This window comes from Mercenaria mercenaria, chromosome 19 (genome assembly GCF_021730395.1).
Source record: "Mercenaria mercenaria strain notata chromosome 19, MADL_Memer_1, whole genome shotgun sequence".
In the NCBI taxonomy this organism is placed as follows: Eukaryota; Metazoa; Mollusca; class Bivalvia; order Venerida; family Veneridae; genus Mercenaria; species Mercenaria mercenaria.
Window position 1 is genome coordinate 5,792,694 of NC_069379.1, and position 72,089 is coordinate 5,864,782.

At 34.8% G+C, this 72,089-nt stretch overlaps 2 protein-coding genes across 2 annotated transcripts; one reads left to right on the forward strand and one right to left on the reverse strand.

Annotated features, from left to right (window-relative positions):
* Positions 1-17,537: 17,537 nt before the first annotated feature.
* On the forward strand, positions 17,538-33,671 carry LOC123542181 (ras-related protein Rab-22A-like). Its single transcript, XM_053531365.1, has 7 exons — positions 17,538-17,732; positions 18,237-18,333; positions 19,497-19,566; positions 20,712-20,805; positions 24,297-24,326; positions 24,852-24,977; positions 26,293-33,671. The coding sequence occupies exons 1-7, from the start codon at positions 17,690-17,692 to the stop codon at positions 26,484-26,486; spliced, it is 654 nt and encodes a 217-aa protein (XP_053387340.1). The 5' UTR covers positions 17,538-17,689; the 3' UTR covers positions 26,487-33,671.
* Positions 33,672-38,117: 4,446 nt separating this feature from the next.
* LOC123542300 (40S ribosomal protein S27) lies at positions 38,118-48,944 on the reverse strand. The gene is made up of 4 exons (XM_045328087.2): positions 48,825-48,944; positions 42,166-42,274; positions 40,827-40,937; positions 38,118-38,372 (listed from the first exon to the last, which is right to left on the reverse strand). Exons 1-4 carry the CDS (start codon positions 48,828-48,830, stop codon positions 38,344-38,346), a joined length of 255 nt encoding a protein of 84 aa, XP_045184022.1. The 5' UTR covers positions 48,831-48,944; the 3' UTR covers positions 38,118-38,343.
* Between the last annotated feature and the right edge of the window lie 23,145 nt (positions 48,945-72,089).

A 72,089-nucleotide genomic window follows, 5' to 3' on the forward strand; every position in this document is an offset into this window, starting at 1 on the left:
TAAGATGCAGAGAAAAAAGTTACAGAAATATTAAACAAGAGGGCCATGAAGGCCCTGTATCGACCTAGGAACTAGCTTTTTCTTTGATTTGACCTGGTGACCTAGTTTTTGACCCTACATGACCCAGATTCAAACTGGACCTTGAGATCATCAAGATTAAAATTCTGACCAAGTTTCATGAAGATACAATCATAAATGTGGCCTTTACAGTGTTAACAAGCTTTTCCTTTGATTTGACCTGGTGACCTCGTTTTTGATCCCAGATGACCCAACATCGAACTCGTCCAAGATTTTATTGAGGAGTTTCATTAAGATTGGGCCAAAATTGTGACCTCGAGTGTTAACTAGCTTTTCCTTTGATTTGACCTGGTGACCTAGTTTTTGACCCCATAAGACCCAGATTCGAACTTGACCTAAAGATCATCAAGATTAACATTCTGACTAAGTTTCATGAAGATACAGTCATAAATTTGGCCTCTAGAGAGTTAACAAGCTTTTCCTTTGATTTGACCTAGTGACCTGGTTTCTGACCTCATCTGACCCAGATTTGAACTTGACCTATATATCATCAAGATTAACATTCTGACCAAGTTTCATTAAGATATGGTCATAAATGTGGCCTCTAGGGTTATAACTAGCTTTTCCTTTGATTTGACCTGGTGACCTAGTTTTTGACCCTACATGACCCAGATTCAAACTGGATCTTGAGATCATCAAGATTAACACTCTAACCAAATTTCATGAAGATACAGTCAAAAATGTGGCCTCTACAGTGTTAACAAGCTTTTCCTTTGATTCGACCTTGAGACCTAGTTTTTGACCCTAGATGACCCAATATCGAACTCCTCCAAGATGTTATTAAGGGTAACATTCTGACCAAGTTTCATGAAGATTGGGCCAAAATTGTGACCTCTAGAGTGTTAACAAGCTTTTCCTTTGATAGACCTGGTGACCTAGTTTTTTACACCGGATGACCCAATATCGAATTCGTCCAAGATTTTATTGAGGGTAACATTCTGACCAAGTTTCATTAAGATTGGGCCAAAATTGTGACCTCTAGTGTGTTAACAGTCAAATTTATGACGACGACGGACAACGGACACAGGGCGATCACAAAAGCTCACCTTGAGCACAAAGTGCTCAGGTGAGCTAAAAAGTAAAATACGCATTCTTTGAGGAATATGCTGAATTTTGTATTAAACAAAATGTCGAAACGGAATCCAATAACTTAAATTTAGGCGCATTCCACCTTAACATGGTTTATGAAAGATATTCAAGCCCGGCTGTACATTTTCCAGGTTCACCCTGGAAATGATGCTGGAAATACCTGGTATTACATGGTAATCCATGGAAATCCCTGGTAAATGATGACTTTTCCATATTCTGTTACATGAAATGTGGTATTATTTCCATGTAATGTGGAATTTTATTTCCAGCCTTTTCCAGCATAGGCTGGACTATGATGGAAAGAGGCTGGACAACAGAGGTAAAAGGCTGGAAACCTCTGGAAATGATTCCATGGCAACATGGAAAGTGGAACTTAGTAATTTTTAAGGCTGGAAAAATATGGAAAAAACTTTGAAATTTTACAGACCACCATGGAAAGAACTTAGTTATTTTTTAATCAAAATAACTGAGGAATAAATTTAAAATGTTTCTTTTTCAGTGCAGGTTGGTAAAGGCTGATCATGACTATTGCAAGCTTGCAGAAACCTTACGCAAGCTTGCGTGTATTAACATACAGAATTCTGCAAGCTTGTGATAGCTTTGCAAGCTTGCGCAAGCTTTTTTAGTTGCAAGTTTGCGCAAGCTTTTTCTGTTAAAGCTGGACTTAGAAAATTTCATGCCAGTTGTAAGGTGGGAAGCAGTAAAAAATTCTAAGTTGAGAAACATGAAAAAAAAATCTATAAAAATCATTATTTGATGATGATTTATTTTTATTTTAACATATTGGTATTCAAATTAAATGACATGAAACAAAGAATCTAAATATCAGGTAAACATTTATTTTTTCTATATATGTCTATATAAAGGCATGTCACACTAAATACCAAAACTATTAATTTGTCTGTAGCATGCACAATATAAATAAGACAAAAAATATCTTTAACACTTTTTTATACATTTTATGTTGAGAATGTCTGAACTGATCATACAGAGAAAACTGTACAAGTGTACATGTAAGTATATAAATCATATGGAATAATATATGATATACAGGTGATATTCTCTTCACTTTTACTCAGTAGCAAAGTTGCCATTTTTAGAGGATGGGGTTAGTTATATATAATCTGACAATTTATTTTTTCAAATTTTTCTGTCCAGAAAGAGGAAATCAGCTGAAAAAGGAAAAATCACATCCTTGAAATTTTAAACTTATATTAAAATTTACTGAAATATTATGCTTTTTTTCTCCTAGAAAACATTTACAGCAGCAACAGTAATTGCATGAAATAGTACAATTCTTTTCTCCAATTCATTAAAAGTTACCTGGCAAAGGGATTCCTAGATAAGTGATAAATCATTTAGGTCTATTAATCTACTACAGTGTATGTATATTGCTTGTCTCACTACAGGAGATTATCTCATGCAGACTGATAAGATCCGGCACATGCTTTATATTTAGAAACTCATAACAAGAGATCAGCCAATGAAAATAAAGTCAAGGAACTACTTCTGGGGGCTGTACATGTACCACAAAAAGTAATCCATAGTTTTTTTTCTGTTTTATATCAGAGTAATCTTCAAAATTTATGAGTATGTGATTGAATGGAATAAAATCTTCCTATAGTACAAAAATATTTTAAAATCATAAAGGTATCATTACCTTCATTAGCTGACTGTAAATGGCACAATTCCCAAGAATATCAAAATTTCAAATCTACACAGGAAGTTCTTTGACAGAGAGCAGAATAGAGTAAATATTTGGGAGAGTGTTTCCCTAAATATTTTACTATGTGCAGCTTATTTCACCTTGGAAGTTAACAGTAATTAACAGAATGCACCAGGTAAGTTCATAAAATTTATTTATTTTCAAACACTACAACAGTAATCTAGATTACCTTTAACAATGTCAAAACTAGAACAATGGATTCTAACAGGAAGCAGGTGGTTTAGTTTTCACTGAGTAATGCAACAAATGATTTTTACTTCATGTCATTTTGTTCCACTGCAACTATTATGCAGCTGCAATTTCTAATTTATCATGCTTTTAATTTATAAGAAGAAAAACTGGATATTCTTTTAAATGAAAATATCAAATGGAGCAAAAAAAATAAGGCCAGTAGAGTTATCTCCACAGGTGGCACTAGTCGTAAACAATGCATGCTACCAGTCTGCTGACTACAATATTACACAGTATATTCAGGGAAAATTTTATTTAAATCAATGTTTTTAACCTGTTATTTTATAAAAATTATTTTTTAACAGGAAGAAATGTTTATGGATAATTTAGTTATTATTATAGATCAATACCCTTTACTGAAACAGCAGAACATTATATCGAAAATTTAGCAAAAATACTCATATTAAGCAGCTTTTTGTTATTTATAGGTACTTTTATTGTAACTTCTTCTTTTGTTAATCCTGATATCTTTAACTACATTTATCATTTAGTCTAATTCTTTTCAATATTAATATGATTTTCAAATTTTCAACAAAAAAAGTAGCATCTTTAATAATGGGAATTGCATGTCTAGTCCAAGACTATTATAACTTTTTAGAATTTTTATTTTTAGAATTGTGATTAGAGCCAGTCTATAATTATCTAAGGTCCAATATCATATGATAATATTAAAATCTGTAAATTAGACTGGCATTTGTCACAATAACATAAATTTTTAAAAATCACATTTTTTTCAATTTTGTGACAAGTTCTTTATTATCAGTCTTGCGGCTAGTCTAGTCTAGTCCACCTACTTATGATAGTCTTTGTCTAATATTTACCCATTTCAACAAAATAAACTGGAATGTACAAGTAAATAAAATTTCTATGTTCAAGGTTAAATGTAAAGATTTAGGTTTTCCTTTTAGGAGTCTTACTGAATATTGACATATATTATATTTGCAATGTTCAGGGAGAATATTTGAGCCTATCATACTTTTAACTTATGGAAAATATATCAAACTTTCCATGACATTGAATAAAAGGCTAATACATAATTATACACATCATTTTTATTACAAAATTTGCAAAGGCATATTTTATTTACTTTCAAGTAACCTTTTTTTTTTATTACAAGGTGCAGTGAATAATGCATATATTATTCATAATTTGTAATTTTAAATGTGTGGCAAAATTTAAAAATTGTTTTACATAATCTTATGCAAAATTTGTTAATGAGCAGTTATTTATACTTGTATAACAGCTTTTACATATTGTTACATGCTAAATTACATAATATATAAATAACTTCTCCAACTACTATGAAGCAAAAAAAAGTATATTAAACAGTACTGTAAACTAATGAATGCATCAGAGACATTTTTTGGCCTCATTATTCATCACAATGTACAGTTTCAATTTTAGATCATTATACCCAATAATAAACTATGAAAAAATTATGGACATCTAAGTGTTAAATTAAATCTATTTTTCAGGTATAGCATCATATGTGTATATAAAGTATCAGCACACATGAATGAATGGAGACATGTTTAGTGACCCAATGTATTGTGTTCAAAGGCTCCATCCAACAGTTCAAAGACATGTAAGTATACTGACATTATATATTACTATAGTAATATACCAGTACACACACTACCATAGTTCTAGGTCAATTGAAAATTTTCACCAAACATGACTGAATGTATCAACCGATTTCCAACAGTACCCATTGCAGGTTTTATAATTATTCCCCTTGTATCAAGTCCAGACCAATATTATTATATATAATGATTAAAAAGTACCAAATTAAGTAATCACTTGGCAGTCAACACAACTTGGGATGTCAGTGCAGGTAACTGGTAGAAATCAAACTTGTTACTATTTATACAATAAGAGCAATGCGTAAGTCCAACCTATTAATCACTAACCCAAAACACTGAAAATATCTGTCTGCCTTCATTGGAACCTTATTCTACCAACATTTGAAATCAAATTGAGAAATAACGCTTCGTGAAAATGCAACAAGTAATGTTATTACTTGCTTAAATTTGCAGTGTTGCCTGTATCATAAAGATGCACTAACTTTGAATACCATGTAAGATATTAATTTTATTTTGAAACTATGAACTATGGACAATACTAATGAAGAAACTGCTTTAATGGTTTAATATCTAGTGATTCATTATTTCAACAGGTCATAGCAGTGAAGCAAATGATGGCTTTGTGGTGGTTAGTGAAAAACTGTGGCAATCTACATTGGTGGTGGCAAACACTGACAGAAAAGTTTTGGACCAGCAGTGACATTAAGTTGAAAATAATGACATATTTTACACTGTACTGAAGATGTAATTGCGAAAATTATTTAAGAAATAATATATCTCATTCAGTGATTTGTCGCTGAATAAATCATTGTTTGGAGTTCAGATGCGAAGGAATTATATCACGAAGATGCAACATTACTGAAAGGATCTTCTTCAAACTTTCACAAGTGAACATTATCTTGACGGGTAGATACAACTACAATTACATTGCATCCAAAATCAGTGGCACAGAAACCGGTAGGGGACTATGTATTGCCTGCAATACTTCAGCACCTTGTTGTTTTATATGTGTAACCTGTAAATGATTATTGGTGTGTTTTATAAAGTTAAGAAGTCCTAGATGAAATTTTTAGTTTTTAATTTTAGCCTCACCTATGGACATGCACATCTTAGGGAAGCTCATTTGTGATCATCCTTTGTCCAAGACCGTGATTCAAACCTACAACCTACTGCACACAGCATTTTCATTTAGGATATACCGGTAATCATATGGGGTATAACTTCTTGCTATTTCAGGGCCCTTAGAACAAGGCTGGAATATTTTCCAGGTTATACCAGGTGCATTTTCCAGCTTTCCCTGGAAAATTTACCATAGTAAAACCTGGAACATTTTCCAGCCTAATCCAGGCTATGCTGGAAAATGTTCCAGGCTTTTCCAGACTTTGGTTAAAAAATGGTCCGAATACTCCATGGAAAAATAGGAATTTTATTCCTGGCAGCCTGGAAGATGTTCCAGATTTTACCATGGTATATTTTCCAGGGATGCTGGTATATCGTGGTACATATTCCAGCCTTGGCTTTTTCAAATTTTCCGCATTGATAATTTGGTTAGGCTGGAAAAGGCTGGAAACTTAGTCCGAATACTCCAGGCTTTTTTTTCCCATGGAATTCCATGGTAAACCCTGGAACTATTTCACCCGGGAGTTATCGGAGTAATTTCCAGATTTTCTATTAGCGCGGGACACCGTCTTGTGCAGCTACAAAATGTAAAATTTCGTTCATGTTTTGATGAAAATTACTCGATATTCTATCTACCTCACTATAAACATTTAAAAGATAATATCAATAAGATCTCTAAGTATCGTCTTTTAAGTCTGTCTCTTTTTTTTATTTCATTTTTAATTTTAGCCATGTCAAGAGATATGCTCACGTTGGTAAAAAGAATTGCGCTTTTTTAATATGATAAAAGCGATATGGTGAAATGTGCTAAGTGTGTGACAAGTCAATCTTTTATTTACGTCTCCTTCATGTACAGTATCCGGTATAAAATGACTGTGTTAGGTCGAGTGAAGTAACAAGAGGACCATGATGGTCCTGAATCGCACACCTCTTCCCACATGACCCAGTTTTGAGTATGACGTCGTTTTTTCTATTATTTGACATAGTGACCTAGTTTTTGAGCTCATGTGACCCAGTTTTGAACTTGACCTAGATATTATCAAGATAAAAATTCTGACCAATTTTCATGAAGATTCATTGAAAAATATGGTCTCTAGAGAGGTTGTAAGGTTTTTCTATTATTTGACCTATTGACCTAGTTTTCGAAGGTACGTGACCCTGTTTTGAATTTTACCTAGATATCATCAAGGTGAACATTCTCACTGATTTTCATGAAGATCTCATGAAAAATATGGCCTCTAGAGAGGTCACAAGGTTTTTCTATTTTTATACCTACTGGCCTAGTTTTTGACCGCACGTGACCCAGTTTCAAACTTGACCTAGATATCATCAAGGTGAACATTCAGATCAATTTTCATGAAGATCCATTGAAAAATATGGCCTCTAGAGAGGTCAAAAGATTTTAATAATTTTAGACCTACTGACCTAGTTTTGGAACGCAGTTGACCCAGTTTCAAACTTGACCTAGATATCATCAAGATGAACATTCAGACCAACTTTCATATAGATCCCATGAAAAGTATGGCCTCTAGAGAGGTCACAAAGTTTTTTTATTATTTGACCTACTGACCTAGTTTTTGAAGGCACGTGACCCAGTTTCAAATTTGGCCTAGATATCATCAAGATGAACATTCTGACCAATTTTTATGGAGATCCATTCACAAGTATGGCCTCTAGAGAGGTCACAAGGTTTTTCTATTTTTAGACCTACTGACCTAGTTTTTGACCGCACATGACCCTGTTTCGAACTTGACCTAGATATCATCAAGATAAAAATTCATACCAATTTTCATGAAGATCCCATGAAAAATATGGCCTTTAGAGAGGTCACAAGGTTTTTCTATTATTTGACCTACTGACCTAGTTTTTGATGGCACGTGACCCACTTTCAAATTTGACCTAGATATCATCAAGATGAACATTCAGACCAACTTTCATACAGATCCCATAAAAAATATGGCCTCTAGAGAGGTCACAAGGTTTTTCTATTATTTGACCTACTGACCTAGTTTTTGAAGGCACGTGACCCACTTTCGAACTTGACCTAGATATTATCAAGGTGAACATTCTGACCAATTTTCATGAAGATCTCATGAAATATATGGCCTCTAGAGAGGTCACAAGGTTTTTCTATTTTTAGACCTACTGACCTAGTTTTTGACCGCACGTGACCCAGTTTCGAATATGATCTAGATATCATCAAGATGAACATTCAGACCAACTTTCATACAGATCCCATAAAAAATATGGCCTTTAGAGAGGTCACAAGGTTTTTCTATTATTTGACCTACTGACCTAGTTTTAAAAGGCACATGACCCAGTTTCGAACTTGAGCTAGATATCATCAAGGTGAACGTTCTGACCAATTTTCATGAAGATCTTATGAAATATATGGCCTCTAGAGAGGTCACAACGTTTTTCTATTTTTAGACCTACTGACCTAGTTTTTGAGGGCACGTGACCCAGTTTCGAACTTGACCTAGATATCATCAAGATGAACATTCTGACCACCTTTCATAAAGATCCCATGAAAAATGTGACCTCTAGAGTGGTCACAAGCAAAAGTTTACGGACGCAAGCACGGACGCACTGACGCACGACGGACACCATGCGATCACAAAAGCTCACCTTGTCACTTTGTGACAGGTGAGCTAAAAATACTATAGTTATAAAAATAGAGAGGACGACGTGTGCTTGCCGAGGGAAATCACACCTTCACGCATGTTCGAGTTTTATTGCATGTTGTATCAGATTGGAGATATTGAAACCTGGTGACCGACTGCTATGAACTTACCTGATGTTTAAACGATTTTTTTATGACACATAATTTTAAAACCAAGATATTTAGCAAGATATTTACAATTTTAGTCTTCTGTAAACGTAAAACAATGTTAAACTTAACATGGTTTATGGAAAATATTCAAGTTATCAGAGTAATTTCCAGATTTTCTATTAGCGCAGGACACACATCTTGCGCAGCAACAAAATGTCGTTCACGTTCTGGCGAAAATTACTCTAAATCTATTTTGTACTATAAAACATTAAAAAAATATCAATACGATTTGTAAGAAATATATTTGAAATATCGGTGTCATTTCAGGATTTGCTATTAGCACTTGACTGACATCCCATGCAGGCTACCATGTTAAAAAGTAAAAAAAAACAACATTCCCTATAAAATATACTTTGAATATTTGATGTCATTTTAAAACATTCTAACACCTGTCGAGGGTTCAACGCAATAAGGGCGTATCTACATATAATAATCATATGTAGATACGCCCTTATTGCGTTGAACCCTCGCTGTGTCAAATGACTCTAATACCGACTTCAACAGAAATTTATAGTCCGTAAATTACCAGGGACATGAACATCTCTTAACCGCATAAATATACTGATCTACTTTAAAAAAAAGTATATTTCTTGTTCTTTACAAATCAAGCACAACGACCAAGTCAATTCACACCTTCATGCATGCCTGATCTCCGTCAGTTTTATTATTAAACAATTTTATGTAGGCCTAAAAGTCTAGCCCTCTTACTAGATTCAATTTTATCGGGAGATATCATCCGTATGTTATAAGCGTAGACTCATTTACCAAACGCGCAAGACAGTTACCCTCGCATATAACAAATGTCAATAAGGTTGCCCGATTTACAAATCGTTGCACTAATAACAAATTGGTTATTTGCTAGATGCGCGATTTACCAAACGCACAGATTGGCTATATGCGCGTAACATTACCGCGAGAATAGTGATGTCCCAAAACGTCCTATTATTTGGACTATGGTTCCATGGTCTTTGTTGCATTTGGCCGAATTTTAGAAACGGGCAGGGACGTAGCTGGTCCAAAACCCAGAGAAACTGTGACCATGTTTGTCGTACAAGAGCTTTCTATTCTTCTTCTTCCGGTATCGATGCAGGGCCAAGAAATGACATTGTCGCATCGTGGGATCTATTGATCATATGCGTCGTTAAATAAAGCTTACCTCATTGTACGAAATGATTGGGTGCGAATCCTGAATATTTGTACATTTCAACAGAGTTCATGATCACTGGATGGTATGTCATGTCCTGAAAATAAATTAAAAAGACAAATTACCTGTTCGTCTTCATGGATAAATTTCGTTGGTATCTCGCCTCTGGCTATTTTTCCAAATATCGTATCGCCACCCGGCTGCGCTTTTTGTGCTTTCGCTATTTCGTCAGCGTTAGTCGGTACAATGCGTTTTATTTTGTATTGAGTTATTTTGTTAATTTTATTAATCGAGTTTTTAAAAGTAGCCTCTCACACCGTTTCTCAAACTGACAAATAACAGGATTCATTTTTGTCTGTAAAGTAGTAAAGACAATACAGAAGTGCAATGTTCTCCGTGTGACAAGATCTACAACCCCCATGACCTTCACATACCATCTGAAGGGTATTCAACTATGTGTAGACAGCAGTACAAAGTATCTTGGTGTGGATATACAGTCTACTCTAGTCTGGAACCAACACATCAACTGCGTAACCAAGAAGGCCAATAACATGCTCGGCTTTCTCAGAAGAAACCTATCAACGGCTACAGAAGAAATCAAACCTATTACACCTTGGTGCGTTCTAACTTGGAGTACTGCTGTACAGTACGGAGTCCCCACAAAAAAGGCCAAATAGACCAGGTCGAAATGGTCCAGAGAAGAGCAGCGCGCTTTGTTACAAACCGCTACAGAAACACCAGTAGTGTTACAGACATGTTACAATATCTAAAGTGGGACTCACTGGAAAACAGAAGAAAGAATGCACAACTCATTATGCTGTACAAGATAGTTAATGACCTTGTTGACATACCATCGTCACAGTATCTGAAACCTGCAGATTCACGGACAAGAGCATCACACAAACATAAGTTCGAGCATAACTCACCCTCTAACGACTACTTCAAGTACAGCTTTTTCCCCAGAACCATTCATGTGTGGAACAGACTCCCAGCCAGCGTCGCTGAGGCTCCTTCATGGCCAACATTCCAATACATTGCCAGTAGTTTCGGCAAAAGTAGTCTCCCTTGAATATACACGGATCGCGGACCCGATAACGTTTATCGATAAACAGTTTTACTATAGGTTTGTATAGGAAAATATATTTCAAACATTAAAAACGTATTTTTATCGTTATTTAACAAAATTTTATAACCTCGTGAAGTAATCTTCATTTGTTGCCCTTTATTTCAATATATTTTTTATCGATGTGATACAAAAACTTATTGCTTCCATTTTTGTTTGAAGTTGATGACTATGGTTTCTATGTATTTGTATATAAAATTTTTGAAAAGATCGGTTATGTCGGGTTTTAAAAGGCTATAAAAACATTTTCTATCAAAATGACATTATTTTATAACCTCGTGAAGTATTCTCCATTGTCTGAACATTGTCTGGGTATTTTTTATTTTAAAATTGAGTAATGACAAATTGCTTCCATTTTAATTTGAAAATGAAGTAATCGCAATCTTGAGCACGCTTTTCACAAATATTTACTTGACGGTACGACGACACAAGGCAATGCTTATCAATGTGTTGCATATCTGTTTGAGCGATTTATTTATTTATTCATTTATTTATTATAACATATATAAATAACATGTACTTTATTTGGCATAAAATGACATTATAAAATGACATTAATTGGTATATTATGATTAAAGGTAAACATTTTTGAATTGGCAAACTTTAAGTCATATCTTTAATTGGAATTTTTTTCTTAAAAAGTCCGCATTAAATTAATTTAAAAAGGCAATTAGAATTAATTCTATGTAACTGCTTTACAAACTGTGTGCCGGTATATTACTATAAACTGTTCTATAATTGAAACATTTCGCGAAAATTTTTATATATATGTGCCTAAAATATTACATACAACCATGGCTTCTTTACATTCACTGATCACTGCGTGAACGTAAAAGTATAAATTACAAATTAAAGAATGATGGTCATGTTAACTGTGGTGATAAGTTGAATTATTTACCCGTGCATGCATTTCAGCAGAAGATGAAAAAAAGGTGCACTTTACGAAACTTATTATTCAAGTTGAAAAGAAAAACAAGTATATATTTATCAAATACAATAATCACTTTCACCGGTATATGACCTGTTTCATTATCATGATATTGGCAGATATTTTATATGAAAACAAAGACATTTTTATAACTATATTATTTTTCTACATTCCATAAAGGAAAATTAATTCCTACTCCACAAATCTTCATGGTCCGATGGGGACCCCTGTTGTGCAAAATTGCCCATCAATTAGCTGCTATTACATAATCGCTGATAAGCAGCAGATAAGACGGGGGGTTTAGATTAGATTATCGTGGCGGACACCTCTTCGCAATTGTTTTATGGTCTTAGTGCGAATATTGTGAAACAGTGAAGTTTTATTGTAATACAATAATTTTTAATAGCAAATAGTTATTTTAGGTTAATTATAAAATGTAAGATAGTATATGTTTTAGACAATTATAAAATGTGTTTTTAACAAATGTATATATAATATAAATGTGCACAAAGATGACTGAAATGAAATGTTGAACTTATATAGTAGTGGATCTAGGCATTTAAAAACACACATAACACTAGAAATTGCCAAAATTTATATATGCGTTTAATTCAGTTTAGGTTGTGTTGTCCAGCTGTTCGAAACTATTCTGAAACAAACTGTTTAACTGTCACCTAAATTTCTTTTATAATTTTCTACATCCATCTAAAATTGTATGCAAAAAAAGTATAATAAGTAAAAAAAAGTACATCTGTGATCAATTTGCCGTTAGATAATTTAATAAATAAATATCTTGTTTTATCGTTTAAGCTATAAGAAGATATATATGACAGAACATCTCTACTTTATGTCTCAGTTGATGGTTTTTGGGGGTAATTAACGTAGCCTGGGGTGTTTAGCTTGTCTCCATCCGGTGTATTCGCAAAGGTCCATAAAACATCACGCGTAAAACATTTACAGTCAATATGCAGTAATTGTCAAAATCGAAATTTTCAGGGCGATAAATTTGAAAAAAAAAATATAAAAAAAAATAAAATAAAATAACACGAGAACATAATTTTACAACACTACGCTTGACAGCAAAAAGGGGAAAGCTTTCAAAAGGGAATTGAAAGAAAAGGAATTGGTTTGTGTGATGCTTTATCCTTTACCACTAAAAAGTGGCATTTTTTATTTTTATATTTTCGGCCCATGCATTCAACGAAACTTAAAACTTCACCCAGCATATACATGGCAGAAAATACACATTACGTACGCATGATGAACAAGTATTTTTACCGTAAAATCATACATTTTACTTATTGTTTGATATATAATTATTTATAACTCATGGAACAATGTCGGTATCTAGCAAAGTCCATGAAATACAATTAATTACAGTAGCTTAAAGATGTGTTATATTCTGCTTTAATTTTCATACTTCAATACTTATCATATCTAACCAAGACGCGTTGCTCAGAGCCGAGTTTACCTATATATGTATCGATAATTTGGTGTAAAGGGAAACAACTACAACGGCGCACAAGGCAAAAAATCAATACCGACAGGAGTTGCGGTTCTCGTATATTTCACGCTCAAAGTTGGGGATGCTTTGGCATCATTCAAGAGGGAGCTATCTGCCCAGCCCTTCTAAGGGGATCTACATGCCTGTCTGTTGCATCTCAGATGACGGGGGAGCACTGCCGGCGGGACCTTGTGTCCTGGTAGCGCCACGCAAGCCGGACTGGTCACTCTGATGGGTTGTAGTAGACGGCATACTCACACTTTGTATCATACTTTTATCTTTTATGCACCCATTCTTGACCGTACTATTTTCTGTCTTTACTGTTTTTATCGTGACTTTGTTTCTTGTCCGATTCTTTGCGCACCGTTAAATCATGGTCAACGATGACAGTTTAACGTATCATATAGATGTAGATGTAGACAAACATTCTGGAGGTAATACAGGCTCCCGCGCCTATGTTTATTCTGTCATATGCTATTGCCTCTGCTTATCTTATGGGCTGCTACAGTGCTTAGTATACTGTATGTGCTATATCTAGCTTGCGAGTATGCTTTTGTTTTTTTGTTTTTTATTTTACACTGTCTGTATATGTGACATGCTTTCTTTTATGTTGTTTTGTCATTTTGCTACTGTGAGGAAGTTGCTGTACTAGCCAGTAGTTCTTTCCTAATCTAATTTGGAGGGATACAGTTTTTTTACCACCATTTCTTAAGCATACACTTTTGTTTTGCTTTCTGGAATTGCGGATTTTGAATATATACCAATGACGCAGTAATTTACTTCGAATAAGTATCGAAGCATGCCTTTACTTCAAATCTTTTTACTTTACATGCGTTTGAATGCATAACTGTATATATCACCAAAGCTCGATCACTTATCATATTGATGAATATGGAACTTAGCCGAATCAAATCCTATATATATTTGGTTTCTAACTTTCAAAGCTCTGTAAGCGTTTGTACCATTTTGGGATTTTTTGAAATGTATTCTTTTCATAAATGTACTAATGTAAATCACCTTCCATCAGTACTGTACGTGCTATCAGTACTTTGATTATTTTCTTGTCATAAAGACATCACTATAATACACTACAAAAATTCTTTTAAGATACGCGATAAAGACATTCCTAAAAGACGCGAATGCACCTTTCAAAAACAAACAAAACACGTTAAAAGATGTCTCGAAAAAGACGTCTTTATAAAGACGTAAACGTACCTTGAAAAACAATGAAAAACGAGTCATAAAGACCACGACAAATCTGCTCGGAGATTGATATGTAAGAAGAAGAAAATAAAAAGGTGGAACTCTACAGGTCGCTCAACACGACAAAAATGAAAATGCTGCAGGCTCGGTTTGATTGAGCCAGTTCAGTAGAAATGTATGTCACCGCCCAAGCCCTCTATCCTCGGGTGAAGAAGAACTAAACATTTTCACATGTTAAAAGTACAAAAATGCGATTTAGAGACACCCGCAGATGCGCTCATACTGCTGTGCACATGGAACCTTCATTGATAACTAGTGGGAAATTCAATGAAAAGCATGGTCGCCAGGAAAAAACGAGAAAACAATGGACAGAACTATACGATCTGGAATTTTGAAGGGGAATTACGGGGACTGTATATCACAGAAACTGCCAAAAGACAAAATTAAAAGGCAGGCACCCTATCCAAGGGGTGATTAAATAATTCCTAAAGCTATGAAAGCGGGAATATTGGAACCACCCAAGCCGAAATGTTTAAACTGAAAAAACTAAAAAGTACCGATACATGAACATAACAGAAAATTCGGGCTGAACGATCTAGAAAGATCGAATAATACAGCCCTGATTGAATGGTGGGAGACTTTTTACAGCCGCCACACGGTACAAACAACGCTGCTGTGATAATGAAATAAATAAAGACATTTTATTGCCCCTGGCTCTGAACAAAGTATTTCTTTTTAAATAACTAAACATATTTTCTTGCCCCTGGCTCTGAACAAAGTATGGTTTTGGTGGTACGCCTAAAGTGCGAAAATTACTCCTTTTCGCAAAGGAGTTTTGCATGCAGAAAGGAAATATATCTTTCTAACTACTGACTATATTGCTTTTTTCAATATAGTATGAATAACATGATAAAATATTCTCCTTCGTTTGCAACTACACTGTCAGACCAGTAGCCTCGATGAAACTTGTGGCTTGCCGCAGATCCTCAATGCCTACATACAGTTTCTGGTGGATCTTTCAGCCAAGTCGCAGCTCGCTCCTTGCCATGCCTTTTACATCTCTGAAGTATATGCTCCGTAGTCTGATCTTCCTCACCATATGTACAAGTTGGTGATGGTGCCAGTCTGTATTTCTTGTACATGTGAGCATTGTGATTGTTGTGCCCTGAGCGAAGCCTGACCAGCATCACTTGTTCAGACCGATCAAGGAGATGAAAAGTATCTTCCTATATCCTTAGTCTCGATCATGCCTTGATGATGGTGACTTTCTCCTTGTAGCTCACAGGTGTTGTTGGTTGTTCTGACTGAGCTCCTAGCTTAGCCAGTTGGTTGGTCTGCCTCTTCATCGCCTGCGAGTCCACAGTCGGATGGAATCTACAGAAGTGCTGCTTTGCAGGTTATACCCAGGCTCTGCATTATCCTGGCTAGCTGTGGAGCTTTATTGTTGATCAGAGCTTCAATGACAGACAGTGCATATGTGAGAAAGACGACTGAGGAGCTTTCTTCTGATAAAATGTGACACCCGAAGGAAAATTTGTGACACTTCATAAAACCGTAACCTGATAAACTCTTTTTCGCATATGGAAATGCTATGCGAAAAGGAGTTATATTTTTTATATACTGAATATAATTGTTACCCTTGGGTTCTGTTAAAACTTCTAAGACTAAAATAACAGCATATATGCTTGAACCACAACACTGCTACAGTTCATCACTTTATTTTTCTTTACTTCACAAAAGCATAAGGTTGCAGGGAACACCGAAATGATACAATTCCTAATACAAGACTTGGAAAAAATATTTATATTACTTACAAAACCTCAGAAATAAGCTTGCAGTCTATATTTTAACAAATAAAACAAGAGCTATTCATTCCTAACCTGAAACAATGACCATTACAGCAAGAAACATCAAATAGAGGAACCAATTCAACATGTCCGTCTTCTACAACTGACTAGGAACTGACCACACGTACGTGACGCTTACAACAATGATAAAGGCGGTAGAAATGCCCATGACAGTCAAAGGGAGATACCTTGTACCGGATTAAGTAAATAATTCAACCTGGTTACATGATGCATTATTTTTTCAGCACAAAATAAATAATATAATTAAATCACATATTTATATGAAAAAAAATAATCATTTTCGATGTTAAACGAAAGATCTGTGACACTATAAAACCATAATCTGGTGAACTCCTTTTCATATATGGACATGCTATGCGAAAATGAGTTATATACCTTTTGTATTTCCAATTGCTGAATATAATGCATTTTTCCAACATATTATAAATAATTCGACAAAATCAAATACCTGAAGAAGAAAAAGTTGATGTTGAATGAAAAATCTGTGACACTTTATATGGAAACCTCCTTTTTCTGTTATATTCTGTCTGTATTTAAAAAGAAAAAAAAAGGTAAAGCAAAGGTAAAGTTTCTTGTTTAACGTGGATAGTCGACGAAAATCCCCACCTGGAATTGATGGAACAACTATTTCCAGCCGAGCCCACGGTAGGCGTCACAGCATCCAGTCTAGGCCGATCCTGCTGGAAACAGAACCTATTTGAGTAAATCACCCAGCACTGTACACTAGTCGGGATATCAGCCGTGAACTGGAATCGAACCCGGACCGCTGGTGTTGAAGTCCAACCTGCTAACCACTGCGCCACTGTCAGACCAGGGTCACTCAAAATGAAGAAAATTCATTTTTGAAAGACCCTGGTCAGACCAAAGAAGTATAATTTATTTTTATAGCTCTTTGGTCAGACTAACCATGTAGCCAGGGAGCCAGGCAACGCGAATGTTGGGGTCAAAATTACAGAATACATTCTGTATATAAAAAGCTAGCAAATTGTTCTAATATAGTCATATCTTTCTTAAATATTGACGTTGCATAGTTATACATTTTAGAAAGATGCAATTTGGAAAAAGAAAAAAAAATATTGTTTTGTATAAAATCTGGAAAGTAATTAGTTTCGAAGTGTCACGTGATCTCAAAATGGTGGACAAACTAACTTCCGCGTTTCGTTCCAGATCATCAATTTTGTAAATATTTTTAGAATTGCGCATCGGAAATCCACGCATGTTTGCAGAATATAACAAAGAACATCACAGAAACAGCTGAAAATGAAATCATTAGAAGCAAAAGTCGTAGTTCTTGGATCTCAAGGTATAATTTATCTCGTCTAGTTTTATCTAAGTTTAGTGATCTAAAATAGAAATACAACATAATAATTTTAAATTTAAGAAAGAAAATGCAGACCAATATTTCATGAACGAAGTTTCCTAACCAGTTGGATAAGATGACACTCACCAGTCACACTGGCTCAAAAGTTTTTTTTATACACATTCATTGCACAACAGATATCTGGACTGGACAAATGCGTGGCCACTGTGTTGACTGCCTGCTGTGATATGACCAATATTTATCTTATTGAAATTGTTTACATACAAAGAACCCAAATTTTCGATTGAAATGCTTTTTTAAAATATTCCTAATTTGCTATATAAAAAAAGACACCCTGCAGATGGCCAAATGGCAGCCGTGTTGACTTCCACCATGGTTTGACTGAATTATTTATCTTATTGAAATTGTTTACTTATGTTGCCATTTATCAATCCAAACGGTTCAATTGAAATGCTTTTTTTAAATGCCCTCTCTTTCTCTCTACAGGTGTGGGAAAGACTAGTGTTGTTATCAGATATGTAGGAGGAATGTTCAGTAAAGCTGTCAGTCCAACCATTGGTGCCTCATTCTTTACATATAAATTGTAAGTAGTATTATCATTGTGATGCCTGTCTATTAATTTGAAGGCCCACTAGTCAGAAAGTGAATGTTGAACATATAGTCATTCATAATACACCCTTCAGGTCTAAAAAAATTAGGGTAGGTCAGAAATCTTTGTGTTTTTGGAAAGAAATTTTTATTAAGTAAAAATTTAGGGTAGGTCGTGATACTTGAAACAAACAATTTTTCTAAGCCTTACTAGTCAATATTTGTAAGAGATGCCTGTCATTGATTGATCTAATTTAATGGTTTTGCGTTAAGGTTAGGAATGTGTTCATTCATTCTGAAATTTTGGGAGTTTTTATTGACAGGCCTTTGGAAAGTGGAGTATTGTGCCTTAGAACCAATTGGTCTCCAATACCAAATACATTGAAATATGTAAATGTTTTTGTAGACTAAAACAATAGATGCAATAAATTTTGACACATTACTTGATGAAAAAGTGGATGTTATATTTTACACATGCAAGTAACAGACATAAGATAAGATAAGATTTATTTTAAGTCGTCAAGACAATAAATTATAATGCAAGTAACATAAGCTCTGATGAGCTTTTATAATCGACTATATAACACGTGTATGTTAACAAAAGTAAATAAGCTACAAGTAAGAAGGATAATTTACAACATAAAATCTATGAGAAACATGCTAATCCTACCAACTTTGGTTTAAAACTGTTTAAAAGATGAAATAATTACAAGCTGACCAAGAATATGGGGCAAAGGTGATGAGCAAGAATATGGGGTAAAGGACAGACAGAAAACCTTTTAATTATTTTAAATTCTTACTTTCTACGCAAAAGCAGCTTTGTCTATAGTGTTTCCTTTTTATAACACGTTTTGGCATTTACAAAGATCCCAGCTGCACCTCAAGGCATTCTTATATATATATATAGCATGGCAGATTACCAGCCTGGCTGCTGTGACCAAAATTCCCATGCCAGCTTTCTAAATGTAAAAGAGGTTAATTAAGCAAATTGAACACAAATTGAACAGCTTGAACCAACAGTCACAGATGAGAAGTTATTTGTATGATTATGCATGCACTATTCAATCTGGTTACCAAAAAAAAAAAAAAAAAAACTGACTTGATTTAATCATCATCATAACACTTTTCTAAAAGCTATGTAACTTTTGTTTATTTCAGAAATGTAGACAATTACAGAGTGAAACTTCAAGTTTGGGATACAGCTGGTCAAGAAAGGTTTAGATCCATGGTTTGTACAAACACAGTCCAGTAATTTTACAACCCCTTTAAGAACTAAAATGTACCTTCATAGTGTTACATTGTTGAAATAGCAGTGTGGTCAGTAATTTTAATATAAGCTGTACAGAGATCACAATTTTGGTGTTGATGAAACTTGGTGAGAATATTTCCCTTTATACAATCTCAGAAGAATTTTAATCCAGGTTACCTGGTGTCAGAAACTAGGTCACTGGGTCAAATAATCTAAAAAAACCTGTTTACTTGGGAGGCTACATTTTCTGCCTGATCTTCTTAAAAATTGCCAAATGTTTGTCTATTATTGAGTTAAGTTGAAGTTAAGTTCTACACTGGATTATTAAAACTTTGAACTATGTCAAATGATAATTAAACCTAGTTACATGTAACACCCGAGGTCACATTTTCCAGCATAGATATGGAACAGGGTATTCTGAGATCAAAAACTAGGTCAATAGGTTGGATCTCAGAAAAAACTTTTCCACATAATCCAATACCTGATCTTCATGAAAGTTGGTCAAAATGTATTTTTTAATGAATCTAGGCCAAGTTTTAATCTGGGTCATGTAGGGTAAAAAACTTGCTCTTTAGGTCTGTCATATTATATAAAAACTTTGTTTGCTCTAAGGTAGCCACATTTTCTGCCTAAGTTCATAAAACTTTGTCACAATGTCTTTATGAAATGTAGGTAAATTTCAAAACAGGGACAGCTGAGTTCAGAACATGGTCATGAGGTCAATTCATTGAAAAAATCTTGTTAACATACTAGAGCCCACATTTTTACCTGATCTTTATGAAATTTTGCGTTGTCTTTATAAAATCTAGGTGAAGTTCAAGTACATTAAAAAAACCTGGTCCCTACTCTAGGTCAAATCATTGAAAAAAATTGGTTCATTTTCTACCTGATTAATACAGTAAACATGGTCAGAATGTTTTGTGTGATGAAATCTAGGTCAATTGAAACCTTGGTTTCCTGTGGTAAGAACCAGGTCACGTTAGCAATTTAACACCTTCATGGACATGCATGCTTAATAATGTTAAAATAAGTATTTGTGCTTAAGTTAAGTAATTAACCAATGTTTTTGGCTTCAAGCCCCAACAAACATGTGATTAAAATTTCTTAAATTTGTTATATTTCAGGCCCCTATGTATTACAGAAAAGCCAATGCTGCCATGTTGATATATGATATAACCTCATCAGATACATTCTATGATATTAAAGACTGGGTTAGTGGTAAGTCATGTTGATATATGATAAATCATCATCAGATACATTCTATGATATTAAAGACTGGGTTAGTGGTAAGTCATGTTGATATATTATAAATCATCACCATGGTACATTCTATGATATTAAAGACTGGGTTAGTGGTAAGTCATGTTGATATATTATAAATCATCATCAGATACATTCTATGATATTAAAGACTGGGTTAGTGGTAAGTCATGTTGATTTATGATAAATCATCACCATGGTACATTCTATGATATTAAAGACTGGGTTAGTGGTAAGTCATGTTGATATATTATAAATCATCATCAGATACATTCTATGATATTAAAGACTGGGTTAGTGGTAAGTCATGTTGATATATTATAAATCATCACCATGGTACATTCTATGATATTAAAGACTGGGTTAGTGGTAAGTCATGTTGATATATTATAAATCATCATCAGATACATTCTATGATATTAAAGACTGGGTTAGTGGTAAGTCATGTTGATTTATGATAAATCATCACCATGGTACATTCTATGATATTAAAGACTGGGTTAGTGGTAAGTCATGTTGATATATTATAAATCATCATCAGATACATTCTATGATATTAAAGACTGGGTTAGTGGTAAGTCATGTTGATATATGATATAACCTCATCAGACACATTCTATGATATTAAAGACTGGGTTAGTGGTAAGTCATGTTGATATATGATAAATCATCATCAGATACATTCTATGATATTAAAGACTGGGTTAGTGGTAAGTCATGTTGATATATGATAAATCATCATCAGATACATTCTATGATATTAAAGACTGGGTTAGTGGTAAGTCATGTTGATATATGATATAACATCATCAGATACATTCTATGATATTAAAGACTGGGTTAGTGGTAAGTCATGTTGATATATGATAAATCATCATCAGATACATTCTATGATATTAAAGACTGGGTTAGTGGTAAGTCATGTTGATATATGATAAATCATCATCAGATACATTCTATGATATTAAAGACTGGGTTAGTGGTAAGTCATGTTGATATATTATAAATCATCACCATGGTACATTCTATGATATTAAAGACTGGGTTAGTGGTAAGTCATGTTGATATATTATAAATCATCATCAGATACATTCTATGATATTAAAGACTGGGTTAGTGGTAAGTCATGTTGATTTATGATAAAACGTCATCAGGTACATTCTATGATATTAAGGACTGGGTTAGTGGTAAGTCATGTTGATTTATGATAAAACATCATCAGGTACATTCTATGATATTAAAGACTGGGTTAGTGGTAAGTCATGTTGATTTATGATAAAACATCATCAGGTACATTCTATGATATTAAAGACTGGGTTAGTGGTAAGTTATGTTGATATATGATAAAACATCATCAGGTACATTCTATGATATTACATATATGACATAACCTCATTGGATACATTCTATGATATAAAGGACTGGTTCAGTGGTAAGTCATGTTGATTTATGATAAAACATCATCAGGTACATTCTATGATATTAAGGACTGGGTTAGTGGTAAGTCATGTTGATTTATGATAAAACATTATGAGGTACATTCTATGATATTAAGGACTGGTTCAGTGGTAAGTCATGTTGATATATTATAAAACATCATCGGATACATTCTGTGATATTAAAGACTGGGTTAGTGGTAAGTCGTGTTGATATAATTATGATATAACCTCATCGGATACATTCTGTGATATTAAGGACTGGGTTAATGGTAAGTCATGTTGATATATGATAAAACATCATCGGATACATTCTATGATATTAAGGCTTGGGTTAGTGGTAAGTTATGTTGATATAATAATGATATAACCTCATCGGATACATTCTATGATATTAAAGACTGGGTTAGTGGTAAGTCATGTTGATATATGATAAAACATCATCGGATACATTCTATGATATTAAAGACTGGGTTAGTGGTAAGTCATGTTGATATATATGATAAAACATCATCGGATACATTCTATGATATTAAGGACTGGGTTAGTGGTAAGTCATGTTGATATATGATAAAACATCACCGTATACATTCTATGATATTAAGGACTGGGTTAGTGGTAAGTCATGTTGATATATGATAAAACATCATCGGATACATTCTATGATATTAAGGACTGGGTCAGTGGTAGGACAAGGGGGTTGGTTATGGTAGTTGTGCCATAAGTAATTTAATTTCCACCATGGCAGATTGAATTCATCCTTGTATTTTCATAAAGATTGTTTATTATTTTTTTATTGAGACATTCACTATTTCAATTCTGATTAATTGTATGAAAAAATATTATTTTCTATGGTAGCTTCATTTTAAATACATAAAAATTCAAATATCACCATCACAAATTCACAATTTTGCAACATGCTAAAATAGTGCTGTTTTTTTTTTTTTTTTTTCATAAATGAAAAGTCAGTCAAACAAAGACAGCTCCCAATTAACATCAAACTAACACATGAAATTATATAACAATATAAATGGCGTATATCTTTCTGCTATCTGCTGTTAAAACTGTTAGCAACATTTCACTGCCCAACACCAGTATAACTTGATATGCTGTCTCCTCTGACAGCCCAAAGGCCTAAAAAATTGTTTGTTTCTGGTATCCCGACCTACCCTGAAAATTTGCCACAACCCTAAATGTTTTTATGGTGTTGGGAAAGAAAATTCAATATTTTCGCTATTTTATATACTGTGAAATCATTTAATTTCGTGGGCATGAAATTTCGTGGTTTCCGTCAAAACAGCTATTTTGTGGGGATATGAATTCGTGGATTTCAACTTTTGAACATAAAATGAATGGAAAATACTTGTTCATTGGGATTAAATTTCGTGGATTGACTCAACCACGAAATCCACGAAAAGTAGTCCCCCACGAATATTAATGATTTCACAGTACTTTTCATTTTATGTTGCTCTTTCTTCCTTGTAAAAAAAAAAAAAAAAAATTCCTACCTTAGTAACATACCCTATTCATTTGGGGCATGTTAATAACTGGTAACAAATTTTTTTTTTAGGTCTTATTTAAAAAAAATACATTGTACTATATAGTGTTGTACCGCCTCGGTAGCCTAGTGGTAGAGCGTCCGCTTCGAGTGCGGGAGGTCGTGGGTTCGATCCCCGGCCACGTCATACAAAAGACGTAAAAAATGGTACTAGCAGCTTCCTCGCTTTGCACTCAGCATTAAGGGGATAGTGCTAGGACTGGTCAGCCCGGTGTCAGTATAATGTGACTGGGTGGGGTATCGTGCCACGTGTCTATGGCGTGATATTCCAGTGAGGCAGCACTATAAAGTTGGGCATTGTGCTCACTGCTACAAGTAGACACCGTCGTTTATATGACTGAAAAATTGTTGAAAAAGACGTTAAACCCGAACACACACACACACTATAATAGTGTTAACAGTTAGTTTTAGATATTGTGAAACTGAGTTGTATGTTTATTGCATTTTAATTTCAGAATTAAAAAGAAATGTTGATACTCCAATAAGTAAGTTTGTTTTGTTCATATAGAGTTTAGTGCTGCTTTTGAAACATTTTTTAGCTGTATATAGTTTAATTAATGCAATTAAATGGTAATTTAGTTGTCATTTCCGACTGTCTCTTGATTGCAATTTTTATGAAAGTTGAGAACGCAGTAATGTTACAACTTCTGCCCTCTGAACTGATCTAGCTCTAATCAGAGATCAGATCTTATGTCAGTTATCAAATACCTGGTAATAATTCAAGTAGGCCTATCTGTTAATTCAAGCAAGTTGGCTAAATTAGCCAAGATGTTCACCACAAATTGATGAACGCCTTAATTGTCGTTTTTGAATTCATGCTTACTGTATGAATAATGTTACATGATGCATGCAGGCATAGACACATCCATTGATCCACTCAGCAGGACCTAATACACATGATAAGAGTAAGTTTCAGTTTTTAAGTCTTAAAAATAATGGTAACAATGATGGCATTCCAATATTTTTTCAGTTTTTAACTATTTTTAAAGGTTTTTTGTTTTGTTTCATAGTTACATGTCTTGTTGGCAATAAATGTGATTTACAAGATGGTCGCCAGGTGAAGGAGGAGGACGCCCAGGAATACGCTGATTCTATAGATGCTTTGTTCTTTGAGACATCAGCATTGAAAAATACAGGTAAAATTGTGGCCGATTTTATTATTTGAACCGCACCATGTGAAAACCAACATAGTGCATTAATGTGACCAGCATGGATCCAGACCAGCCTGCGCATCTGCGCAGTCTGGTCAGGATCCATGCTGTTCGCTAATGGTTTCTCTAATTGCAATAGGCTTTGAAAGCGAACAGCATGTATCCTGACCAGACTGCGCAGATAAGCAGACTGGTCTGGATCCATGCTGGTCGAAAATGCACCATGTTGGTTTTCTCATGGTGTGGCTCTTTTTAATCTTTAAAAAATTCTTCATGTTTTATAATAAGGATAAAAGAGTAGTTAATTCAAAATGCTAAAATATTACTCATTTCATTGTTTGAAAATTTAAAAGTGCATTGCATCAGTGGACAGTCTTTCTGTTGAAATAGAGAAAACGCAGATCTATGGATCACGGGGTCACAAGTTTGATCCCCAGGCAGGGCGTAAGTTCTCTGTGATGATTTTACGAAACACATTGTGTCTGACATCATTCTTCCTCCACCTCTGATTCATGTGGGGAAGTTTGCAGGTACTTGTGGAGAACAGGTTTGTATTGGTACAGAATCAGTCCAGTAACACCAAAACAAACAAACAAAAAACATTACAGCAGAATGTAATTATTCTCTTTCACATTAGACAAAACTCCTTGAAAATTATATAACCTCTGCAGAGTAACAAACACTGAAAACACACTTTTGTCTTCCATATGGCGAGGTTGCCTTTTACACATGCAGGTGATGAAATGAATCTGCCACCTGTATAATGAAGCCTTTTGTTGTAAGCCGTCGATCAGCTAAAATCCCATATTTCTTTTGGGCACATTAATGTTAGCCTGCCTTGAGCAGCCACATTGTTTCAATCCCTTTTCTGGCTACTGTAAAATCATTTAATTTCGTGGGCATGAAATTTCGTGGTTTTGGTCAAAACGGCAATTTCATGGGGACATGAATTTTCGAACATTAAATGAATGGGAATTTTACTTGTTCGTTGGGATTAAATTTCGTGGGTTTAAATAAACCACAAAATCCACGAAAATTAATCCCCCACGAATATTAATGATTTCACAGTATTTAGTATGGGTTTGATTGCACATGTATAAAGATTGCATGTCATAGTGCCAAAAGGTGACCACTGTATTGCTGTACGTCACTCTTCACATTTTCGTTTGATGCATAATGTCAGACTATGTCTTTCATCAAGTTGTGAAATAAAACTTGTTGTCTTTATTGGTGGGTTGTCTCCCTTCATAGATGGTTTGTAACACAAGTTTTACTGAATGGTATGGTTTTTATGTTTCAGGAATCGAGGAAGCATTTTTAGAGGTTGCTAAGAGACTGATTAAACTGTATGAAACCTCGCCAACATCGGGGCTGCAGTCAAATAGCCCTGAAAACTCACCCGAGAAAAACGATGAACGTATACATATAGAACCGCCCTCCAGGCATAAAGGACCACCCCCTAGTGAAGAAAACCAGTCAAAGTGTTCTTGCTAGTATATGTCATTCCTGTTTTTTGTCAAGAACCGCCCTCCAGGCATAAAGGACCGCCCACTAGTGAAGAAAACCAGTCAAAGTGTTCTTACTAGTGTATGTCATCCCAGTTTTTTGTCAAGAACCGCCCTCCAGGCATAAAGGACCGCCCCCTAGTGAAGAAAACCAGTCAAAGTGTTCTTGCTAGTGTATTTTATCCCCGTGTTTTTGTCAATATGTGTGTTAATGTTCATCATTGTTCAGAGTAGTTGTATATATTGTGTAAGCTATATATATGATTGTTATTGTTTATTTTATTTATTTTTTTAAACAAAAGATATTATTTTGAATTGGCTTTTGATGCATTAACTAATCTGTGACATCATAGAAAGATTGTGACTTCTACATGTACGCTAACTTTCAGATGAAATAAACGTATTCTAAAAATAGTCTGATGAATTGAATTCATTTGCTCGCTGCACGTAAATTTGCTCGCTACTCATAAATTTGCTCATTTAAACACACATTTATGTTTTATAAATACATAATGAGCAAGTTTCGCTGAACTTTCAGAAAACTTTCTGATCTGAATTTTGACAGCGTAGACGCTTAATGAAATAAAGTATCACATGTATACATATCTATACAAGTTTGAAATCACAAACTATCTGTTACTTGTATGTCACAAAAATTAACATGTAATAGATACTAGTACTTTGGATAAAGGTTTATAACCATTTTAATTTATTTTTAATTAAAATGTGCCTTGAGTATTATCCACAAAACTGGGTGTTTAGAACATTCATAATTCTCTTTTAACATGCAGGTTTTTTTTTTAGAAACGTCATACTATTGCTGCTTCAAAATTCTTGTGTCAATATGTACCATAATCCATTTACTTTTTACATTTATTAGATTTATATTGCTCACAAGTTAGGTGTGATTTCAGACATTTTCCATTTTCAAAACATTCAAGTAAATACATTTTGAAGGAAGGTGTCAGGCAATTTTGCCAATTACTCCTGACATTTAGTGCATCGGAGCCATGTCATTTAGTGTTTGAAGTTACAGTATATTGTTTCTGTCAGAGAGCTTACCGATTGAATTTTACTGTTTAAATGTATTACAAATTTAGAAATTTGTTCCACATTTTTTTAGACTTCCTGTTGTACTTAAATGAGTACAATTTATGACCTTAATTATATGTACATTAGGTTGGCTAATGTTGGTAATGGTTTTAATTTTTCTAATATTCACATAGTGACATGCACATTTTAAATACTCGTGAATATTAAGAAGTATAAGCAACCAGGAAGTGAAAATTCTGAACAGCCACAAGATGTCTGTTGACTGTCTAAATGCGAAATGAAAGAAATGCGCTGTGCTATGAGAAAACCAACATAGTGCGTTTGCGACCAGCATGGATCCAGACCAGCCTGCACATCCGCGCAGTCTTGTCAGGATCCATGCTGTTCGCTAACAGTTTCTCTAATTGCAATAGAGTTTGAAAGCAAACAGCATGGATCCTCCAAACGCACTATGTTGGTTTTCTCATGGTGCGGCTCAAATTTCACTAGTTTAAGGTTGAATACATTTGACGAGGATTTTCTAGATTTAAATTAATATCTAATATTGAAATATTTTTGCTAAAAAATGAGCAGAGAACATCTTTAAGATGTTGGGAAGTCATTGTAATAGATAAACTGCTGACATATTAAAATGTTTCTCCATGTTGTGTTAAACTCTTGATATGTCATAAAAAATTAGGCCTAAAAAATTGGTTGTTTCTGGTACCCGACCTATCCTGAAAATCTGCCACGACCCGAAATGTTTTTATGGCATTGGAATTTTGTTTATACTTTTCGCTTTGTGTTGCTCTTTCTTCATTGTAAAACAAACCTAAAAAAATCTACCTACCTACCCAATTTTTTTTTGGCATGTTACCGGAAACAAACATTTTAGTTAGGCCTTATCGTGTTTAGTAAATGTATTTAGTTTGCTCAAGTAGCTTCATATTCTATTTTTGTACATTACTGTTAATACCAGCATTTGTTTTCAACTACAGCAGAAAAAACATTTTCAGAAAACCTCACATATCAGTTTTGGCATGAAAAACTCTTTATTTTTGCATTTAAATGGCAGTATTTTCTTTCATCATTTTTGAAAATATTCCATTTGCTAACCAATCAGAAAGTTGCTTATCATTTCAACATGTGCAGGATTTGTCTTAGAAACGGCATTAAAAAAGAAATCAATAATTGAGCCGGATCCATGCTGTTCGCTTTTAAAGCCTATTGGAATTGGAGAAACTGTTAGCGAACAGTATGGATCCTGACCAGACTGCGCGGATGTGCAGGCTGGTCTGGATCCATGCTGGTCGCAAACCCACTATGTTGGTTTTCTCATGGCACGGCTCAATTTAGATTTTTATGTTTCCAGGAAAGTTATTAAAACTGTCATACAAGATTTTTTATTTAACATTTATGTTTTTTCAGCTGTGATGTGATTTGCACCTGAAAAGAAAAAAAAACAAATATTACTGTAAAAGGAGAAAGGAGAAATTTTCACGAGGGTTTAATTTTTGCTAAATTCGCGAGGCCCCAATCTCTCGTTAATTAATCCTCGTGTAAATATTCACCATTACAGTAACTATAATTCAAACTCAAATAGTATACCATTTTTACAATTTCACAAATATTAAACTGAGAGAACATCCTCCAAATTAAAAATTCGGGAAATTTTGACACAGCAAAAATATGTGCTTTTACAGTAATAGACTAAGGTTGTCAGTAGGACTGGGACGATTACTCGGTTAATCGGATCCGATTGGATTACTAGGTGAAACCGGTTTCAATATTGCAAAACCGCTAATCGCTTTAAAACAATAAACATATAAATGACCGGCACATAGACCCGCAGTATATTTCCGCTAAAACACATCAACTTAAACATAATCAGTAGTCTTGGATTTGCTTGTCGTGATATATCTAAAAATACACCAAAATATGACTTATCAATTATCACACTGCTTCCAAAACGATAAGTCCGTATGTTCCTAACGAAGCAAACTGCTGGAAGTACCTTTATAAGGTTGTCAGTAAAGAAAACAGCATTTCAAATATGGCGGCCGATTAACCGGTTCGATTCGGTTTCATATAAATGATTATCCGGTTTCAAAATTTTGAAATCGTCCCAGTCCTAGTTGTCAGTAACTGTAAATATATTTTATTACATACTCATTTAAAAACTTAAATAAGTTTCAGTGGAACCTGAAACGTCAATATTTTTCCATATTGACATTCAAATTTCATATCTGGTGTGTGACATCAATTTCCTGGATTATTTCATATATTAAGATGTTACATTGTGTGTATAGATTAAAAATCTCTACTCAGCTGATGATATTACAATATCTTTATATTAAAAAAAAAATCACCAACATTTATATTTGAAATTAAAACAGGGTCTGCCCTACATTCTTCTGATAGGTGTCTCATGAGTAAATCAGAAGAAAACCAAATGAAGTGCCATAGATTCTGTAAAATATGTCTGTTTAATGTTGTTCTTTTTTTTTTTCATTCAATTTAATATAATATATTGACATGGTTACATGTTAATAGCATGTAACAAATACTGCAGTTTGAGAAATCACAAGTTCAGGCACACGAGTTATAAAACTGAATTTTGAGACCAGTCTCAAAATTCTATCATGTGATTGGTCGACTTTTGGCATATATTTGAGCTTGACAAATGGCAATGCTGCATTGTAAGACTTGTGGCCAGACTCAGACAATTATGCAAATGAAATGTTAATCAAGCTTTTGCCAACTATAAGGCTTGCTTGTTTTCTTTATATTCGTATTAATCACATGTTCATCTCAAAGATGACTTTACTTGATTTTTGTCTGAAAGAAAAGTAGTTAACTCTGATTAATTTAACAAATGTCATATTTTTGACCTGCATTGACAGATCTAATCCAGTTTGTCTATGAAATTCGACAATGTAAAATTTTAAACAATGCCTCAAAGCCTTATGAAGGCATGTGGTAATGTTGGAATATGTGTTTTAATGTTCAAGTTATTTTTATGTATTAATTTTACAGCATTTTACTGGTGCTTAATTAGTTTGAAAAGACTTTGGTTATAACATGGCTGCCATTTTTTTTATCATGAACATAAGATATATAAATTCTTATTTTCACTACTTGTTATATCATATATTTGTCATAGGTTTGAATAATTTATTTACATATTGAATCCATTTTTTTATCACCTCCTTTTATGGCTCTAACAGTAAAAGATGATGAAGTATGCGTATTCCTTACTTGGAGTTTCAACATAAAATTTGAAATCACTATCATGGAACTTTAAAAAGGTATTTAGTATATGTTATACTACAATTAGCCACTGTAAGAAAAAAAAAATTGAGGAATGAATGGGAAAGATTAATGTATCTTGAATATTTTCTGAAATGAGGCATGTTCGGCATTTAAATACTGACTAACTGCTCCATAGAGTTCAAATGTTTGAACCATTAAAAGCTTAGTGATAAATGTTATAATGAATTTTCTTCAATTTTTGTAGACATCCTCATAAAACCCATTTTTTGTCAAGAAAGAAAATCAAACTTGTGTGAACTGTTCTGTGTTATATTTATGTTTACTCTTTGGCTCCCTTCTGTGTAATAAATTTCAGTACTGTGATGCATGCCAGGTTGTGACATAAATAAGCTAATATATTTCTTGAGAGCATTTTGGTAAGATGGTCAAGGGAGACAACTCCTACAGTCCCAGATATATTGTACATATACTTTTTTTAAACATTTATCTCTAAAAACTCTTGAGCTGACGTTGCTTCAGAAGTCAGGAAAGACAGTTCATAGTTATATTGAGGTAATCAGGCTTTCCACATCCTACCTGGCCTAAAGAAGTTTTTCAGCATTTAACGCATGTTGAACACTTATTAACTGGATATTTGTTTGTCAATTGTACATGCTGTAAGATCAAAAAAATTTGGACACAATAGTACTTTCAATGTATTCTTAAAATTGTAGTATCTTCAGTTTATGTGTGTATTAAATTTGATCTTAGACATAAAACAATGTCGTTTCAACAATGTATTGCCAATACTCATTTTGTTCATGTAAATTCTTTGTTACAGTATTCTGTGCTAGTTGCAAAGGCAGAATCACTTGTCGCTAGCATGCTAAAGGTTTAGATATTGTCACAGCTATATATTTTTTTTGTCTAAAATTAACTCTTTGTCTTCAAAATGAACTTTACATCTGGTAACTTTTACTCACAAAACAATTTTGAAAGAAGCAAAAATAAAAAAGGTACATCTTGCCGAATGTGCAATATATGGAAGGAGATGTGTTCTGTGATTGAAACTCCTGGATTTTTGGTGTAAACTTTAGAAGATTATAGAAACCAGAAAATTTGAAAATAGTTCTAATTAATTAATAGTTGAATAGTTTAAACAGTTTTGAAGACAATATCTTTATTTTAGACAAAAAATGTAAAATATCTCTGAGATTACATTTCAAAATTTTACGAGTCATACGGAATATATTGCATTTCTGTTATGTACAAATACTACATTTAAATAGTGCCTTCCTATACACAAACCAGTCAAATAATTGCTGAACGAAGCCTAAATTTTCTCATTTCTCAGTTTATTTTGGTACATGGTATATATTTTCATAATTTCTGCACAGTTCATGGTTGTTTTACTGGGCCATTGTAGAAAAGGGTTATAGAAAATTTTATTATGATCTGTTTTTAGCTTAAATTGCAAATAATTAAGTTTTTCACAATAGCCTTGAATATATCCAAGGTCTGTCATATTGGCCTTTGTTAGGTCTGTTGTACTGGCCCATGAAAGGGCCATCTAATTGGCTTCTGTATGGTCTGTTGTTCGAATGCTTTTCTTCTTTTTATGCCCCCGAAGGGAGGCATATTAGTTTTCAACTGTCCGTTCGTTCGTCACAACGTTAACTTTTTGCATGAAGGCTCTTTACTCGCGAACCACTGCACCCAGGACCTTCAAACTTCACATGCTGATAGTACTTATGGAGTACACCACCCCTACTGACTTTGGGGTCACCAGGTCAAAGGTCAAGATCACAGGAGCCAACGTTAACTTTTTGCATGAAGGCACTTTACTCACAAACCACTGCACCCAGGACCTTCAAACTTCACATGCTGATAGTACTTATTGAGTACACCACCCCTACTGACTTTGGGATCACCAGGTAAAAGGTCAAGGTCACAGGGGCCAACGTTAACTTTTTGCATGAAGGCATTTTACTCGCAAACCACTGCACCCAGGACCTTTAAACTTCACTTGCTGATAGTACTTATTGAGTACACCACCCCTACTGACATTGGGGTCACCAGGTCAAAGGTCAAGGTCACAACTTTAACTTTTTGCATGAAGGCACTTTACTTGCGAACCACTGCACCCAGGGCCTTCAAACTTCACATGCTGATAGTACTTATTGAGTACACCATGCCTACTGATTTTGGGGTCACCAGGTCAAAGGTCAAGGTCACAACGTTAACTTTTTGCATGAAGGCACTTTACTCGCGAACCACTGCACCAGGTCAAAGGTCAAGGTTACAGGGACCAACGTTAACTTTATGCATGAAGGCACTTTACTTTATGCATGAAGGCACTTTACTCGCGAACCACTGCACCCAGGACCTTCAAACTTAACATGCTGATAGTACTTACTGAGTACACCACCCCTACTGACTTTGGGGTCACCAGGTCAAAGGTCAAGGTGCTGCGGGGGCATTTGTCACCATTAGTGACAGCTCTTGTTATCATGTATAACCAGCTTTTCAAGTACTTAGTATACTATACATAATTTAATTCAATGCTTACTTCTCATGGAAAGTGTAACCAGATAATGCCACAAACTGTATTTAAATTAATTTTTGCATTCATGCCTTCTCAAAAGGAACTGGCTCTAAAGTAAGATTGCAGATCCAGTCTAGAAACTCCAGCATTTGATTGGCTCTTTTGAAACACCAACTTGAAATTGACCAGTGGTATGGTTTCATTCCTAGACTGATCACCTAATTTATGCATTTAGTTAAAACTGTACTAGTATGTACATGTATTAGGCAATTGTGTTACTTCCATAGTTCAGTTGTTATTATGTAATTTGAAGCTTAAGAAAAGTAATAAAAATTTAATGAAATATGCTGTTTTCCTGTCTTTATTGTACTGAAGTTTTTAGTTTGACTATACAAAGTATGGAGAGCTGTCCTAAACCCGGCGTCGACGCCCTTCCGCGTCTGCACTTTGGTTAAAGTTTTGATGGACTTTCACTTTATCTCTGTAATTACTTGATGGATTTGTTTCAAACTTAAAATAGTTATTCTTCATCATATGGCACAAGGGCCATAACTCTCATACCAATATTTCATAATTTATCCCCCCCCCCCTTTTTACTTAGAATTTCAGTTTAAAGTTTTGATGCACTTTCACTCTATCTCAGTTATTACTAAAGGGCTTTGATTCAAACTTAAAATAGTTATTCAACATCATCACTCACATCATATGACACAAGGGCCATAATTTTTGCACCAGTATTTCATGAACTATCCCCACCGTTTACTTAGAATTTCAGGTAAAGTTTTGATGCACTTTCACACAATCTCAGTTATTACTAAATGGATTCAATTCAAACCACCTTATCAACCACATCATATGACTTAAGGTCCATAACTCTGGTACCAATATTTCATGAATTATCCCCCCTTTTTAATTAGAATTTCAGGTTTTAAGTTTTGATGCACTTTCACACTATCTCAGTTATTACTAAATGGATTTGATTCAAACTTAAAATAGTTGGTCAACTTATCACCCACATCATACGACACAAGATTTGTAACTCTGGTACCAATATTTTATGAATTATGATCCCTTTTCTTAGAATTTTCATGTTAAAATTTTGATGCACTTTCACTATCTCAGTTATTACTAAATGGACTTTATTCAAACTTACCATAGTTATTCAACATCATCACTCGCATCAAATGACACAAGGGCCATATAACTCTTGCACCAATATTTCATGAATTATCCCCCCTTTTTACTTAGAATTTCAGGTTTTAAGTTTTGATGCACTTTCACTCTATCTCAGTTATTACTAAATGGATTTGATTCAAACTTAAAATAGTTTTTCAACTTATCACCCACATCATACAACACAAGATTCGTAACTCTGATACCAATATTTCATGAATTATGCCCCCTATTACTTAGACTTTCAGGTTAATTTTGATGTATTTTCACTATATCTTAGTTATTACAAAATGGATTTTATTCAAACTCGAGTTGTTATTCACATCATCACCCACATATGACACAAGGTGCAAAAATCACTCTTGCACCAATATTTCATGAATTATCTCCCTTTTTCCTTAGAATTATACTTATTTAATGTTCTTTATCTCTCTTAATACTTAATACTTTTGACACAGACTCCAGCTATTGTCCAGTATCTTCATTCTTATTGGAGTCCTAAAACACTAGTGACAGCTCCAGCTTCCTCTGATGTGCCCAGTTCCACTATGCAGCATCGAAATAGTCGAGTGTGCTCTCTCCTGTGACAGCTCTTGTTTCTGACAAGGCCGGTGCTTACGTGGCCGAGTAGTTAAGGTTGCAGACTTGGATTCACTTGCCCCTCACTGATGTATTTCAGATCTATAGCCTCACTTGGGGCTTTGAATTCTTCGTGTGAGGAAGTCATCCTACTGATAATGCCACAATTGGCGTATCGTTTTCTTTTTTCAATCCTTGCAGCTTTGCTTGCCAGAGGACACAAGTTTACAGTGTGATCAGTCCCTCAAGGTGAAGAAAATGCAAAGTTTTGACCTTGAGCTGCCCAACCTTGGCCAGTGAGCATATTTCACGAAAATTCTTAGTCCTCTGTGGCCGAGTAGTTATTACGGTCGCCGGCTTTGAATCACTTACCCTTCACTGATGTGGGTTCAAGCCTCACTTGTGACGTTAGATTCTTCACATGAGGAAGTCATCCTACTAATATAATGCTAAACCATAATTCAGTTGCTCAAGGAATGAGGACATTACTGTAGAGCTGCTGAGAGAAGAACGAAGTTTGATCGCAACAGCTCAGCAGAGCTTTCGTTAACATAAAACTTCTCCGTACTGTTGTATTATCTAAGGTAGTCCAAATGCATGACTAGTTTCCTCCCCAAACAATCTGTCCACAGACAAGAGGGTCACTGACCCTAAAGCGCTCACCTGTGTACAAGGCTTCAAGACTAGCAGTTTCACACAAGATTTTTTTAAGTTTCTACTATATACATACTGGGAAAAGTGACCACGCCCTCTGGCGGCCATGTTTTTTCACGAATTAAAATAATTAGAACAATCTTGGTGGAGGGTCACACAAGGACTATTTTTGTAAAATTATTTTAAAATCGGGCTAGCTCTTTCACAAGATTTTTTTTAATTTCCACTATATACGTATTACATGGAAAAGTGACCACGCCCATGGTGGCCACTTTTTTTGATGAATCAAAATAATTTGAACAATCTTGGTAGAGGGTCACACCTGGACCATCTGTGTAAAATTATTTTAAAATCGGCCCAGCAGTTTCACACAAGATTTTTTTTATTTCCACTATATACATATAGGGAAAAGTGACCATGCCCCCTGGCGGCCATGTTTTTTTACAAATCGGTACAATTTGAACAATCTTGGTAGTGTGACATATGGACCATTTGTGTGAAATTATTTCAAAATCGAACCATTGGTTAAGAAGATGTTGTTGAAGATTTTTCTATGTTTAGCTATGGCCGCCACTATGTGCAACCAAGTGGAACCATTTGAACAACTTTGGTAGAGGACCATCCAAGCTAAGTTTCTTCAAAATCCCTTCAGTGGTTTTGGAGACGTCTTTTAAACACAACTGTTGACGACGGAGGGACGCATATCGGACACAGCGTGATCATAATAGCTCACCTCGAGCATTGCTCAGGTGAGCTAAAAATCAGAATATGAAATTGAATGTTAACTTCACAATTTTGACTATATCTAAAACAGCAATAAGTAAGGGTTCCGCTAGATATTCACCGACGAGATGTGAAAACGCAACAAACATTTGCCTGAATATTTGTTCTACAAAAAGCATCACCTTGAAATGTTCAACACATACTCTTCTCGATACTCTATACCTGTTGTTAACTTTACGTTCTGTTGCGCTGATTAAATTTGAACACAATGTGTACAGAGTATCGAGATGAGTATGTGTTGGACATTTCATGGTGATGCTTTATGTAGTACAAAATATATTCAGGCATTTTCGTACCTCTTCAGTGTACATAATACCGACGTCCTCTTCACAAAGATACGGACGACTTCCGAACATGAATTTGAAGTAAATGATGCAAGTTGTTGCATATCATCCCCTTTTCAATCCTTGTGCAGCTTTGCTTGCCTGAGGACAAAAGTTTACAGCGTGATCAGTCCCTTAATTCGAAGAAAATGTCTGACCTCAAGCTGCCTAAACTTGGCCAGTGAGCATATTCCACCAAAATTCTTAGTGGACTTCTGATGATAATAAATGGAAATGAAATCCAAAACTCGACCCATAAACTAAGTCTTGATGTGGTGCAAGTATCATCAAAATTTAACAACTATTATACAATGTTGTTACAGGTAATATGATGGGTCCCAATTAAGGACAAGCCACCAAGTAATGCAATCTTGGGCCGACATATGTACAAAATGTACATGGATTCCAACTGTGCCTCCACTTGGCAGTTCAGCCCATGTTTCCTTATAGTAATACCCCCCAAAGGGTTCACGATGATCAGTCCATAAAATCTAGACAAATAGACAGCGCAAAAGGTGCGCATCTTCCACAGCAGTTGAGCTCCAGATGATTCAACAGGCACTGGCAATCTAGTTTTTCAAACCACAGAGTAGATAATTTAAGTGCCATTGAGGTTAGAACACCCCACATTAACAAGAGCGTTTGTAAAACATATACGAGTCCTGGACATCCTGTCCCATAGCGTTTGTAAAACATGTACGAGTCCTGGACATCCCGTCCTATAGCGTTTGTAAAACATGTCAAGTCCTGGGCATCCCGTCCCATAGCGTTTGTAAAACGTGTACGAGTCCTGAACATCCCGTCCCATAGCATTTGTAAAACATGTACGAGTCCTGGACAGCCCGTCCCATATTTAGTCCCGTGATCCGTTTAACTTTGACCTACAGACACCACACGTTCTTGATCAGAAACCAAATGGTCTACCGATCAACCGTAAACGTAACAATATTATACTCCTTATGGAGCTTAAATGAACGTACCACAGTAAATAAATATGCACTTTTCATAGTCACTCATTTCATACAATTTCTTATATTATTTACAAAATACAGTATGCAAGAATAACCATGACTAGTTGAAGGTACAGATGGGAATATCTGGTTCTAAGGCAACTGATTTTACTTTCAAGGTAGCCTCATTATTAGCTGTCCCTCAAGTCGGATATAATTTCCTGCATCTGCAACCAGAGAAATGTTCTTATCTCCGACTCTGTGGCCATTTTTTTTCAAGGACAATAATCCATTCCTAATTGGAAAGTAACAAATTAATAACAAACAGATTTTCATGTAGATGACTGATTTTAATGGTATTTTAAATAATGGCATAAAGAAAAGAGAAATATTGACTGAACCAGTCTGTCAAAATGAAAGTTTAGCACAGTCTATGACACAGTCTATCAGAATGACAAAGTGACCAGTCTAACACAATGATACTGTAGCACAGTCTATCACAATATAACCATTGCAATCAATCCTCTACACGTTTCTTTTTTTTCTTCTTTCAGTCTAGTGTTGCTTTCGTCTGAAGGAACAGCCTGAAAACAACAAAACAAATATTGTTAAAGACTGAAATTTTGTTTTCATTTTTCTCTATCATTGTTTAACCAATCTGAACTTTCAAAAATATTTTACAATTCCAAGTACGTATAAAATCACTGATATTTGCTTAAATATAGACGAAATGCTTATCTCAATTCTATTCTACAAATTCATGTTTTCATGAGTGTACATTTTGCTACCAGAATGAAATTTTATGCCCACGAAATGTAACGATACTTACTGATATAGTACACGATATTCATACAAGCATATGAAAAAGTGGTAAGCAGTGAGACATATAACAATTTTTTCTCAGTTTTGGGGGGATTAGTGGCAGGGCCTGTAAGGATGGGAAAATTGTGCTAAATATCATCTACCAAGTTTTAAAGCAATTTTTTGGAGCGGAATTTCAGTCAAAACTGTAAAAAAAAGTGTTTTGGGGAGAAAGAATGGGGCCGAATTTCAGCCCAAAAAACTGTCTTCTAAACAAACCTTATTATGGAAACAATCATCAATCATTTTACAACTTCAACTGCTAGGTGCCTCCAGCACTTCAGTGATGTCCAATTAATGATAACAATTTTTAGCCTCATTTTCACCTTATGATAATGGGGGACACTTACTAACCAAAGACAATCACAGGGTTCGAATTTAGCCAGATTTTCTACCTGCATTTTTTCGCAAGTGGTATTTTTTTTAACTTGCTAAATCATGGTTCATACAGACCTTCCAAAAAAAAAAATTCAAGTAGTTTTCAAGGAGTTTTCAAGTAGTTTTCCTCCATTTTCAAGGACTAAAATAGGCGCAATGTCACTGTTGTTGAGACATGAAATAACCAATTTAATTCCAATTTAGGACAAAATTAAACAATGTAACACAAGATTTACCTTCAACGCATCGCGGATAAATTACACAGTGTGAAAATTACTTGAAAGAGCATAAAACCCGTAAAGTACAGTACCGTACCGTACTATCGCCGACTCCGTTGCAGGCCCTAATGGCGGTAACGGTTGTTTTTTCCCGTCGTTTTTTAGTTTATTTTGGTCCGTTTATAATGTTTGTCCGTTTTCACTTTGCACCCGACGAATTTAAGGACTATTTGCCATCTTTTGTACGTTTTTTTCCTAAATTCAAGTTGTTTTCAAGTAGTTTCTGACTGTTACAAAATTCAAGTAGTTTTCAAGGAGTAGGCATCAAATTCAAGGACTTTTCATGGCCTGTGCGAACCATGTAAATGAAAAAACAACTTGCATTTTCCGCGACTTGTCACTTTACTACAACATTAACACAAACATCCACGTGACGAGTCAAGCCAATCGTATCTGCGCTATGTAAATAGTAACTTATTATAGATTACCAAAAAACCCACCGAATGCGGTAAACGTCATCAAAATTAGCGCAGGTACTTGTCAGCAGTTGAAAAGACATGCGTACGGGACGTATCGAGTGTAAACTTCCTTTTACGACAAAAGATGAAAGAGTGCTCCGAAATTCGTTCTGCAAATGACAATGCGCTGCAATGACCGCGAGTTGTTAAAGAAAGAACAGTGTAAGATCGAGACGACCGTTAGAAATGCACATTATTCGGCCAAAGATTTTCACTCGCAAAAAAATGCTAGTGTCTGAAATCTCACCTGGCAGTTTGAAATTTGCACTCGCATTTCGCGAGTATGCGAGTTTAAATTCGAACCCTGAATCATCCTTGTATGTTTGATGTTGAGCAGGACCAAGCCCTTTTAAAGTTCCTCATTTCAAATTTATCATTGCCTTTAACTTTCAATGTCAATGACCCCAAAGCAATATGGGTCACCTATTGACCACAAGCTACTACCTTATGAAATATGGCAGCCTTAACTCTTATCAGCCTGCACATCTTTTTACAGTTAATGGTACTGTCCAAATAGGAAGATGGACAAGGTCATTATAGAAATTTAGCAGGGTAAGGGTTAAGCCTGAAGTATGTACTGTCTTAATCTTCAAGGTCACTGCACACTGACATATCTACCATATAGTGAAATTGTGAAACAACCTGTACAATACCTTCTCTAAGCCTAGCTTAACGTCCCACAGGCTGACACAAACAACACTACCGAACAGTATAAGCAATAATTACACTCTACCCTACAGTAGCAGTCCCAGATACAATACTCATTTAAAATCATACAGTGAAATTGTGAAGAAGTGTACCCTTCCCACTGTAACTTATAAGCCTGGGTTACCTACATTACACTACCATACAGTAACAGTTCCAGATTTAATAGTAAAATTAAATCTGTGTCCTGCCAAGTGTAAGCTTGGCACACTACATTACTATACAGTAGTTATAGAATTTGCTTCACAACTGAGCTACAACAATTTAGTATAAAGTTAAAACTAATACACACTACCAGTGACCAGTAGCAGTTTCCTATACAATAATACCCTAAATTTTTGAGAAACCTGTACCATACCTTCTGTGAGCCTGGCTTTACCGCCTGTAGGCTGACACAGTACTGTACTGCAACCAACACACAAAACCACTGTCTGTGCATGACTGAAAACTGTGGTTATTTTGTAACAGCCTGAAAAAATATAACATTAAAAGTTCAAGCATATTTGTTCTGGATGACGAGTATTCATGGATACAGATGTTACATAATTCATAAACACATTTGTACTACAGTTATATTATGGCCAAGAATTGCGAACTTGGGAAATTCGTAATTTTTGTTTTGTTTTGCAGCTCTAAGAAGACAATAATTTTGTCGATGTAAACCGTCCAAATAACAGTTCCTATGTAAGGTAGTGGACCCATAATTACAATCAGTAATTTTTCCTGTGTAATGTTTCATCCGAATGTAGTAGAGTATAAGGGTGCTTTCCTTGCTACAGAGCTAGCTTTTATTGCAAAGTGGTAGAGTGTCCGCCTTAGATGTGAGAGGTCCCGGGTTTGATTCCAAAACAGGGCTGTAATCTTTTCAGTCTGTTACATTTGGCACCCAACGTAAATAACTCGTATCTTGGAAACCTCCAACAGAAGTTTAACCACGTGGAATACGAGGACAAATTCTAAAATGGAGGTGGTTAATGTAGTAGGGTCCATGAAAGGGTGCACTTATATGTCCTAGCTTTAGAGCTAGCATTTAGTGAAGTGGTAGTGTCAGCCTTTGATGTGAGAGGTCCCAGGTTTGATTCCCAGTCAGGGCTGAAATATTTTCAGTCCGTTACACAACTACGAATTCAGCACTTCCCTAAAGGTACAGAAATCGGTGTCTCTGACCACCGAAGCATCATAATTGGTGCACTACCTTAAATGTTAACTGTCCTTTTATTCAATAGTTATTGAAAACAGAGTGATAGAAGCCAGAGACTACAAAGTCCAGATGAATAAATTCTCAAAATCGAAGTCCAACATACAACTGTACTGTGCACATCATTTAAATGAACAAAACCAAAATTCATTTAAGCAGCAAAACATCAAAAGTTTGGCGGTCTATTTTCTCAAATACATTTTTTTTCACATTTATAAATATTAAAAGTAAAACAATTTAAACATATGACCAAAACAGTTGTCCTGTGAACTTTAATAAAATAAACTGTATTAAAATTTAGTTAAATGAAGTGACCGAGTATTCCCATTATATCTGTAAATACTGATCCCTACTGGGTGGCTAGTATGAAGCTTGTGGACCCAAAAGTACTTCCTGTTACATCTTATACTTGTGTTATTTTGTGTCTTTGGGTCACAATGCATGATCTCGTTGATTTTTTTATTAAAATTTAGAACTGAATGAATTTTGAATATCTCACCTGGACATTTGACGTCCATGAAGTAGCTGTTTGGACTTTGGACCAGTCTCTTCAACTTGCATTTTCTCTTCTCCTCCTCTGCACTGGGATGAAGTAAATCTTTTGCTAACTGAAACAAGAAAAACCGGTTAAGTATCTAAGCATATTTCAACCCAAATGTGCACACTAACTGAGAAGGTTATGGTTCTATTTTGGGATCAAGAACATGTATAAGACAATAGCAGTGCTAGTTTTGTTTTCAGCGTGGCACAGCGCCATGTCCCTTTTCTTACGCACCACATTACCTTCCTTAAGTATGTACCACATACCCTTTTTACCGCCCGTTTTCTAAATCTGATATAAATTGACACATTTTTTTCCGCTATAAATCTATCTCCGGTAAAAGGAGGTAATCTCAAAGCAAAAAAGTATTTTCCCCTCAATTCTGAATTTAAAATTCCCATGTGAGTGTTACCTTGTAGGATAAATGCCGTTTTAAAATAGTTTTGCTCATTTCTATATATATTTTGGTTATTAAAACAGGGATATAAACTAGCTATTTTTATTTAGGGGCCCAGACTGTCAAAAATAAATGTTTACCATTAGGTATATGGACATTTTCTCCAACAATTTAGGTGCCCAGCCAAAAATCTAGGGGCCATGGGCTACTGCTAATTTATATCCCTCTTAAAACAACAGTTATTTTATTGAACAATAACTGAAATGCAATCCATTAATATTTTACATAAAAAATATCTTTTATACATGATTTTGGCAATTTGCAAAATTTCCCAATTCAGACACTTTCTGAGAGCATTTTTCCAATTCCACTAGTCTTGGTGGCATTCCCAAAATGATGCAAAACAAGTCCTGACTGATGACCCTGACCATGTATTTCATGCTTCGTGCATCGCATAGTGGGTAACATGTTTGATTACTACAATATGATTATTAATCGATAACATGAGTTAAGGGCATAAAGTTAACATTATAAATGTTGCTACTGTCAACTGTCCAGGAGGCACGCTCACCAGGCAGAAGTCATGCATAGATTTCCGTTAATAACTCATATAATATAAGTTTGTTGAATCTGTCAAAGAAATAACACTGAGACTGTCTACTGAAAATGCAGATCAACCTAAAATTTTCAATTGTAAGAAAGCTCAACTTCCAATTGTAATTTTTGCTTGCAGTTTGCGAGTATGCACATTATAAGTCGAAGCTTGTGCAGAACAAAATTCACAAATTTTTGATGGGTTTTAAATTTCGTAGTTTACAGGTCTGACCAAGTTGTATGTTTACAGAACGTTTCCAGTCACTGACTAGTATTTTGTCTATAATTCATTTAAAAATTGAAAAATTGATAAAAAAATCAAAAATTTCCAATAATAAACATATGGCAGGCCCTTTCCGATCATGTATGGCCCTTTTTACAGAAAGGGCCCTTTCCGGTATCTAGTCAAAGCCTAGACCAAATAATTTAACGTCAGAACTGATTCCGAGATATTTTCGTGATAGGACAGGCTCCGTCTCTGTACGTCAAAACCAGTACAGACTTTTTCTGTGGTAAATATAGATTTAGGAATATATAAAAACAGGATCAGACAATTATACTTAAATGATAAAATTGTAACACAAAATAAAATTGAATCATTTTATGGTTTAAACATAATGTTCAGTAAAACATGTTAATAAAATATAAGCACTGTAATTTTTCATTTTGGCTACCTTGCTGTTTTTACATGTCGGCCATTACACTCAGTACAGCCAACAGTGCGGTTGGTCGATATTGATCACATGACACGAATCGGAGCTATGTAAAATTTGTGTAAACTTTAGGATGCGTTGTTAAAAACAGTGACAAACTCGTGTTTTGCCTTTTGTTCACATTAACATCAACTAAATGGAAGGATGCAATGGATATTCTTTCCAGGTATCTTCAAATTTTACTAATATTTTTATTTTTAATAGTTAAAATTTATGCGATTTTATCACAATACCACAACTGTAATATGTTGATATTATTATAGTAACTATTAATTCATATTCCTACCTATTATCTAACCTTTCAAAATAAATTGCGTCTTACATGCTACGCAATATGTTGATGCAATGCTTTTATGTTTATTCATTTGCGTATCGGCTTTAAAAGCTCTTCAGGGCTTGTGTTTTTCTGTGTATTGTGTACCAGTGTTATTATCCAGACTTTTATAAATAAATATTACTTGACTTGATTCGACTCACGTACAATTAATTGAACTAGTCAAACCCCACTTCCAAAGAATTTAGAACATTAAAAAGAAAATGAGATTATCACCTGTTTTTGAATGTTCAGTGTCTGCAAGTACCATTTTTTTTTTAGTATTTATTATTCATATCGATTATCGGACCTCTAGACACGAATTGTCTAGCCACTGCCCTTTTTAAAACTTTACAGATTTTCCAATGATTCCTAACTGATGCGACTATACTGCAACAGTAATCTTCCTTAGAGGCACTATATAATATTAAAAGAAAGAATCATACCTATTTGTGTCAAACAACCTATCATCAGGGGAATTTTATTCCGAGAAAGGGAAAAAAAACACGTTATTTTAGGAGGGGAATGGTACCCATATTCGGCCCCAAAAATGACCGAACGAGTGCCCTGCTGTGACACATAAGCAAACACCATTTAAATACCCCAACAAAAGTGATTTTTTACCCAAATTTCCTTCAATAACCTTTGCCTTTTACAATCGCAGCCATGTTGGATTCGGATCTACGCTTATAAAGCTAAACAGTTATTCCAGCATCCCAAAATTTGATTGACATGCGCATTACCTTGAATATAATTTAAGCGTTGTATTATCAACAAGAAGTGATATCAAAGTTAGTAACATCAGTCAGCAGGGGTGTAACTGTTTTAAGTTATGTAACCTATTTCAGTTACTTTTTCAAGCATTTTATAACCTGTATTAGTTACAAAATATAGTTAACTCAGGTAAGTTATTAAAAAAAAGTCTTTTTGCTGTTCTCACAAAGTGAAATTAGTAGCAAACTGAGGCTAGTCAAATTCTCTTTTAGTCTGAGCATGACCTGATAAGCATGACTGGATATTAATAATGAGATATTAACCCTTTCCCACATCGATACGTTTATCACCGTATCTATCGATTACCAAACAGAAACGTATTGACCCATGTCTATCGGTTCCCCGATAGAAACGTATTATACCAATTAACGGCCATTTGAACAAAATCGTTTTATCCCGTGTCTCATAATCAATCGCTTTATTTTCGTTCTTTTCCTAAAGAAACAAATTCCGGATGTTTACTAACTCAAAATATGGGATTTCGTCATCATTATTTACGTACAAGATCATGTGGTTACTATTTAAATTTATCGAGTACTTTGCAAAGAAAGACACCGGGGTTTTTTCCTACATGTGCACGACACTACGTTAGGGGTGACTATTGAGGCCAATTTTGACTATTGCAATACTATTGATATTGCTTAAAAACTATTGCGATACTATTCTATTGCAGGTTACTATTGCAATACTATTGCAACAGTTATCGGCCATCATATTTTATACAGTAAAGCTAACAACTGGCATTGTTACACAGTGTAAGAGACGACACTGTTTATAATTGCTGTTAACACACATTGAGATGTTTGTATAACTGAAACGGACAGAAATAATTCTAACATTAAATATTTCTTGCCTTCCTTGGCTTTGGAACAATAAGTAAAACAATAAACCTATGCAAGGTATACTCAAACGAATTGGCCATTTTGTTGCGAATATCAACATGTTTAATAACCCAAAGCATCGAAAAAGACGAAAATTAACAGATCGGGTTAAGGTGTACCAGCACTAAATGAAGGGCCCTACCGAACAGTTTGCTATATAATACAAGTAGCCTTCTTTCTCCATGTCCATAGTACATTTTCTCATCTAAAATTAACAGGTTATTTAAATATATTTAATCAAAGTTTCTAAGAAACTAAATTTATTAATTATCTCCCAGACTTCTCAGTCCTTTATGGTAGTTTAATTCCGTGAGGGTAATTATTGTAATGGAGACGTAAACATTTTCCGAGGCGCAAATGAAAGCTGGCTCTGTTTCTTGGTTTATAAATTATAAATTATTTCTGTATTTACTAAAATTTCAAAACTATCGGACCTATCGATTGTTGAAGGAACTATCGGCGATTGTTATTGGATCGTGACTTTTCTATCGATGCATGCTATCGGGACACTTAGTATCGCAATGCATCGATAGTTCGATGTATCGTTACACCCCTACACTACGTCATGGAAAATTACTGAGAAAACTGCTTGCAACTGGCCGGTTGGCAGGCTTTCCTCGTTCTAAAAATAACAACCATTTAACATCAAAGTATTTTTAAATGTGTTAGGTCATGAAGGTCACACGTGATACATGCAGATTTCCCCTAAACAACAATTTGTGTATACGATGGCTTGGAATTTATGGCCTTACATAACGGGAAGTGTTAATCAAAACAGAAAGACCGCGGCTTTCAAATATTTTATGACACCCCAAGAGTTAATTGCAGCGGAAGTCACCGTGATGTACCGACGTTTGATCATCAAAATATCACGTAATATTATCCTAAAATTTTAATTTTTAGCAAAAGAATACTGTAGTCGGTTACGACACTCGATCTCAGCGATCTTTTTGCACTTTCAGAAATTTTACGATCCGTTATTTTTGTAGTGTTATTCAGTTTGATGGTTGTTTTTTTATATAAATACTTAATGATTCCGATTCGGAAGATAGGTCTATTACTATAAATCAAACTTTGAAACATCAAAATGAAATTGTACATGAATTTCAATGTGAAAGTAATCCAAAACAGAATTTTTTGCCTAAAAATATATATTCCCGTACTTTAACACTTTATATCTTCGAAACTCAAAGAGAAACTTCAACAAATTTTGTATCATCAGAAAGAGAATTTAAATTGCTATAAACTTTATATTGATAAAAATAATGTCAAACTTACAGAAAATATTAAAATAATGACATTTTTAACAGAAGTGTGTGTAATCACAAAATAATGCCAACACCTCTGTTCAGATAAGACAGTCACCTTTATCAGCCATATACCGATTATTGATTATTGATTATCACTTATCAGTTTTATGTAAAAGAGGTTACTTTGGCTTCTTTCTGTGTGGTAAAGGGTTAAGAGTTTTATAGCTTTAAAGCTTTTGCGTAAAACTTTATCAGCCTTGCTGGAAAGATAAAAGGTCATGGATTCAGGAAATAATTGCATTAGTCTCATTCAAAATGAGGAATTGGCACAGAAGGGCTTTGTAATATTTCATGATAACTGAAACAAGTTATGAAAGTTTAACCAATAACTCAAATGGGTTATAAACTGCGGTAACTTGAAACAGTTACACCCCTGACTGAACATGTTGGTTAATTAATGATATAAGCCATTATGTTATATAAATCAAGAGTGGATCAAGGAGTTTGGTTGATAATTATCTAAAGCTTTCATTTCTTTAATTTTGATATTATCTCTCCTCTGTGATGATTAGCATGGATTTAGTGACATCAGACATGTGTCATTTTCTGTCTTGCTTTCCATAGTATTCAATCTGTTAATATATGTATTATCACAATGGCATGAGTGCATTTATTATTCCATTTTGTAGCTTATACACCACTTTCTTAGATAACTTAAAAAAAAAAAAAAAAAAAAAAAAAAATGATTTGCGGTAATTTTATATTTTGGTTTATGTCATTTTTTTTAGTGTTCTGGCGCCGAATCAAAGGGAAATCACTCAAAATTACTCAGATATCAACATGGCGGAACACATGCTGCAGTGGCATTGAGAAATCTTGAAACAAAAATGCTTTTTAACACTAGAAATTGTTGTGTTTGACAATAAATAATATGTAAGTAGTACATGCTAATATATTTCAAAAATAATGAAATAATTTGAAAACTTCACCTCGGAGGGCTGTTCTTTAGTTTTTCCCATGATGCGGAAATATAAAATACATGTGAAATAATGGTCAGTTGATAACTTTACTGAGCCGATACACTGATCAGTGTATTGCGGAATACACCAATTGGTGCATGATACACCGAATCGATCGGTGCATGATGCACCAATCCGGCAATATACTAAGTACTGTTACTAGACCTGATTAATAATTTGATCCAATAATTTTAAACTCTGTAGACTAATAAATTTGTGATTAATATTTATTCGTACCAGCTACTAAGCAGTGGGCTTGAACAAATTTGTTATCTTGCTTGTATATGTACATATTGCTGCATGAAACTTTGTTATAATTCTGGTACGACTTGTTTTGAGTACGAGTTTTCTAATCTAGGTCATGTCGCAATTCCACATGGAATGAAATTCAACATCAGGTAGTAACTTCGATCTTGTATCATCAAACAGAATGGCATGGCGTTATATAATTATACAGAATAACGTTCTGCGCCTCTGCGCCTACACAAAACCATCGTAAACTTGTTGACGTCTCCTAGAAGCGAAAACTCAGCAAAGTCGACGAAGATACAAGATCACTTGCATCAATACATCCAAATTCTAAATGGCTATAACTATTTTAACATGCCTATATATATTCCTGTTCAAATTGTGCAAAGTTTCTCTGTATTTTCAGTAAAATATCACCAATACTTACAGGCATGTTGATTTGGTTTGTGATCCGATCAGAAAAGGAAGTTCCACGGGGTTTGCACGTGGTATATCAAAAACTTATTCTAGTCGGGTTTACAAAATTTCGCGTTAAAATACTGGCTGCTGTTTATAAACATAGAAGTAAACAATGTACTTACTACAAAAAAAATCATTGCACAACAGCCAGCAACAGCATTTATTTTCGTAACAATCAAAGATCTAATTATTTCTTTTTATAAATATCACCGTTGCACAACAGAAAGGCAATGTTTTAACTATTCAGTTCTAAAAATAGTATTAGTTAGAAAGACATAACCTGAAGTCATGTTACTTTTGTATGTTATGTCTCTGTTCAAAGAAGTATAAAATACATTATTTTTATAGCTCTTTGCTCTGTTATTGTTGTTGACTACGTTTTTATATTTTCTTGTAATACTACTAGTATTATATATGGTTGTTATCCACCAAGAGCTATTCCTAGCTAATGCTTTGATGATTATATGCCCGACTATATCTATAAATAAAATCTGATGAAAAGAAATATTTAAATATATTATATAGAATCTAGATCTTTAACCTTTAACTCGCCAATATTTATGTCAGTGCCGAGAAGACACAAAATTAATATCTTATGTTTTTACTGTGTTGCATACTATACTGCAGTATCCGTTACAAGCCACGGGTATTAAACGTTGCCTGCGGCACAAAATGTGCCCCGCTGAAATGAAGGCATCGCGCTTCCGACGGTGCAGGCATTAAGCATGATGTTGACAGAATAACGGATGGGCACGGCAAGATGAAATTGCATTAATGTTTTTGTTTATTTTCTTATTTAGGAAAAACGTTTAAGAAATCAGAGAAGTTGTATCTTGCCGACACATGGATCCGTGTCCAGTTTGTGAAGAAATATGTAGCCTAATATTGTTATTTTGCGAGTGTTTTTCATCGGGTGCGGTAACGTGAAAATTCCAAAAGCTGTGAATATTTCGAGTCATTTTACCTCCTGCTAGAAAGGAATGATGTATTTCTGTCGTATATGATATAAAGACATGATATCTGATCGATAGAGATATAATACATGTCCAGGAAAAGGCACATGATCCCCACGTTCTGCCGACTTTTAGTGAATATAACGACCGGGAAAAAAAGTTCCTGATGATTTATCATCAATGTGTTGTACTTCTCAAAGCTTCAAAAATCGACAATAAATGTTGTAAAAAAAATGAATTCCCCCCAAAAATCATTACAAGTGAAAAAAAAGTCCTCCTAAAGTGGAACGTGAGCAAATTTCAAAACAACTGAAGTATATGAAAGTTTCTATTCAGAAACCCGACTAATGTACGCATCTCTTGTATGTATACATCAAATAACATATTTAAAGAAGAAACTGACAAAACTCTGGAAAAAAACAACAGATCTTGATTTATTTATTTTTTTTTTTGTCTATACTGGGCTCAAACACGAACCAGTCTTTCGGGAGGGACCCCCGTGGCCGAGTGGTCAAGGTCGCTGACTTCAAATCACTTGCCCCTCTTCGATGTGGGTTCGAGCCTCACACGGAGTGTTGAATTCTTCATGTGAGGAAGCCATCCAGCTGGCTTACGGAAGGTCGGTGGTTCTACTCAGGTGCCCGCTCGGGATAAAAAAATGCACGGAGGGGCACCTGGGGTCTTCCTCCACCATCAAAGCTGGAAAGTCACCATATGACAAAAAAAGTATCTCGGGATCCTGTAGATGTTATAACACAAAATGAACATAGATTAACGCTATTCTTACATAAAACGTGTAAAAACTAATAAATAAATACATGCTCCGTCAACGTCATTAGATTGCCATCAACTTTATTTCCTTTTGAATTATCCGTTTTAGGGCTCTAATACCGTAATACGTTTACATTTTGCCACGGATCGCGCATATGTATAAAACATTGTTTAATAGCACGTGAGCACGAGAATCTCTCTGTTTACACATGCTTACTCTCCTTTTAAAAGACAAGAATAGCAGTTTAATGCTAAAATCAATTTCAAGCAAGCTCGAATAGTTGTAAACTGAATAGGATAAAGCTATTAGTTCTGTTCTATTCTGTTATGTTCTATTCTGTTTTTATCCTGTTTTCTTTTTAGTCATAGTCTTTTAATTAGATCAGATTCATTATTTTTTACACTTAGATATGCTTTAGGTCTGATTCAATGGTTTGTAGATCACATGACCATCTATTATACTCCCTGTACAATAAAATTTAAGATAGTTAAAATTAGCGTATTGAGTGTCAGGTCGTATTTGTACAATAAATAAAATTAGAAATAACATTTAACTGTGAATGCAGCTCTTTGCTTACCGTTGATATTTATATTTATTCATGTTAGATATATTTCTATTATATCTCTTAATAACTGGATGATGGCCCTTCTGGTATTCCATAAATGCTATTTTAATTAAACGTAACATCCCCATACTCTTTTTAAGTTGATATTTACGTTTGCAAGATTTTGATTTACATTTATTCACTGGAATTTGTTTAAAGACGTTTTACGACCTACATTTTTCAAATTGTTTAATTAACATTGGAAAGAAATTGTAAAGTGGACACCTGTACACATAGCCTGATTTTTATTCATTCATTTTATGGATGGGTGGGATGGTTAGCAGTTTATACTTTCTGGAAAAGGTCGAACTCTCATCACCTGACAGAACACGTGCAGAAACATACTCCGGTAATATCCTGGAATATCAAAGATAAGTACACTTAGTTAGTTGTTGAGCCATTGTTCACTAACGGTTTGTCTAATTCCGATAGGCTTTGAAAGCGAACAGCATGGATCCTGACTAGACTGCGTAATAAAAATGTATCCAGGTCGCTGCATAAAAAATCGTTGATGTTTTCGCATCTAGCCGTATTTATATATGTCATCTGCATGGAAAGCGACTTGACACATCACTTTCGTGGCATCACACTGAATGTGAACCCGTCACTGATATGACTTGCCATGAAGCTACTGTTCTTGACCTATGCATCACAGGCATATCAATGTCAAGCGTTATTTATGTTGGATAGACTATAGTCAGGATCAGATTAACTGCTGTGCACATATTGTCTCTTTTTTTGTGGTGTTTAGGCCAAGTCCGCCGCAAAGAACAGTCTTCAATTCAGTTTTCACAAAAGGAAGAACATGAAGTGATGAATGCGTGTGACATTTAGTATGTGTCTAAAAAAATAAATATAAAGGCACAGAAGAAGATGAAAAAATATAAAAATGAAAAATATATAAGAAATACAAAAAATAATAAAAACAAAATGGAAAACAAATTACATCCTCATCATTAGTGGCACTCTCTTGCACACCGGTTACATTAGCATGTATGGTGAGGAACGAACGACAACTCTGCTTGGAGATTGCATTAGTGGCGTGCGCATCGCGAGGGGGAGGGTGGGGACGCGGGGCATGCAAAAGATTACCTGGTGTGTTGCAAGTATGTTAAAGCACATATTTGTCAAAATCTACTGCAACAAACAACCAGGATAAGCCAATAAAAATTTAACCCAACGAATAATAATGAATTCACAGTATTTGCTTCTTTCACTACTTTACACGTATAACATGCCTATGTGTACCTTTTCAAACATTTGTATAGTATCTGAGTTACAAACAGATGTAAAAACATGTGACTATCAATTTATTGAAAATGAATATAAAAAGTATTGGTTACTTTACATTTGGAAACACCCTGTAGTTATATTTTTTGTTTGTTTAAAAGTACTGTTCCACCCCTTGCATCAACACAATAGTCATAGAAAATGTGTATAACTAATATCTACATATGCTGGCCAAATATGGTTTTGATGCACGGGTGGGAACAATGTTGTATAAAGCAAAACACTTTTTATATCTATATAACAGGGTACGTAATTCTATTTAGAACAAAAATCACTGTTCTGTGAAACAAATTCTGAAAGTTTGACTTTAAGAAATAATCTCAAATATGTATTTTGATGGCATATGTAATTAAGAACTTATCTCTTAGTACTTTATTTTTCACTCTTTGAGTAGGCAAATTCATATAGAAAGTGTCCGAAGTCTTTATAAACAAAGAGATTCTGAGAGTTCCAGCTGTGGGGTACACATTATATCACTTCTTAAATTTTTTTAAAATCTTCAATAGATACCGACATTTATCTATTAACAAGTTATTTCTTTTTAAATTGATCGTTCACGTTAAATATCACTAGATCCCTCTACTTTACCTAAATTTTTATTGCGTGACTAACGCTTTAGAGTTTTTCTTTCTACATATTCAACTCATATTCTAAAAAAAAAATCGTCACAAAAATTTAAAAAAAAGTTTAATATACCTGGTATACTAGATGGGATTTATTCGGATCCTTGCCTCTTTCGTATGCGGCTTCTTTGTCTATGTTGTGAACTTTCGGCAGGACTTTCTGTTTCGCGTTCTTTGCGTTTCTTGCGGTCCCTTTTATTTCCCACTTCCGTGTGCTCAAAATCTTCAGACAGACAGTTCCTCAGTAGCTTCCAATGCTTCCTGTCGTTATTTCCACGGAAGTATAGTTGTTATATATCTTTTATTCTTAGATGATATAGTATTTGTCTAAGCTCCATCAGTGTCAACATACGTCGGTCCGTAAGGCAAAATGATTTCAATCTTAGTTTCCTTGACATATCTCTCAATCAGTCTTGCGCATCGGTGTCTTTCGCCCGTGCACGGAATAAGGTGACTAAACAGCCATATCTTTGCAGCCCCGGTCACCTTAGAAGGAAAGTTTCTTTTCATCTCTCCCTTTCCCTTTCATATGGTTCGCTGGCAGCCACATGTTTCCATATTTCCCTTGTTGGATCAAGCAGCCTGGCTTCCCCGTGCCAATTATCCTTATTCAAGATAACCACTAGTCGTTTAGAAAAGTAATACTCCTCTTCTAAATCTAACAAACCGTCATTAGCCTCTTCTATTATGGTGTTAGGTCTGTCTTTAATTTCTTCATCCGAGGCAATGCAGGCAACAACATATTGATTTTCATCCGGATTCAATTCTCCGACCTTTTCCTCTCCGAAGTCTTTAAATTTAAGCATAAATTGTGATTTAGGATCCAATGACACCGCCATTATATTTTTACAATGTGAATGCTTCCTCTTTAATATTTGAACTGACAAAATGGTAGATAACAGTTAATCAATATTATATGATATAATATATTCTATTTAAGTGTATAAGATAAAGCTGATTTTGTTTTTTTTAAAACGCTTATCTGGCTAGCGGTAATACGAACTCTAGATTTTTCTCGGTTTCGGTAAACTGCAGGAGGAAGTGATATTATTTCTCGTTTTGCACATCTCTGATTCGTATGGAACTGTTAATGGGCGTAGAGGGCACTAGTAAACATTATTACATGACTCTTTTGTATCAATTGCCTGTCCATAGTTTGTACTATTGACCGGTCTACAGTTTTAATACATGTTTGTTGGATTAAAGTCAAAACATGAGAAAACAAGAAATATCTTTAAAAATGATGGTCGGCGAATTGTAATAAGGAAAGAAGTTTATGAATTTTTCATCTAACATTCATCTTTCATCTAACATTTTTCAAATTGCAAACTAAACACCGCACTTTAACAATTTAAATGGTTCTCTTTTAATTTTTTGCAAAGGTTTCGTAGGGTTGCAATTTTGTTTCGTTTATCCTTAGACGAATAATTACAGCAGTAGTTTGATGAAGATTCATGAAGCGGTTCATGAGAAGAGGTCATTAAACGTGTTTATATTTTTAGCTAAATTGGTCCCTATCCCCATTTGTAACAAAATAGCAGGAGACCTTACGATATTGTTACACATCGAGTTTGATAAAAATCCATTACATTTTAGTGGTTAATGCGAAGAAAGGCATATCTACTTTTAGCTATAGTGGTCCCTAATAGGGCCCAATTTCCTATATAAATAAATTTGGAAGAGGACCTTATAATGATGCTCCAGACCAAGTATGACAAAGATCCACCAAGCTGTTCATGAGACGCTGTATAAAGGCATTTCTAGTTTTAGCTCTAGCAGCCCCTAAAAGGGGTTAAATGTCCCAGCTGAACAAAGTTGGCTGCGGGCCTAATAAAGATGCTACAAATCAAGTTTGATTAGAATACATAAGAAAAAATCAATTAAAGGATTTTTTTATTTATTATTTTTATTTATTTCTAAAATAGGCCAAATGATCCCGCTTTAACAAATGCATATTCGCTATTCATGAATCTTTGGACAATGACGTCACACCTATAAAAAAGTGAAAGTCAAGCAAAACATATTTCTGTTTCATAAGCAAAGTTTGACCGTAGTCATATCAAATAGATAAACTGTATGCAGTGTACCTCCATTTTAGTGTAATGAGATTCAGTCATTATATAGCATATATAGAATAAAACAGATTTCAACTGAGTTCAATATTTGCATACCATACTAAAGAAAAATATTCATATATAATAAATCAGTTAAATAATTTATAACAAATATATCAAAGCAAACAAGTACTCATTTTAATATGCAATCTGAATAAGTCACAAAAGCAAGAAACCTTTTCATATACAGACGACAATTGTAACAAGGAAAATCTTTTAAAAAGCACTTCTCTACATAAAAGACTCTTATCACACCCTTATTCATGTGTTACGCAGACCGTATTCAGCTCTTTCTTTAATTTGATATATGTTGGTATTTGAACAGGTTTTTATCATATTTATTAAACTTACTTCTCATTTTGAGATATATCAATATTCTTGCTAAATATACTGAGCCAAAGTTGCTTTGTCTACATTTCACTCAGCGTAGCACAATCAACAGAGTGAAAGAAATTGACACTTTCGTCCAATCAGGCAGAGTGTTGCATAAATCTTCCATTTTGATAAATTATCTATAATGCGTTATCAAGTAGTTTGATTTGCAAACTGAAGTGACGTGGCATAGGTAACGAAAACGAATTTAGACGGCGTCGCCGAAAAAGCTTGGAATCTTAATTATGTAATAAAACACTTGAAAGGATTGCCGGTTAACAATCAAAACTATAAGCCATCAGTCATTCGGTAATCTATTCAATTGTATAACCCACGCAAAGAAGTTCAAGTAGTGGTAAACAGTACAAAAAAAAATGGCGGATACCAATAATACAGAACACTAGTCAATAAAGTATAACGTAACCTCAGCAAATATTTTAATTGCACAACTAAATATGTAATAAACACGGGTGTATATGTGTATATAAGTTATTGTAATTACATCATTAAATGTCAGTCTGACCACTTAGCATGGCAGCGATCATGACCTTTAACTAAAAAGTCTTATAAACAAGATGGGGCGTGTTGAATGGGCTTTTTATACTAACGTTCAATGTTACCTTGATGTTTGACTTACATAAAATCAATTTGGGGACATGGAATTCACTTGGGTAATGATCATGTGACTGTCAATATTGAGGTTATAGGTCAATGCATTCTCAAAACTAGCAGCTGAAAAAAATGAACTAACAATCACTGTGACCTGAACGTTTGACCGACTAACCTCGAAATCATAAGGAGTCATCCAATACCCATAGGCGATTGAACTAAGTCTACCGATCGTAGTTTAAGGCATTCTAAGGATTTTGAGCTGAAACTGGGTTTTATTGTTGTTGTTTTTGTACTGAAAGTCATTGTGGCCTTGACCTTTGACCCCTCTTACCGCAAAACCAATATGGGCAATTCAATGTCTATGAGCCTGTCAAGATTGTGGATGAAAAGCGAATGCAGTCTCAAGATATTGAACGAAAACAGTATCTGTAGAAACATTCCATGTGTTCTTGACCTTTGGCCTACTGACCTTAACATCAATGTATGTAAGTTGCTGTCAATGAGCAATGTGCCTATTCAGTTTGAGAATCCTATGTTAAGAATTTCTCAACACATTGCTGAACGGAAAGCATTTTCCTTCTAACAGTCACTGTGACCTTTATACCTTCATATCTTCATATCAGTAAGGGTCATTTTATTTATGAACAATTTGCCTAACAAGTTTGAGGATCATATGTCAAGTCGCTGAATGAAAACTGTTTATGTACTAACAGTCAACGTGACCTTGACTTTCGGCCAAGAAACCTCAAAAAGGCCTTTCTCTGCTCAAGAGCCTGCAAAAAATGTTAAGATAGCACGGGATACATTCTAAAATATTCAGCGGAAACTCTTTTTAACTTTTTATACTAACAGTCACCGTGACCTTGACCTCTGACCAACTTGCTTCAGAAAACTGTACAAGATTGAAGAAAATAACTATTATTTTATTAGTCCGATTACTTTATTTCTAAAGCACCAACTTCAAATACTTACGCGGCATTATCGTTAATTTAACACATTAAAATGCATAGCATCCGAAAATCGCTTTTATATAAGATTCGCCAAAAACACGCTTTTATATTATATAACATTCACCAAAAACACGCTTTTATATAACAGTCACCAAAAACACGCTATGTACATTAAGATGCGCTTAAACGCAGAATATTTTATAAATTATGTCATAGCATTAGTTTGATAAGATAGTTTTCCGCGTAATATACAGGGGGTATTTGTAATCGAATTTATGACACACACGCGCAGGGTTATTGACAAAGCTTCTATATATATCATGATAGTAATAAAAAAAACCCAACTCGTCGGGTATTTACAAAAGTAAGTTTCATGTATTTGAACTTACATGTAGTAAACCAACAAAACTGTCCTAGTATTTATTGTTTTTCAATCGCTTTACTAAAACTTAAATACATGTATTTGATATTTTTCAACCATAATTGAAAATTATTCAGTTAAAATATCAAATATACTTCATACATACTTTAAGTATTTGATATTTTCCACCAACAGTTGATAGTTTTTACTGTGAGAGTTACAGATATATTTCATACATTTTCTAATATTTCATTGAATAACGTTTAAGAAATCTTATAACAATTATAATTTCTTCTACTTTATACCCACGAGCCCACCCCGTTAGCTCAGTAGGTAGAGCGTTGGTCTACGGATCTCGGGTCGTGAGTTTGATCCTCGGGCGGGGCGTATTCGCTGTAAAATTTGCACCAAAATCCAAGTATGCAAAATTCATTCACTGTGAACATATTCACCGACGTTTTGCTGCAAAATCCATTCACTTTAAATATAACAACTCTATTCGCAGCTAAATACAAGCATCGAGATTTTGCTAGTTTTCGACGGATAGTACATTTACAGTGTATACTGAACAAACTCCATTCACTGAGATATTCGCAATTGAATCCCTTCACATATTTTTTGTTGCAAACCCCATTCAACGGATTTTTTTCTACAAAATCCATTCAACGAGTGTTAGGGACAAACATAAGGGACTGAACCCGTTCCTAGTATTTTTGCTAAAACCATGCAGAATTCGTTCAATGAGTTTTCGCAACAAAATCCATTCACCATGTTTTTGTAAAAACAACAACAAAACAAAACAAACATACAAAAACCCCAGATCCTTCCATTCACCGTATATTTACAAAAACTCACTACATGCAGTCGCTGAATATTTGCAAAGCACTCAGTCCACTAAGTATTCCTATTAGTAGATTGGCTGAATAAGAAAAAGCAACACAGGATACATGCGCAGAATAATTATGTGTTTTCATTAATAAGATATATTCAGAAAATTAATTTTGCAGCAAATTTAATTTTACAGGTAAATGGCCATTCAATAGAAATACAAGAGACTACATATGTCTCATACCATACAATGTTACACACTTAACTTTCTGTGTTTAAATAGAATTATTGATAAATCACTGTAAAACTATCATAAAAAACCTTTGGCAAATAAAACATTTTTCTGATGTAAGACTGAAAGTGTTTCATGTCCGTGCACGTATGTTTGTGTGTGCGTGTATGTTGTATGGGTGTGGTGTGGTGTGGTGTGGTGTGGTATGGTGTGTGTGTTGTGGATGTAGTGTGATGTAGTGTGAAGTATTGTGGGGTGGTGTGGTGTTGTGTGTGTGGTATGATGTGCGTGTTGTGAATGTAGTGTAGCATGGTATGATGTATTGTGGTATGGTGTGTGTGTGTTGTGGATGTAGTGTAATGTAGTGTGATATATTGTGGTGTGGTGTTGTGTTTGTGGTATGATGTGTGTGTTGTGGATGTAGTGTGATATATTGTGGTGTGGTGTGGTATGGTGTGTGGTATGGTGTGTGTGTTGTGGATGTAGTGTAGCATGGTGTGATGTATTGTGGTGTGGTGTGGTATGGTATGTGTGTGTGTGGATGTAGTGCAGCATGGTATGATGTATTGTGGTGTGGTGTGGTATGTGTGTGTGTGTGGATGTAGTGCAGCATGGTATGATGTATTCTGGTGTGGTGGTGTGGTATGGTGTGTGTGTTGTGGATGTAGTGTAGCATGGTGTGATGTATTGTGGTGTGGTGGTATGGTGTGCGTGTTGTGAATGTAGTGTAGCATGGTGTGATGTATTGTGGTGTGGTGGTATGGTGTGCGTGTTGTGAATGTAGTGTAGCATGGTGTGATGTATTGTGGTGTGGTGGTATGGTGTGCGTGTTGTGAATGTAGTGTAGCATGGTGTGATGTATTGTGGTGTGGTGGTATGGTGTGCGTGTTGTGAATGTAGTGTAGCATGGTGTGATGTATTGTGGTGTGGTGGTATGGTGTGTGTGTTGTGAATGTAGTGTAGCATGGTGTGATATATTGTGGTATGTTGTGGTATAATGTGTGTGTTGTGGATGTAATGTAGCATGTTGTGATATATTGTGGTGTGGTGTGGTATGGTGTGCGGTATGGTGTCTGTGTTGTGGATTTAGTGTAGCATGGTACTATGTATTGTGGTGTGGTGGTGGTGTGTGTGTGTGATATAGTGTGGGTGTATGCATAGTATGTACGTACAGTAAAGTATTACCTCTGAAATAAATGACACAGTTTGTACTTATACAGTAAATCAATATCACTAAAGGTAGACTAATATTTAAAATGCTAAAATTTTGTCACTAACCCTTATCTTACACGGCCTGTAAACACTGGCTCGTCCTCTTTGAGGAGATGAGTTGAAAAAAGAGCCAATGATACTTCCGAGGAGGCGCTAATGACCGGAACTTTATGCAGAATGTAAACAAAGAAGAAGGGTGAGTTGATTGTTTCCTTTCTCCGATAAATGTAAGGCCCTATTTTAAAAAATAGCCAATGTAGTTCCACTCAGAAATGATTATACTTTTTATATATGCAGGCCATTTTGCAAAGTAAATGCATTCCTTGACGTGAGAACTTTTGAAAGTTGGAAAATACAGTAAGTCCAAACCAAAAGTGGACATTTTCCCATATATTTCACCCTAATTTACACAATTTTAAGATTTTATAGTCCCTGCATCAACCTTGCTGAAAAGCATATCTTACTACTGCATGACTTACGTGGTTTACTAGCGTGTTTATCCCGTACACGTGCATTTATCACCATATGGAGGAGCCAACGCCGCAGAGGAGGCGCTAAGAACCGGAGTGGGAGCCAAAGCACTTTGAAATTTAGTTTTTTTTAATGTGTCATCAATTCTCACATACCAGATCTTTATCATGATTTCCTTGGATTGTGACAAACATCTGATGGATGATGTTTTAACAACATCCTATTCATTTCCTTAGAATGTATTACGAGATATTTGCACTTCTCTTTTCTTTTGCACTTATCTAATGATGGGCTATCATGGCGTTATAAGTTGTATAATTATGATATTTTCTCAGTGAAAGGGACATTTCCTAATGCACAACGGTTTTCATGTCCAACGCATTTTGGATTTTTTAATAGTTAGTGTTAACTTTGTGGTAGTCTTGAAATGCAATTGCAATATGTGCTTCACTTGGTACTTACAAATGCTAAATAAATATAATTGTTTACTTGTAAAATGCTTAATTCGATTACATATACGTATATGAAAATGCTAACACTCAAAATACCTCTCCCAGATGTTCTTACGATAACAAAGAAACTGAAAACGTTATATATTTATTCCCCTGTCGAACCGCATGTATCATATAGCTTTTGTCTTATCCTTGTCCGTTTGTCAGTCGTCGTTCTGCAGTCAAAGTCATATTAATTAGTTATTATTTAGTACTGGGAGGGTGCCACCTGTTGAGGCAATATTTGATGTCAGATTTGTTTTTAATTAATGCTACGTAGTAAGAATGGGTATTGACCGTTACTGAGCTTACAGTTACAGAATTATAAATACAGTTTTCTAATTTTACTTAAATAACGTTTGTAAGGAAACATGTATGTTGATACTTAATTTCCAGCTAGCGCGATTCACTGATTTGCCGATTCTATTCTGCGGAATATCGAAAAAAAATCATTTCTTATATTTACATTATATAGTATCGCTGCCTTTCTCGATTTTATTTATGCTTTCAAATAACTCTTTAAAAAATTGTTTCTAAATGAATTAGAAAAGACATAAATATATTGAAAAGATAAAAAAAAAAACAATTGAGCAAAAATATCGAGGGAGTTTTATAAATAAAGTGTACATTCTAACATGACCAGCAATGCTTAAATCGTCAAAACGATATTGTGTTTACGTCGCAGTCGGAGTCGGCGTCGCCGTTGGAAATTGTTTTTTATAAAGTCAAATATCTCTGTTACTATCAAAGCTATTGACTTGAAACTTAAAACAGTTTTTACTATCAAAGTCTACACCAGGAGAAACAATCTCTATAACTCTGATTGAATTTTGACAGAGTTATGCCCCTTTTTAACTTAGAGTTTTAAGTTTTATAAAGTTTTACTGGCAAAGCTCTAATTCAGAGTCAAGTACTGAGAAAAGTCGAGTGGGCAGTCTTATGGACAGCTCTTGTTATTTTAGGTAGATTATGTGCATTTGGGTAGTAGATCTATAATACAATTTCAAGCATCAAATTATAAACATTAAAACGGAATAGATATTACATTGCGAGAACGAAAACGCTTTATACTAGTGTTCATCACCTAGGAAATGAACTGGTCAGTGGCTCCGACTCTGGACTTTTGCGCCTCCTCCAAGGCTTTGGCTCCTCCTCTTAGCCAAAATTGAGCATAGAGGGGTAAAACCCGCCGTTAAAACACATAAATAATACAGATTTAACATACCATTATGGGAAAAATTGATACAATGTATATTTACTCTTATATGTGTAAATTGGGACGAAATATATGGGTAAATCTCCACTTTTGGTTCGAACTTGCCCCATTTTCCAACTTTCAAAAGTTCTCACGTCAAGGAATGCATTTACCTTGCAAAATGGCCTGCATATACAGTTGAATATCGTTACCTCGATATCGGTTAGCTCGATACTCCGGTTAGCACGATGTGTTTAAGTCGGTCCCGTTTCTTCCCTATTTATCTTAATGTAATTATTTATCATTACCTCGATATGATTAGCTCGATATTTTGTTTAGCTCGATGAGATTTTCCAGTCCCGTCAACTTACCTGTACTGTTTTTACAGACAGACAGACAGACAGACAGATACTTTATTCACCCAAGGTATATGATATACAACATGAGGATATGCAATATGTTTGTTTTTTTTTTTGTTTTTTTTAACAATGTATTGTTTGTTCCGGTAGCAGTCAACAGAATATAAAATATGAACTATTAAATTAGCAGTATACATAAGTGTCAAGGGGGAACTCATAGAATTGTATCTCATAACTCATTTACATAAGTGCAAATTACTTGTAATCTTTCTATTCAAGATTATATCTGATCATTTCTGATTCATTAACACACATATTTAATCATAAACACATGTATACAATGCACTAATAAGCAAAGTTATTTTACTATAATATGGGTAACTATTTCTTGCGCGGAGTAGACGAATGACAATTGTAATTAGGTCTGTGAATGAGGGCACATTTACATATGCACGCAAAAAACAGAAAAAGTGATTTTTACGTTGCTATATTTAGACTGTAGAGTTAAAACAGGTAAAAGTAGTGCTGAGAATGTCAACAACTGGATTAACTTCTTAAGGTAGGCAATGTTCTTTCTATAAATACTAGCGTCTACTTTCTGAGTTTTGTATGATCGGGTGGTACTTCTTAAAACTTAGCTAATATTACTCTTATTAATTTAACAAAAGTCAGCTAATTTAGATTCATCGCGGTCTGCATAAATGCTCGCAAAGAGTGATCATTATCGGTGAAATTACAGTTTTTTAAGTAAATATTTCTCTTACTACTGAAATAATCGCACTTAAATAAATAATGCTGTTCATTACCGATACAATCGTTATTGCATAGCGTGCAGATACGTTCTTGGTAAGGTGTTCCGTCGTAGCGACCAGTTTCTACTGGTAGTCTATGATTACTAGTACGGAATTTGAAGAACGTTTGTAGTCTGTTGTTGAAAGGATATTAAAGTATTTTTCGTATTCTAAGTTATATTTAAAGCTGTTATAAAAAAGTCCTTTGTTTGAAAGCTGCATTTGACCATGCCAGTTTTGCTTGAACTGGTCGATTAACGTTTGTTTTATTAATTTGTGTGTGCTTTTTTTAACGGCAACGTGCTGGTTTAGCCACAGATCTGGCCGTCCTACAGAATTAAGAATTTCCTTGATTTTTGAGACCCATTTAAAATTACATTGTTATTGCGCAACATATAGTGGTATAATAAAAAGGAGATCTTACTTCTTTTCCTAGTAATAACCTTGTCCAAAACGATAGCATATTTGTTTTCACGATGATTGATACAGGCATTGTTCCTGTTTCACCATAAAGCATGTAAAGCGGTGTACTTTTACGAGCATTAGTTATTCTCCGGAGAAATTCATTGTTTACTTTTTCGAGTAAATTCAGGTTTTCAAATCCATATATTTCGGACCCATAGGTTAAAATAGGTAATACAGTATGTTGATAAAGTTTAATAGTTAGGTCGATTGGTAAATCTGCATTCTGAGATTTGGTAAACAAAAGGTACATAGCTTTGCTAGCCTGTTGGGCTACGTGTTTTCTAGCTTTTAAAAAGGACCCGTTGCTTGAGAATGTAACACCTAAGTAGTGGTAACTGTCAGTAATTTCGATGCGTTCATCTCCTAAATGAAAATGAAAGTTTGCAATATTTCTAGCACCGAATACAATTACTTTAGTTTTATTTCTATTAACACTTAGTTTCCAGTGTTCACAGTAGTTATAAAATAAATTCAGACTATTTTGAAAGTCAGACTGGTTACTTGCGATTATAACAGTGTCGTCTGCGTAAAGCAGAAGCAACAGTTTAAGCCATGCTTCGTCAGTGATCGGATCATTTAGCAATATGCCTGTGACACCGCATGTTTCTAGATATGCTTGTAAATCATTAAGATAGATTGAAAATAAAATGGGACTTAAATTTTCCCCTTGACGCACCCCAATTTCGGAGAGGAAGAAAGGAGACTGCTCACCATTGTGCAAAACGCAAGACTTAATGTTTTGATACATATTAAAAATCACTTGGAAAAATTTACCATTTACGGAGGTCTGAAGTAATTTATGCCATAGACCGAATCTCCAGATTTTATCAAAACACTGTGAAAAATCGATAAAGCTGCAAAAAAGTTTTTGTTTACGTTTCTTTAGAATCTCTATAAGTGCATGCAAAGTAAAATATGATCAGAACAAGAATATCCATTCCTAAAGCCGGCTTGGTTTTTCATTAAGTAGATTGAATTCCTCTATATAGCTCGTTAATCTAAGATTTAGTATAGCTGTAAACAATTTTCCTAAACATGACAGTATCGTAATGGGCCTGTACGCCCCACAATCCATAGAGTTGCCTTTGTTTTTAAAAATAGGGATAATAGTACCTTCCAGCCAAGATTTTGAAATAATGCCTGTATCTAGGATATTGTTAAATAGACGCTTATAAACTGGGAGGAGTAATGTTTTTGTACTCTTAATGTATTCATTTAAAATGTTGTCAGTTGGGCTAGAGGCTTTCCCATTGTTTAATTTATCAATACACTTTATAATTTCACGATCGTTATGGGCATATTCAAAAACGCATTTGAATCGTCAATAAAATGTTGGTTATTAAACGCACGGTTCTCGTCAGGATTTTCGTTTGGGTGCATATTTATACGTTTAAAGTGATTGTAAAATTCGCTTATGCTAGGAGAATCGTTTGTTTTATCCTTAGGTTTTAATTTTTTAAGAAATTGCCAGTACTGCTTAGGATTATTTGAATGCATGTCCCTAAGTCTGCTCGCTTTTTCTTTTTTAAACTTCTCGATAAAATAATGCATTGTCCGCTTGTATTCTTTACTCGCATTTTTTAACCTTAATTTATTATCACTAGAGCGGTGAGTACGATAAGACGATTTAGCGTTATGATAATTTTTCCTGGCTTTATAACACTTGGGACCGAACCATGGCCTATGATTGCGCGAGGGAGTAGTTTTTTGATTGTATCGATTGCTTTCTGGAAAGGAGTCAAATGCAGCCTTTTCAAACAAGTGTTGTATTTCTAATGTAGCGTTTTCAACCGATAAGTCTGTATACGGCATGTCAAGCAAGTTTAAGATAGAGTTCACGTGATCCCTGTTGATATTTTGGACGAACTTGTCTTTGTAGTTATCACGCCAGACCGGTTTGGGGATATTACGAGGAACACTTTTATCACATATAATCGCGGTGTCCTTGCATTTAAAAGTCCAATAGAGCGCGCTATGGCCGTCAGAAAAAAGAGCATCCGTTTCGTCAATTTTGAAATCATCTAGAAATTTGTAGCAATCTGCGCTAGCGATCAGATAATCAATAACTGATTTTTCTCTGAAAGTAAATTCGCCAACATTTTTGTCCAGACCAAGCCTGCCATTCGCTATAAAAAGATTGTTGTTGCGGCATATATCTATTAGTAATGTAATTACACCTGGTTTCGTCGATATCACAGCTACTTAAAAAATATCCATGTTATTTGTAAGGTGTGAAAATCAACCTATTGTTGTCCGTCGATGTATTAATCATATTCAAGTTAGTTTCGGTGTGTTTGTTTTGTTTGTTATTTAATCTTTAATCCAGTTTTAATGTCAGGAAGTTTGCATTTAATTCCCAATAATTAGTCTTATAAAACACCATGCAAGCAAGAAAGCAGTTTTCCAATATAACAATTAATTTGGTTAAAATATTTTCTGTTTGACGGAGTAAAAATCTGCCATTTAGGAATGAGTAAAATTATGTGTATTTAACTGACAAATTTTCGTTATCGAAGCAAAGTCAAAATGACTGCTCAACTAGGATCATTATTGCTGCATTCAGACTTGTTTAGGGAAGGAATAAAAATGCTGATGTTTAAATGTATATTTTGAAAAAATAAAAGTTGTATGTCTGTATTTAATTAGGATGTTTTATTTACCAGTAAAATTAAAATCGTATTTACGTTTTATATTATTTCTTTCCCTTTTCAAGCCCCCTCCCCACCCCCCTAAAAAAACAACATTGGATATAATGACAATATAGATGTCCGGCACAAGTACACTGTAGTCCCAGATAGTTGATATCGTTACGTCGAACTTCGGATACGTCGATGCTATTTTTACAGTCCCTTGAATATCGAGGTAACGGTATTCGACTGTATAAGAAGTATAATCATTTCTGAGTGGAACTACATTGGCTATTTTTTGAAATAGGGCCTTACATTTATCTGAGAAAGGAAACAATCTACTCACCCTTCTTCTTTGTTTACATTCTGCATAAAGTTCCGGTCATTAGCGCCTCCTCGGAAGTATCATTGGCTCTTTTTTCAACTCATCTCCTTAAAGAGGACGAGCCAGTGTTTACAGGCCGTGTCTTATTAACAGCATAAACCACAGATACTTCTGTTAATCCAAGGTTAAAATCCTCTGACTACAACACACTTAAAATGTAAAAGAGCACATAAGTGCCATATACAACCAAAGTTAGAGACACTAAGATATTTAACTCCCCCTAAACTAATAAAAAAGGGATTAACATTTGTCTTTTTTTTGGTGTAGTTATGACTAGGTAACTAAAAAGAGGTATATATTCTCTACATACAAATAAAAAAGTTTCTGCGTTGCAGTATATTAAAACAGGTTTTGGCAGAATACCTAACCATAGTACCATATTAACATTAGATAAAATAACAATCATTTTGTCTTCAGCCGAAAGAGTATCAAAGGTGCTAACAACCTCCCTAGCTTTATTAAATAGCTCAAGCTGCAAATCCTCATATAGTTTACATCTTGTTAGTACATGAACCTCAATCTCAACCTCATTGCAAAATGGGCACAAACGGTCATTCACTGGGGCATTTTCTTATCGGCTTGTTTCAATCCGCAAAGGTGCCACAACACATCTAAATTTACTGAACACAGCTCTGTGTTGTTAAGGAAGAGTTAATTTACAGTACTCTTCTGTTTGAAATTCTCTTTTAAACGAACAGAAGGTTCGAAGTTTATTCCTGCCATTACAGGACAGACCAGTATTGCTGTTCAGTTTAGCTCTCCGCTCTACCTTATAACTATTAAATAAACCCGTCTGTATTTCTCACAAAAACTGCTTTGATACATAGCTGGTGCTAGTGTAATGCCCCTGTAAGATAACGGATCTCTAGGATCATTGCTGGATGACTTAAGTATTGGTTTGATAATACATTTTCACCAAGTAGTTGGCGTAATACCTTTGCTAAAACAAACATTAAAAATAGCATGAAGAAATATGGTATTTGTATCATTCTTAAGAACTTCAGCAGGTATTCCATCGAAACCTACAGCTTTTCCACTTTTGGCACTATCAATGGCCTGTTTAACTTCAAGGATAAAGATTTCTTCATTAAATAATTTGCAAACAAAACTAACTCTTCACTATCTACCCCTATACTTTCATCATTACCCCGGTCGGAATTAACATTAAAAAGGTTACTAAAATCAGACTTCCACCTATTTAGTCAGAAATGGTCGAACCATCAGTGTTTACAACTTCCATTGGAATACAATTTGAGTTATTGTTATTAACTCCGATTTTACCTATCAGGCTATGGACTTCTAAAATCTTGACTGATCGATATTACATTCTTCGATCAATTCTTTTTGTGCCAAAAACCAATACCTTCTTTTGGCCTTCTGTACATTTTTATCTAAAACCTTCCTTGCATTTACAGAAGGCACCTTTAGCTTGTTTTTCTCACTTGCTAAGTTACATTTTAAACAAGTGAATGAAGTATTGCCATGCAATACAAAGTCCCCTACTGGAAGGCACCTAATTTTCTCTACTGCAGTATAACATAATGAACTGATATCTGTCAATGATGTATAAACAATATTGTACTACATATACAATATGTTATAACAACACACTTGGATTAAAATGTGCATATATAAAAACCCACAGTTGTTTTCATATTGATTTTTTTTGGCTGATTATAAAAATGTTATCATGTAAGTTATTTATAGTAACAACAAAGAGAAATTAATCTTTAAAAAAAAAATAATATAAGTCCACAAGAAACTCTTTACCAGGTAGAGATAGGTCAAAATACACCTAAAAATTGGATGTAACATGCATGCTGTACCACAGAAAAGTGATCTCGATTTTTCTCTACCGCCAGTAATAAAAAAGTTACAATAAAATCTATTTATAGTAACAACAAAGGGACGTAATTCTAAAAACAAGGGTGCCTCATGGTGGTGAACATTTGGTCCAAGTTACATCAAAATCCCTCAGTGCATGAAGAAGAAATGTTCCGTACAAAGTCATTCTTGAATTTGACCTTTGACCTCTAAATATGACCTTGACCTTAGACCTAGGGACCTGGTTCTTGCGCATGACATGTTGTCTCATCCAGGGGAATATTTGTGCCAACTGATATCTAAATCCTGTTTTGCATGACAAAGTTATAGACCGGACAGGAAAAAAATCCTCTTGACCTTTGATCTCAAAGTGTGACCTTGACCTTTAAGCTAGGGTACTGGGTGTTGCGCATTACACGTCGTCTCATCATGGGAAACATTTGTGCCAAGTAATATTAAAATCCCTTCATGGATGGCAGAGTTATGGACGGGACAGGAAAAAAACTCTGTTGACCTTTGACCCCAATTGTGACCTTGACCTTTGAGCTAGGGGTCCAGGATTTGCGCATGACACGTCGTCTCATCATGGGGAACACTTGTGCTAAGTGATATTAAAATCCCTTAATGAATGTCAGAGTTATGGACCGGACACGAAACAGACCCTGTTCATGCTATGTTAACATTTGACTGCTAAGTGTGACCTTGACCTTTGAGCTAGGGGTCTGAAAGTTGTGCATGACACATCGTCTTATTATGAGGTACATTTGTGCCAAGTAATATTAAAATCCCTTCATAGATGGGAGAGTTATGGACCGGACAGGAAAAAAAGCCTTGTTGACCTTTGACCTCCAATTGTGACCTTGACCTTTAAGCTAGGGGTCCAGGTTTTGCGCATGACACGTCGTCTCCTCATGGGGAACATTTGTGCCAAGTAATATTAAAATCTCTTCATGGATGGGAGAGTTATGGACCGGACAGAAAAAAAACCATGTTGACCTTTGACCTGCAATTGTGACGTTGACCTTTGAGCTAGGGGTCCGGGATTTGCGCATGACACATCACCTCATCATGGGGAACATTTATGCCAAGTAATACTAAAATCCCTTTAAGGATGGGAGAGTTGTGGACCGGACAGGAAAAAAGCCCTGTTGACCTTTGACCTCCAATTGTGACCTTGACCTTTGAGCTAGGGGTCCGGGTTTAGCGCATGACACGTCGTCTCATCATGGGGAACATTTGTGCCAAGTAATATTAAAATCCCTTCATGGATGACAGAGTTATGAACCGGACACGAAATTGCGGACGGACGGAATGACGGAAAGACGGAATGACGGAAAAGCGCATTCCTATAGTCCCCGAAACTGGTTTTCAGCCAGTAGGGGACTAATAATTTCTTTCATGGAAATGGAAGTGAGATCGTTATAACCACCCCTGGTATTGAGCATACACAAATTGGTATTTATCAAAAATTCTATGAATAAATCACCATAAAAAATTGTTTTGAAGTCTTTTACATCTCTTTTACTGATATCATCGACACCTGCTATGAAATCGTCCAGATGAATTTCGGCTATACCAGTGATATCAAAATCATAGTTTAAAACACAATTTTCCCTCAAATTATAATTATCAGTCTGTCTATTATTCTCTCATTGTGGCAGGTTACGGACTACTATATTTAACTCAATGTCTTGTTGATAATGAGTGTTAACACTTGGTAAAGACGACAGTATACTGTTAACCTCCTCCATTTCAGCAGTGAACTCAGCTTTCATAGTCTCTCTAAAATCATCCATCCTTGCATCAATGTCTTTGCGTATTCGACTAAGTTCAGTGTTTACCCTCTAATCCAAAATTTGTAAAAACTTTACTTGCAACTTTCTGTTGTAGTCCAGACTCCATTTTATCAATGCGTTCACTAAGCGCCGCATACATCATGTGGACGTCCGAAGACAGTTTTATTATCAAATGTTCAATGGATGGGTTTGCATCAACATGCACATCTGCCTGGGATACTAAAATGTTTTTTCGGGGCTGAGGATTGTCCATCCATATTCAGAACCCTCCTTGCATTTACTGAATTCCCTTCACTTTCACCGTCTGACTCACAATCCATGTTTTTAGCTTTTTTAACATTAGTTTCACTAGACAAAGGTAATGCCAGGTGTCGCTTACGTCCACTCTTTGCCGGAGTGTTCACTTGTATAATTCTTTGAGACCCCATTATTGATTCCACATATTCCTTAGCTTCAGCGGAATTTACATTTGAGCCGTGCCATGGGAAAACCAACATAGTGGCTTTGCGACCAGCATGGATCCAGCATCCGCGCAGTCTGGTCAGGATCCATGCTGTTCGCTAACAGTTTCTCCAATTCCAATAGGCTTTAAAAGCGCTGGCTGGTCTGGATCCATGCTGGTCGCAAAGCCACTATGTTGGTTTTCTCACGGTACGGCTCAATTATTTTCTCAGTGAGAATGTTTCATCATTATGTAAATTGATCAAAACCGTCGAAGACAATTTAAAACATAGGTCATACCTTAACTAGAATAAGAAATACCTTTAAACATGAGTAATAATGCGCAGTTTAATTCATGTTAACTAAATGAGCTATTTATAGACCGATGGAGTGGTACCTGTTTATCTGATGGGCGAACCAAATGTTTTTACATTGTTTATGTTTGGGATCGGAATTTTTTATTTTCAATAACTTGTTCGCTCATTTATGGATTTTAAAATTCAAAAAGTTTTGAAATGCTTACAATTTTCATATTTTCTTATTCAAATATCTTTTGAAAATGAATAACCATTTAAAATGACATATGATTTTAAATAATGTCGGCCTGGCGATACTCCAAACTTTTAGAAAAAACACTGTAAGTTAAGCGTTCAAAATTAATTCATTTTATTTCGAAATAATAATTAAAAGTAATCAATTTTTTGTTAAATACGTCTTACATTTCGCATGCTTTATTAGCTTTATCTCTGCATATTATACAGTGTGCGTAAAATGTCATTTAATACGAAATAGCAAATACGAAAAAAAGTAAATTTTCTAATGTTATCTGAAAGGATAACAGAGAGCTGCGTGACATAATCATTTACAGAATCAGGTAGAAATTACAGTATTCTGTGTATTTTGGACAGCTATACATTTCTAATTGCCATAGAAGTTATTACTGTTCTGCAGAAATGTTAGAACTATTTCGGGGGCGGTTGTTTACTTGTGCTTGTAGGCATATGGTATCAAAAGAATCTGAACCGTATTGTTCACTTTGGGGCTAATCGCTCCCCCCCACCCCACCCACCAAAAAAAAAACCGATTCTCCGGTCTGAAATTTCGTATAAAATATTGTATAAAGATTGCCAATATCTTCAAGTCTGGTATTATTTTCGAAAACAATATGCTCGTTCATAATAATGCATCACTTATCAATGTCGATAATCGAATAAAGGCCATTTCACATATATACTAAAGCCGATGAAACCGACTCGGATACGTGCACGGAGGGTACGATATGTGATAGAACCCTAGATTTCGAATTGGAAAGAAAGGCATCGGTTCGATAATGGTTTTGGTTCGGTATATGTATGAAATGGCCGAAATACGAGTCATTATAGAACATTATATATATATTTCTATAAAAATAGAGTTCGGTAATGGTTTTAGTTCGGTATATGTATAAAATGGCCGAAATACGAGT

What these genes read in the sequence shown, in the direction of transcription:
- LOC123542300 (XM_045328087.2), bottom strand. An exon ending in CATGGACGTCAAATGTCCAG is followed by an intron (nt 40,938 to 42,165) that starts GTGAGATATTCA and finishes ATATTTTTTCAG; the next exon opens with GCTGTTACAAAATAACCACA. An exon ending in TAAAGCCAGGCTCACAGAAG is followed by an intron (nt 38,373 to 40,826) that starts GTATGGTACAGG and finishes TGTTGTTTTCAG; the next exon opens with GCTGTTCCTTCAGACGAAAG.
- LOC123542181 (XM_053531365.1), top strand. Translation starts at nt 17,690, where the DNA reads ATGAAATCATTAGAAGCAAAAGTCGTAGTTCTTGGATCTCAAG. An exon ending in CGTAGTTCTTGGATCTCAAG is followed by an intron (nt 17,733 to 18,236) that starts GTATAATTTATC and finishes TTCTCTCTACAG; the next exon opens with GTGTGGGAAAGACTAGTGTT. An exon ending in AAATGTTGATACTCCAATAA is followed by an intron (nt 24,327 to 24,851) that starts GTAAGTTTGTTT and finishes TTTGTTTCATAG; the next exon opens with TTACATGTCTTGTTGGCAAT.